Source organism: Phalangium opilio, unplaced genomic scaffold (assembly GCF_054372755.1).
Source record: "Phalangium opilio isolate 3A_F unplaced genomic scaffold, DU_Popi_V2 ptg000100l_1, whole genome shotgun sequence".
NCBI classification, from domain to species: Eukaryota; Metazoa; Arthropoda; class Arachnida; order Opiliones; family Phalangiidae; genus Phalangium; species Phalangium opilio.
The window spans coordinates 40,833-112,921 of record NW_028324203.1 but is presented as its reverse complement, the minus strand read 5'-3'; the positions used below and the strand labels follow the sequence as shown (position 1 = coordinate 112,921).

Here is a 72,089-nt window from a genome sequence, read left to right as displayed (position 1 = left end):
AAAATTTTATTTTAATTATATAATGAAAACTATCGCTACTAATTTAATTTCGTTTAAAACCTCACTACAAAATAACTTGCTAAGTTAGCGTTTAAATTATATTAATATCCGCAGGGGTAAATGACGAAAGGATTTTGAGACGCTAGCTTCCGTAGTGTAGAATACAGTGGGACTTTCAAACGTAGACACAGAAAAGAGAAAACGTCTCGGTCGCGCCGTCTATAATTCAAAATAAGTATGATATTTTCTAACCGATAGCGTGGCAGCAAAGTTTCGAAAGTCATGCTGGGATATCCATTTTCTCCTGTCTGCTAGTGTTCGTCTGCTTACTACTGAGTGACAATTAGGCTTAAAGTAAAGTTTATTCATTAAGGTGAACTATAAAGTTGGTAAATTCCTTATTCGTTAGTGAAATGGAATTAAATGGACTCATAAAGTTTACAAATGATCAAATAGAAAAAGAAAACCCAAGTGAAAGGCGTTTGTTTATAATCAACAAGTTAAAAAATGGCCCTGCCCCAAATATCTCGGAATTTCTGTTGGAATTGGTTGATGTTTACAAAAGGTTGGAAGTAAAAGTATATGATGAATTTCTCAAGCCTAAATCTGTCCCTAAAAAGAAAAGCAGTAGTAAAAACCCAAATGAAAATGAACCTGAGTGTCGTAAACAAACTAAATATGCAATGGCAAAGTTCATGTTTGATTACCATAACGAAGCGGCTTTGGTGAGAGAGACATATTTAGACCACTTCAAAAATTTAGTCTCAAATGATGAAACGTCTGAGTTAGAATCAGTTACTTCATTTTATATGAGTAAAGTGTTCGAATATGGTCAATTAGTTAATCTGAGACAAAATTGGGCTGACAGTGCTGATGGCAACAATGCTAAGATGAAAGAAGAAAGCTTAAGTGGAAAACTTACACTTGGAGGTGGTGGTTTGGCTGGAATTAGAAAAGTTGCAGTGAAAGGAAAGAAGAAAACTCTTTTAGTATAACAAGCAATAGAGCAACATCAGTTTTACAAGATGACTGTTCAGTTTAAAATGACGAGTGTGGAAAAAGAGAAAAATCTTCCGTTGGATCTAAAAGTTCTCGACCAAGGAGGCCTACTTTTTCCATAAAAAGGGTTCCTTCCTTTCATTAGAAAAGTTAATGACGTAACCAGAAGCTACGCAAACTCTAGAAATTACAATAAGTATGGAGTCAATTTGATTAAAAAAACAACTGAGCAAATTTTCAGCCTGAAAAAAGAACTAAGGGATTTATATAATGATGGAATATTGAAGGAGAACATTAAAGTTATAAGTGAGGAAGTTTCTAATAAATTTTTTGAAATTGAGGAAGATGGTGCATTGTCGTATTCAAGAGTTTGTGGGTAGCTATTGCAAAATGCAAAAATCAAAGAAAACTGACGTTAGTTTAAGGGATAATTTATTGGCACTATCTAGTCGGGGATCGAAGGATACCAATAAAACAGTGAAGTCAAGAGCTACAAAAAAGAAACGAATCACACCTGAAACTAGTCAAATAAATACTGTCTACAAAGCTACCTTAACAGGAAAACCTAAAGGTGTCACTAGACTGAAAACTGTCAATGTAAGACAAGCTGCTGGTCCATCAAACTATTATCAGCACGATAGTCCAAACTCAATTAATAACCTATCCCCTGGCCTGTCTGGTTCCGAAAATTCCGAGAAAACAAGTGAGCAATTAAAAACTAAATCTGTGAAAATTAGCAAGCTTCGAAGAAGCAGACGAATTGCTGGTAGAGTTCTCCTAAAGGATTACTAACCCCTGCTAAACTGTGATACAACTAGTCAACAATTAAATGATTCCTGATTCTGAGATCATACAAACGCAAATCAATAAATAATTCCATAGAATAAAAATAATGTGATAATAAATTGTCTAGATCCCTGGTTCCTATTTAAGATTAAATTCAGATTTAAATGGCTTTAATCAGACTTAAGTGACATTTGGCGCTGATAAAATCAATGTTCCTTGTTTATTTAAAATAAAATGTGGGTCAAATATTTTTAAAATATGTTTTTATTAATAAAAATCCAATTTTAAATTTAAGAGAAACAGTGAAAAAGGTAACATATTATCGGGATCCCTGGTTCCAGGATTAAAATCATATTTAAATGACATTTACTCCTGATAAAATCAACGTTCTTAGTTTCTTTTAAATTAAATTTGGGTTAATTATGTTTAAAATATATTTTTATAATATATTTAAAAAACATTTACTTTAAGGGAAATGTGGTTCATTTATTGAAAAAAAAAATATAGAAGAAACACGTGATTCAACTTGTTAAACTCTCGCTTAATTATGATTTTCATAAACTGATTTTTACAAGTCCCCAGATCTAATATATAGAGGTGCATCTTTAGTCTTTGTTTGAAGAGTGTCTACCCGTAATATTTGCTCGTACTGTCACAGCTTTACGGGCGTGGCTGTAGTTTACGCTTGAAAGTTTACTTCCTGTTGAATATTTGAACTGCGCGAATAAGCTTTCAACAGCGCTACCATTTATTCGCGAAGGTGAAATAAAATATCCTGGATTCCTTGAAAGAAGTCCAAAGCTAACCCTTCCATTCCAAATACGCAAATTCTAAGGAGGTCCCATGTTTGCCAGGAGATATATTCAGTTTCTGTCGCTTTGTTTGGTTGGAATGCAGAATTTTGATTTAATAATTCACTGGCCCACTCCTCAAAAAACGTATATCCCTCCCTAACTGATTTCAAAATTAATGAATTTTTACAGTCAATTTTTCCCTTATTTAGTAAACCATTTTCAAAAAGCTTATTACAGGCTTGCAAGTACAAATAACATTGCATAGCTCCAGAACGGCTATCTTTAGTTGCGCTTTTGTCTTGTGAATGCGTGTACAATTCTGATAAAACTTGAGGTTGCTGCATGATTTTAGACGGCTTTACATTTAGTTTTGTCCAGGCATCTCTTATAATGTAACTATTTAAAAGCCTTGGTACAAAACGCATTTGGCCGTTCTTTGCCCTTTCCTCCTCCCTTTTATAAAGATCTTCTATTTGCTTCCATCCAAATTTAACTCCTTTTCTGGTAAAATCTTTCGGCCCATCTTCTCGAGATGCGTATAGTTGGCCAATGAAATTCTTTAAATCATGAGTAGGGCAAGTTATCCAATAAATATATCTATCTATAGCAAACGGGTGCTTAAATTTAGGGGATACATCGAAGTTGTATTTGCAATTTTCTTTTTTATATCCAAACGCCCCTTTAGTGTTCATTGTCAACTTCATAAGAGAAAGATTGGAGCTAGCTCCATCGCAAACCAAGCCGATAACTTTGAAATTAAACTGTTCAAATATTCTTATAACTTCGTAAAGGTTTGTCATCATAAAAAATATGTTACCTGAGTAGCTTGAAGAGTAATAAGGGCCTATTACGTCAAAATTTGAGGACACGTCTCTCCATAAAAATTGCAAAATGTACTGAGCCCCGGTTGGTGTTTTTTGTGAGCATTAGAAAAGACGTCATGCAAGCTTGGAAATTCCTCTTCTGTCATGGCCAATCCCATAAACGCGTGAGATTTTGAATTCCATATGACTTGGTCTATAACTTTCACTTCGTCGAATATGAGAACACCTTCACCAAGGGGCTCTTTTTCTCCTTTACTTATTTTTTCATTTCTGAAGGGAGAATATTTTTCAGATTGATCCTTCATGTATTTAAAATCAATTCCAGGTTCACTGTCGTACTTTTTAGCTTTGGCTCTCACAGTGTCAAGACTAGGAAGTTGAAGAATCCCAAAGTCACGTATTGCTTCAAATGCTGCTTTTCTCCTGGTGTAAATGGCCAAGGCAATTCTGTAGGTCATTATATTCCAGCGGTTTTGTTTAGAACCAGACTTGTTTTTAATTTGGTCCTGAAAAAATTCTTTACATCTTCGTGATGTCGTTTTTCTGAATCCCTTTTCCAAATTGTTTTCAATACTTCAGCGCTAGATGGCAGTTCATTACATGTTTCATTAATGATATCATCAACCTTTTCTGGGTGGTCTGAATTTATAAGCTTTACAAGATGGCTTAGCTCGTTTGACTGATTATCATTCAAGTTTATGTCTTTTTCTTTAATTAGAGCTTGAAGTTTATTTAGTTTTTCTTCAATAAATCTTCTTGCACTTTGGGTACGATTTAATCTTACTTTTCTACTTTTTGGTGACAAAAATGATAATGGATAATTGCTACTTATTCTCGTTCGTTTCAAATTTCTTGTTGGTGTTTCAACAATTTTTCGTTTCAATACACTTGACAAGTTTCTTTGCAATAATCTACAGTTTTGACATTTTTCGAAATAATTTTCACCCCGTACTGGTTGCGTCTTTGAAAAAATTACCGGACAATCACTAGATTGGTACCGCAGTGTTGGAGTTATTATTTTTAAAATGTTTGGATTGTTAATGACACGAGTTAATGGAAGTTCATTAATTTTGTTTTTGTCAACACCAGTACAAAACACTTTATTATTGACTTCTGGCTTAAAGAGCAAGAGTTGAATATATTCTTGAAGTTTTCCTTCATCCAAAGAATCCAAATTGAGAATGTTGTCAATACGATCTTCTTTGAATAGTATTGATAAACAAATTTTCCCACTCTCAGTGACAGTAACAGATATGGGATCACGTTCATCGTTGAAGATTCCAGTAACTTTAATTGAAGTTATTTCTATTACAAACTCGCCTCGTATAAGCTTTTTCACCTAAAATAAAAGTAGAGAGCCTCATGTTGATATTCAAAAACCATTGGCTTAACCAGGGGTAAATAATGTTATTTACCCATGGCTTAACGAGAAATATTGATGAATTAGGGGGTAAAGTCTCTTTCTAATAAGTCGGGCTAATTTCACCCAAGTATGTCTTGAATCTTAGGGTTATACTAGTATGGAAATATAAATCAAACCTTGTATCTTAAAGATGAGTATTCTTGACAATGCAGAATTTTCATTTTTTTATGGATGAGGCTTTTATCCGTTGGTAGGTCCATTGAATCATCACAGTCACAGTTTGCACAGAACAGTTAGACACCATAATATTAGTTTGAATCACCTTGTCTTCAAATTTTGGAAGCTGTGATTGGTTTTGTTCCGGTGTTTCTAGTTTTTCTTTTAGTGAAAAGTTACATTGTGTTCCTATGGATTTAGATTCGTTTGCCGATTTTTGTGCCGCGCTATCCAACGATGGTAAAATGTAGCATTGCGTTTTTGCATCCTTCAATACAGTTTTAGTTGTTACCACTGGCACTGACTCCGAAAAATCACTAAGCCTTGGCTCACTGGGCCGACTCTGTAGCCGCGCACTTACGGCAAAACAAGTTAGAACAAATTTTGAGGATTTCCCCGGCTTCAAATTGCAAATTGTTGATTTATCTTTCTTCTTTAAATCGCTGTTTACTCTCTATTGAATATAATAATTATATTGAGTTGATTTATGAGACGACTTCATAACATCGACACGCGCCATTTTACTTTACCCAGAATACCTTGCGGCGCGAGATTTTATGGCAAAACTTTTAAGGTCCTGGTCTTATTTACAATACAGTTCCAAAGATGGCACTACGTTTGAAGGTCCCACTGTATTCTACACTACGGAAGCTAGCGTCTCTAACTCCTTTCGTTATTTATCCCTGTAAAGACTAACCAGCCATAAACTCATAGGATAATAACGATCTGTCTTGTCACGTGTAAGCAATACTAAGTAACTCGGGTTTGTCTTTGTCGCACCTATTTCATTCACAGGTCGGAGTGCATTACAGCCAGTGTTTCTACAAAAGAAGGCATTGGTATTGGATTTGTTTCACAAAAGAGAAGGAATATTTTCAATGTCTGTAACTGCTTTCATTGTGTTTGGGGATAATAACATCAATGTAGAGATTAGGCTACAATCAAACTTACAAGTTCCTGGCGCTTCGCTGTTGGAAAAGCTTGCTTCTGGTGCAGCAGCTACACGAGCACTACAGGAGGTTGAAGGAGCACTACTAGAGCAGCTAGCCTCGGGATTACTACCGCCAGTATCTTGGAACATACATGCCTACTATTAATGTCTATTCATTTTCATTAAAAGAATACACAGATAATATTTCATCGTACCAAAGATGGAAGAAAAGGATGATAAATTTGTCGAGTCGTCGATAAATGGTTCCAAAACGGCATTTATCTCATCATCCAAATTCACATTACTAAGAGAATAGGAATCCCCCCATTTTAATATGGTTAACAACATTACTAGGAAAAAGTAAGACTAGTTCCACGAACCTATCAGCCAACGTGTCCGGAGTTGATGGTGCAATGCAAGAAGACCTGTAAAAACGATGTTTTAACTGTTTCGCTCTTGATAATATAAACAATGTTCTCAGAAAAAGCACGTACGGGTCATATTGAGGAGCTGAAGATGGACCTGCATCAGACTGTGCAATCCAGTTACGACCAAAATCATAGGCTCGAAAGATCCCTTGCAATGACACTTTCGGAATCAATGCGGAAATCCTCGCCTCAATTGGTGTAAGCGGTTCTGATGCATTGGTACCACCACCAGTTTTACGTCTCTCCTGAGCAATGGTTGCCGCCTTCTTACGTACAACTACTTTCAGGTTGGCCCACTTCTTTTTCACCTCCGCGTCCGTGTGCTGCTGTTGTTGGACAGCGTTGACGCGCTCAGTGATGCGCCTCCACATCTTTTTGCGTTGCTCAGGGGTACAGCCATACTCGTTTAAAACCAGTGATGGAACGGCCTCCAGCTGGGTCACCAACGTTTCAATTTCGTCTTGCGAAAATGGTACCTTCTTTGAAGAACTTGACATTTCTTGAAATCTCAGTGTAAATCATGAATAAAGGATTAGAATACAACATACTGAAGTACAAATTTCCTAGCAGAAAAGCTCAGTGGTAAAAGTAGTAAGGGTATATATTACTACAGCTTTGTTTTAGAGGACTTTTCCACACATTTTGTGTGTGTGGCAATAGCACGGTGACTATTGCCTCACCTTGTGTGGCAATAGCCTCACAGGCCTGCCTACAGCCACAAATAATTGCTGAAGATATATGGTAAACGACTTACTTTCTTGTAGAGCTCAGTAAAATGGGGTAAGAACATACATGGGGTCAGTTGAAAACTTTAAGGTCATTAGAGGTGTGTATTTAATTAAACATCACAAATCGCTGATCATTTCTGTTTTAGGTCTAGTACGTTTTTGATACCTTTTCATTTGTATTATGTACCAAGCTCAATGATTTGAGACATTCTTGTCAATAAATTTGGTTTTATTTTTTTATTTTTATTTTATACATTATTGTCATTTAAATGTATTATTATTCATTTAATTCAGTTAAAGGTTCGGGAAATTAGAAATATACATAGTAATTAATCGTTCCATAGAATCTTACCCACCTTAAGGCAAACAAGTTTGACGAACACAAATAACCCTTTTCTTACTTTCAAAAGACACGTGTACTAAGTTACTAATTACTAATTTCAAATAAATGTAGCAGACGAAATAGAATAGGCCTGTGAAGTTGTACGGTTAGAAAGTTAGATGGCGTTAAGTACCTCAATTGCACTGACCTTTAACGATAATTTACACTGTTAACTGACCTTACACCCATGGTTCAGTGTCAAGTGTAGAAAAAACTGAACTGAACCCCAATATTTCCTAGATTGTAAGAACATCCAATCACGGCTCAGAATCCAAAATAGTGGCGAAAGCGTCTCCGCCACTCAGAAGACAGAATCCATTTCGCTCCGGACCACTGAGCGAGGAGAATCCAAGTGGGCGCGGAAGGCTAAGCCTGCAGAATACGGCGCCTGCTTTAGCGTGTTTTTTTGGTTTCGTGAAAAGTACTAGGCCGTGCTTTTTGGCAGGACTTTAGGACTTTTTTTTGGAACATTTGTGCTTTTAAACTATTCACGGGATTTCTGTGCGATTTATAATGATTTTTGTGCGACTTCTGAGGATTTTTGTTTCTTCAAGGGAAAGTTCTAAGTAACCAAGGTAAGCCACTTTATTTATTAAGCATGATTAACATTTTGTGTGGGTTAAGCGATAGAGTTAACCACCCCGTGGAGCTTACCGCTTTTAGGAAAATTTTTGAGCTTTTTCTAAAATATGAGTAACCCAAATTTATGGGATTTCACCGAAGCTGAGCTCCACGTGGTCGTTAGTTTGTTTATCTTAAGAATGTAAAAAGAGAGTGGGTGGCTCTCTCAAAAGAATTTATTACCACCTAGATCTAAGTCTTGTTGGGATTTCTGTGCATTTTTTCTTAATCTATTTGCCTCAAAATTATGGTATTTTAAAGAGGTCGTTTATTGTTTGTCTTAAGAATTTGGAGAGAAAGCTAGTGGATTTCTCCAAATAGTTTATTACCACGTGGAGCTAAGCCTTTTAGGGATTTTTGTGCATTTTCTTTTAATATTAATACCATGAATTTATTTATTTATTATTGGATCGAGGTCTTGTGTCGATTTTTGTTTTATTTTTCTTTATATAACTACCCCAAAAATAGTGAATTTCAGAGTGGCTTAACTCCACGAGGTCGATATATTGTTAGGAGAGAGCCCGTAGTTTTCTCCAAAGAATTTATTAACACGTGGAGCTAAGCCTTTTAGGGTTTTTTGTGCTTTTTCTCTTGATATAACTTCTGCAAAATTATGGAATTTCAACAAGGCCCATCTCAAGGTCGTCATAAGTCTGTTTTTTTAAGATTATATTGAGAGAGATGGTGACTTTCTCCAAAGAATTTACTACCACGTGGAGCTAAGCCTTTTAGGTTTTTTCTGCTTTTATCTTGATAAAACTTCCCCATAATTATGGAATTTCAGCGAGGTTTAACTCCAGGTCTGTTATTTTAAAGATTGTCTTGTGAGAGGTGAACGCTTTCTCAAAAGAATTTATTGCCACATTGAGCTAAGCCTTTTAGGGATTTTTGTGCTTTTTCCCTTGACATAACTTCCCCTAAATTATGGGATTCCGACGAAGCTTATCTCCACGTAGTCATAAGTCTGTTTATTTTAAGATTATAAGGAGAGAGATAGTGGCCATTAAATCTTATATTTATGTGTTCTTTCCTATTACCGATTACTGTTAATAGTCTCAGCTATTGATTGAATACATTTTTAAAGATAAATATGAGTTTTTCTAAGAAATAGTTTGATTTTCGACAACAACTGCAGCTAGAAAGTCTGAAGTGGTTTTGTCTAAACTGAAGTGTGAAGAAATTCTCGGAAAACGGAATATCAAGAATAACACTATTAAGTTCAGAGGTAAGATATATATTTATGTTAAAATGTATTCCTCTGCATTTCTTGCCTTTATTAAATACCTACATTTGTGACTTTTTATATTCGCACTGTTGTTGCTTTTTATATAACTTAAAGTTTTTTTTTTAAATTTTTTAGATGTCGAGAAACTGCTTTTAGAAGTCGGTTGTCAAGTCGAAAGCGATAACACCGAAGTTGTAAATGGTAAGAGAAACTACTTGTAATCTGATTCGTATACGTTAATTTTAATGCAAAGGTTAATTTTTATTTAATTAAGCACCTGCACGTAAACGACTTCAAGTCATGTACTTTTCCGATGATTCAGATGATTCAGACGAAGAAGTTATTGAAAAAATAAGCCAGTATCAATGATGAACCCCAAAAGAAGCCTTCTCAACAAGCTATCGGAGGGTTCATCCCATGACGATTTGTATGAAGAAATAGGAGCTGCGAGTAAGGATGGTAAGTTTTCAAAATTCTTGTGCTCTTAGATAAATTTTTAACACACATTTATTTATTTACGCAGCTGTAGACAATGTAATCATTGAGCGAATTAAGATTTCAATGTCGTCCATACCAACTGCACAATTTATGCAAACCGGACATTCAGAAGCATACATGCAATCCGTACCAAATGAATCGTCTTAGCAAAGCGTTGCTACTGAGCCATCCTTGCAATCACTACCATCAGAAGCAATCTTGCCTTCTAACCAATCTGTTCCATCCATCCGTCAAAGTGGTGCCGTGGGAAAAGGGGGTCAAGGCGTCTTTGCACAATGCTGGTTTATACCAAGCCATTCCCGAAACAAACCGTTAGACGAAATTTCGATATCTATATGCGAAACGACGAACAGAATGAAAGTGCAAGTAAGTAGGTTATATTATTTCCCAAATAGTATAAAGAATCTAATATAATTTTTAAGGGGCCCGCCGAAATATGGTCCGCCATATGGCCAAGCTTTTCTATTTTTTGGTTACGAAAGCCAATTCGGATATTTTGGAGATAAAATATTTGCATGACAAGGACGGAATACGAGATTTTGTTCAACAACACCGAGAACGAGGAGTAAGTTATTTTAAGTGATTTGATTTTTACATATTAATTAATATATTTTGTTGTGTAGGTGTAGATGCTCGCGGACGGGATCAAAAACATATGGAACGCTTTGCAACGTTTTTTAATGTTTGTAAGAACGGGTACTACACTTCGAACTGATGGTAAGTTGCACAACTGTAGATATTTTCTGCACAAAGCATCTTGTTGTAACACTTATTTGGCTTTAGATACGGATTTTTATATTTATCTTAAACACTTACAAGATTGTGTGAGCAAATGCAAACGTGGCAACAGTAGAGCCAGACAGAGACGGCGCCCAAAAAATTAAGTACACATTGAAGCTTTTTATGAGCGAACCCTTGAAGAGCAATATGGAAGAGCATTTGCGCATTATAGAGGAAAAATACGTCAAATCCTCTTTTGTTCAGTTGACGAGGTGAGTTAAATAAACATTTTACAAGAGAAAAATAATTTGAAAACCACTCTATATCTTATATTATTCATTTATAATCCGTAAATTCTAGATATCTCGTAGCGTATTCCGCTCTGACTAACGGCCAAAGAGTCGGCAAGGAAATCTTTATAGTGATGGTTCAAACACATAAGACCTGCACGACCAATTTGGGAACGTTGGCAATCGACCGCGTTATAAAGCCATTTTTTGATGAGTAAGATATTGATTCTTAAAGGGAGGGTGAAGAGAAAAATCAGAGTAAACCTTTGTTTTTAAGGTTGTAGTTCAATTATAATTATAAGTACACCTGAAGTGCAGAAAAGAAGTGCCGTTTAGCGGATTGTGCATTAATTTCTTCGTCAACACGAAAGGCAATCCAATTAATGCCGCCAACGAGATTACAAGGCAATAATAAAAACTTCAATTAACTTACAAATTAGGAAAAACGTTTTATCGCAACTGTTTCTCTAATAATTTTTAAGCATATTATACTAACCGCTAATTACTCTTAAATAAATTTGAAGAACAATGTTCTCTGCCGAAAACTACTGCTACCCAGTCGAGAAAAGCGATTCAAATTGCTATGACTCATAAAGACGTTTCTGAACGAGAGATGGTGTCTGGTGTATTGGCCCATTCAGAAAACCCTGCAGCCTAGCACTATCGAGTACTGAATGTGGAGCGTATTTCGGAATGAATAAATAAATTGCGTAGTGTACTTTTTCTGTCCGGGTACGTCAAACTGAAAAGTGTAGAAAAGGGGTTTTCGCAAGCCGAGATATTGAAAAGGGTAAGCTCTTAATTTTCATATTTAACACACCCAAATTTTAATTTTACAAAAGAGGGGTGTAGCTAAGTTTTACAGGAAGTTCGCCAAAGATCCCAACTCTTTCGGAGGAAAATCGAAAAGTTCATATGGTTAATTAAATATGCTTATGACAAAATAAATAAAACGATTGTTGTAGCAAAAGTTTTAATTTAATAAAGAAAACTAAAAACAAAGAAAAAATTTCAAAAAACTAAAACAAATTAGCTAAATGTTCATGGGCTACAATTGGGGTGGAAAATTCTCTTGTAGCAAGCCCGAGTTGCCGTACCGACATCCTCTACCACGGCCGATACCACGGCCTCGGGGTGGCATGATATCCCCACGGTCTTGGGGCCTTCCAGGTGGAGGGATCGGCCCAGGGCCTTGGGGCCTTCCAGATCGTCGACCGATCGCCACCACACGGCCTCGGGCGGGTCGCCCTATGGCCCTATTAGGACCTCGGCGGCCTCTTGCGCGATTAGCTTCATCCCCATAAAAGAATTTAACTCTTATCGTGCAATTTTCGGAAATTTAAAATAGGCGATCCATATTGTTAACTAGTCGATGGATTCGACTTATGGATCTTCGGCGTCGCAGTTTGATTTTTTTTTTTCGGCGCATGAGCAGCCGGTGTGTTCGTCCAACAGCCCTTTCTTGTCTTTCAATTTAAAGGACGATTTTCGAGAAACTGTCGCCAGCAATTTCCGATTGGTTTTTTCCACAAGCGAGTGAGATTTTAGTTCCTAATCGGGATCATTTACATTTAATAAATTATTATAAGATAGACAAGTCAGATGGCACATTATAATTCAATTATCCGTTTTGAACAACTGCTCTGTGTATAGATTAAGGCCAAATTTCGACCGCGATTTACCATTATCCCGAAATTTCGACCGCGATTTACCATTATAGTAAAATATTTCGACAGCGATCTACCATTATCGCGAAATTTCGATCACGATTTACCATTATCGCGCAATTTCAACCGTGATTTAAGCCCCGTTTTCATGAGAGCGAGATTAGAAGCCATTTGCGAGAGCGAGAGTGTGTTTCCAAACAGCGATATTGCTGCAAGATATTAGCGAGACTTAGTTCAAGTTCTCGCTTGTAATTTTTAGTTTTCATGAAAGCGACTTTTTAATAAGCACGTGGTTGCGAGCGCGATTTTCAAACATATTAAGCCGAAATAAAATGGCGGTTCGACGTAAATTGAAGAAAAAGAATCTTTTGCTTTTGCAAATTTTGTTGAGTTTAAACAAAAATAAAAAGCGTACCTATTCAAAAAAGAGATGGTGGGTTCACCCAGTGTGGCGAAGCAGAAAATCTGAGTGACATATCGAAACGTTGGTAAGTAGTATCTCAAGTTTCAACATAGAAGAAAATTATATGGTGTTCAAAGTTTCGATAAAAGGCTTAAAATATTAAATATTCGGAAGCTTTGCCTATAATTCCATTTTTATGGAGAAATTAAGTTCACACGAAAAGGGTGCGAGTAATATTTTTTAAATCGTTTGAAAAGATGCAAACGATGAGGCAAAACCAAGGGGCTTTGTTCACCAACTTTACTAGGATGTCCCCAGAAAAATTCGATTTTCTATTGACCCTTGTGAAATCACATTTGAAAAAGAGATACATCGTTAGAGAACATATTTCCCCAGGTTTAAAATTGGCATTAACATTACGGTAAGTTACCAGTCCCCTTAGTCTTTTAATGTCAGATTCAAGGAATTTCCTATGGAATTTCAGATTTCTGGCTACTGGTGACAGCTTTCCATCAATGGCTTATGCCTTTAGAGTGGGAAAAACCACGGCGGCCAACATTATAAAGGAAACTTGTAAAGTTTTGTGGGACTGTTTGCAGCCAAAATATCTACCAGTAGGTTTTATATAAGAAAGTATCAGACAATATTTTCAGAAAGGATGACTTTCAATAGATGCCTGATAGAAATATGTGGTCGCGAGTTGCGGCCGATTTCGCCAAGGTATGGGATTTTCCACTGTGCTGTGGCGCGGTGGTTGGAAAACACGTAAGAATTCAACAACCTAACAACTCTGGAACGCAATTCTTCAATTACAAAGTAAAGAATACTGATTGGAGCATTGAAGTTCACTAAAGGTTTTTGTAATGGACTATTTTAAAGGGCTTTAACTCAATCGTTCTTATGGCAACCGTTGACGCTCAACACAAATTATTAGTAGTCGATATTGGTGCTTTCGATTCACACTCTGATGGTGGAATTTTTAAGTAATCGTCTTTTGGTCAAAAAGTGGAAGACGAATCTGTGCAATTTCCTCCGAAATCCAAGCTACCAAATTCTGACATTTTGGCACCTCATGTACTGGTTGGGGATGAAGCCTTTCAGTTAATGCCCAATTTTATGCGTCCTTTCCCAGGCAAACACCTAACGACTCAAAGAAGATTTTTTAACAATAGACTCAGCAGAGCTAGGTATGAACTATAGTTAGAATTTTGAAGACCATATACACCAACAAGTAATTATCGGGGGAAAAACAGGCGTTGTATTGAAAACGCATTTGGGATCCTAACAGAGAGATGGAGAGTTTTTGAAAAATCCTTAAATATGAAACCTGAAAACGTTGAGGGCGTAATTAGGGCTTGTGGGATTTTACACAACTTCTTAATGACCGAAGAAACAACAAGCAAAAACAAAGTCTATTGCCCGGATGGTTTTTGTGAATACGTTGACAGAAACGGAAACCTTGTTGTCGGAGGATTTGAAAATGAAAACCAGACGCATCCCTCCAACGCGTTTGAAAATCAACCGCCCTCTGCCGCAAGGAACTTCTCAAACGAGGCTGCAGAAAACCGGTTTTTATTTACAAGATATTTCAATAGCGATGAAGGTGCCGTCCCTTGGTAGTGGAACCTGCCCGGAGTTCAAAGCTCGAATGTCCCCAGTGATGTTGATTAAAATAGCGAGGCTTTTTCGAACATACTTTATTGCGACTAATTTTTAAACTAAATGAACATATAATACTTAAAAATCCATTTTCAATTAATTTTTGCCATCTGCGTAGTCCTTAATTAGCTGAATGACTGCCAGTTCACTCTTCGTTTTCTTATTAGGAGTGAAATAAGCCATTAGGCTGATAATATACGATGCAAAATACGATTGTTCCTCCTTCAAAGAAGTGCTTATTTCACTAAAATTAGAAGATTCAATTTTTTTTTCAAGATTTTTCATGTTCAAAAATTTTCATACTTGTTGATTTTCGTAATTTTATTAAGAACAGTTTCTTAAAAGGCATTTGGAAGCTTCTGTTTTTTTGATTGTGGTTTAGAAGAGACTTTGGAGACGGAAATCTCTTTTCGCTTATGGTTATCCGGCGTGTCTTCACTGATATTATTATCATCTATATTTTCGGTTCTAGTACTGGAACTTGGTTCGCCTAGAACATATTCTTCACCATCGAGTTCGAATACCTGAATTAACATTAATTAAAAAAGTGCTGAGATTTCTATGGAATTTCTTCTACCGGATGGACATTGTTTACTTCTTCGGTGATATTTCCTTTGTTTGTTGCACCCTGGGATTCCTTTTCTATCTGAATATCCGCTTTTCTTTGATAAATACTTGTACTACTGAAATATTACCGTGTTTAGCCACCACATTTTACAACTAACTTCATATTTTTGCTTACTCTCGTCGGGCAACAATGTCTTTTAAAAATAAAAGATTTTGGAAGTAATTCCATTTGATACAATCGAAAGATTCTACTTCAAATCCTTGCCCACTGCGTGTAGCAGTATGAACGTTGTAAATATTTCTAAATTGATCCACCAAATTTTTCCCCAATTTCTTCAATTCTATTTCAACATAACATCGATGATTATATAAAAGTTTTTTTTAAATTAAGACTTACATGCTTAAGTTGCTGTTCGGACAGTGGGACAAAGGACGATCTTCCTCGTAGAGCTTAACATGGCGGGTGGGTAAAAAAGGAGAGGGCGTCGGCCGTCGGACAGCCCCTTTAAGAAACTAATGTTCCATCACCCTATTCCATTGAATAAACTTAATTTACTGGTAGTCAATTTATTCCCTCTAAATAATTTGAAAAATTTACTTATCTCGGGTTTTCGAGCACAATTCCATTCCCCGTTTACATTTTATAACTACATTTATCATTTTTACGGGAGTACGTGTATGACTTTGTGTCGTTAATAGGTTGCTAACATATCCCCGTTCATGGTCTGAACGATTTATAGTGAAACCTTTTGTTTTTGTGCAAATTTCAATAATGGCGGCAAATTCCATAGGGACGTTATGATTTTAAGTCTTGGTTAAACTTAATATATGTAAGAGTGAAAGACACGGGGAAAATACTTTTCCTTCCATATCGCTCGATGGAAAGATCATAAAAAGAGTAGAGACGTCGAGGGGTCAACCCCCTGTATATCCCGATACTGAGGATTGACATCTCTCCTTTTAAAATAGAAAGGGTCTATAGCAGCGGTACGACAGACAACGGTCACACGGTTCTATGCCAGGCCCATGGCGTCTCTATCGTTTCTATGGTTCGCAAGCAGTAGGGGGTGCATACTATTCGAATTTTTTTGGATTTTCTTTGTTGTAAACTTGTAATTGTCAACTTAAGGGCGCTAAGGGTGTGAGAGTGTCAGCTGGACTCACTCAGCGCGGTCGTAGCCTGAAAACATAGATAATATACACAAGGATCGGAAGGTATGTGCATCTCTCTTTGCCGCGCTTGTGCGGGGGGGGCCGCACGCCAAACTTCTGCAGTTGACTTCCGCTTATGCGCAGACGTGGTCTGCCTGCTCGTTTTTCGCGCCGCTCCGTGGCACCCGTGTGACCCCTTAATCTAATGTTTTTCAATAATTATTGAAAATACTAAAGTATCAATTAACCTGACCTTTAAGGGTTATCCTTCTTTTGTTTCTAGTAAGTAGTTTATAGTCAGTTAAAGCCATAGTGCCAAGATATGCTCATATGATACTATAAGATGATAACCGATAGGCCTAATGTTTATAAAAAAAACTTTAAAGAATGCACGTGGGAAAATTTGTTTTTCCACACGTGCATTATTTAACTATGATTCTACGCTGTACGCATACGCTGGTTTCCGGAAGTAGAACCTACCCAGTTTGTACCTTGGATCTCCAAGTTTGTACAAAGCGCGGCAAGCTCTGCCCCGACCTTCTGATCCTTGTGTTTATTATCTATGCTGAAAATTCTGACTTGGCTATTTTGCAATATAGCCTGCTTTCACCGAGTCGCGTGATCTATGAGGCTGTGACTCGACTCTGTTACTTAGTCTGTATATGTTCAGGAACAAGGTTAATGAATGTATTAACGGTATTTAAAGGAATATGGGATTTATCAGGGATAGCCCTGGATTTATATACTTGTCGCTGCGAATCTTGTAGTATTTCTAGTAGCCGCAGAGACTTCTGGTAGCACTCTGTACGCAATAGGTAGAATTCTTTTATAGAAATTGAAATTATTATTATTTACAAAATAAAATTTGGTCGAATTATTCCGTAGTTGTCCTATTTCAAGTCTAGGAATGCTCTCAAAAACAATTACTATTTAGTGACGAATACCTTAAAAAGTATTATTCACACGGAATTTTGGAGCAGCTTAACGCGTAATTGAGTGGGCTATTGCCTTGGTGACGAGGCCAGCGAAAGAAGGCATGAGAGTGGCACAAGGCGTACTTCAAGCCAGGACGATGTATACAACTATGTATCCTCCTTGCTTGTATTGGGCATAGCAGAGGCTAAAGCAGACTATCACTAAATCGTTTTGTCATTGTTACGTGTAGTTTTATGGTATTTTTCATCACGAAATCCCCTAAAAATGATAAATGTAGTTATAAAATGTAAACGGGGAATGGAATTGTGCTCGAAAACCCGAGATAAGTAAACTTTTCAAATTATTGAGAGGGAATTAATTGACTACCAGTAAATTAAGTTTATTCAATGGAATAGGGTGATGGAACATTAGTTTCTTAAAGGGGCTGTCCGACGGCCGACGCCCTCTCCTTTTTTACCCACCCGCCATGTTAAGCTCTACGAGGAAGATCGTCCTTTGTCCCACTGTCCGAACAGCAATTTAAGCATGTAAGTCTTAATTTAAAAAAAAACTTAATATCTGGGCCTTCAGTCACTTGCTTAACTCTCTTCTTATCGATACTTTTTAGGTCTTGGTTAAATCCAAGACGTTTTGATTAATATCTGTGACTTCGGTCTTAATTTTTATTAATTTTGTGTAGACACGTTGATGATTTTATATTGATTATTTCAACGCTTATTTCTGCATGCCGTAGAATAGGGAGCTATTAGTTCTGACCCTGAAACGTCACACCCTTCTATCTCTTACTGGAGTTTCATCCCCCCTAATGGTTGGAAACAGTATTCTACGCGCAAAAAATGCCAACCAGATAGGGGCTGCACGACATCAGACTATCTCTTCCCCCTAGCCAGTTATTAGCTCCCTATAGGAACTAGTTCATCATTCAATAAAAAATTGTTGAGATATCGGAGCTATGGGAACGTCACATCAATATTTTTAGTCTAAATTGTATGACCTGAGCTGACAAAGATTGTAGTATCACACTATAGAGAGCTTTCAGATGACTAGTAGTACGTCTCACCCTCCCAAGTCTTACCGCGGTTCTGGTAGCCATATTGGGTGGTCTCAGCTTCATCCCTGCTTTAAACCCACCAATATGGCAGCGTAAATTACGTGACGAGACTCGGCTCCTCCTCCAACTGAAAGCTCTCTATTTCAGGTGGACCAAGACCAGATGCTCTATTACAAATTTTTGAGCCCCATTTCCAATGTCATTGTTTTAACAAGATCTTATTCAAAATGGATAATTTCTTTTAACCTTGATAGGAAATGAAACATATAGAATATGCCATCTTTAGTGGCGTTCTAACTTTAACCTAGTTTAAAGAACTAAGATAGTATTTTTTGTCGAAAATGGCATTAAATTAGTAAACGAGCAATACTTTAGCAATATTTCGGGGTGAAAACAAATCCAATTTTGCAATATTTTGGGAAAGATGTCAATTCGATAATAATAAGAAATACAATAACAGGCACACATTTAGTTTTAATGTTATTAGCTCCGCCCTTAAGTACAATTCTAATTGGATTCAGCCTTTGGGAAATTGAAGTTGGTGTTTAAATGACTTGCCAGAATGCTAGGAGGTCAGGCAATGGAAGTATGCTTTGATTTATCATTAAATATAGAAAATAACAGGATTAAATTATTATTTACTTGTAATCATAAAATTAATGGTAATTTTATGCGCTGTAAACTATTTTATTTTTAATAAATAAAGTTAAATGACAGTTACGGTAATTTATTGATGACAAAATTTAGGGTTAATAATATTATTTCATATAATAGTTAAAATACAAATAGGAATGTTTTTAAGTAATGGCTGTTCAATAATTACTTTCAAATCATTAAAGTACTAAATTGCATTAAGAATGTTTTTGTTTGACTATTTTCAAGTTTTTAAACACGCATGATTATGATATTGGAAGGCGCAAAAGATTTATTTAAATAAACATTTGGTTTGATACTTGCCACGTTTATTTACAGCATGTAATTTTGGCTTAATTTCCCTAGTTGTTATTTAATTATTGTATTCATTATAAATTTATTCCAGTCAATAAATATTTGTTTTTTACGTTTAAAGGTAAAAGTTGCATATTTTGAAGGGTTTTTACAAAGAAAATTGTTTTTTGACACCAGAAAGGCTTTTGAGGATAATTAGCGATTGCGTCCTGCTGCCAAAAAATAGAACTTAACAGGGAAAAGCTAAGAGTAACTATAATTAATTTTAAATGAATCTAAAATGTAAGTTTCACAATGAATGCGTGAGAGGGATTAAAAAATGTTCAAAGACAGTCATACGTGAAGGTTGGATTTAAAAAGTGAGAGACTTCAACATTATCGTATGAATGCCTATAATAATTTTGTTAATCTCTCAAGTGAACAATTCAATGATGAAAAAATATTTACACACATTTAATCCTAGGATTGTCAAATTGAGACTATATAATTGCCAGAAAAATAGTAAGCATGTGTTTTAATATTATAGTTTTTTAAAGTATAAAAAAAGGGAAGGGGAGTTTGTTAAATTAGTCCTAATATACTTAAAGATGCTTTTTAAAATTGGTAGTGATTTGCTATTGTAGAATCTGCAGTTTAGTTCAGAGAGTTAATGAGGTGCCTTGTATTTGGTAGCGAGATCTCCAATACAGTTGATTTTAGTTTTTTTTTCTATATTTATTACTATTGAACTCAGATGGCACTACTGCTTAACGTCATTAATTGGCAGCATTTTTTTACTGGTTCCCTCGACCTTGTTTTGTTTGGCAAACGTCCGTTAAACATTGTAATATACCATCATGGTATATTACCTTTAAGGTTTTTTGATGAAAATTGAAGTCCAAGGTTAATCAGTTGGTATTTTAGAGTAAAGAGTGAAGTACTTGAGGTTTAATCGAGTGGTGAAGGAGGGGGGAATTGGGGTATTTCACCAACCGCGGACGCGGGGTAGTCAGTTCCTGTAGGGTAGGCATGCTGACAAGTCCCTTATTCCCTCAAAACTTTGTCGCCCAGAAGCTTGGCTTACAGGAGTGCGCCCAACTCCCGACATAGTCAAGTACATAATTTTAGTAACAAACCATTGCTGTTCTAAATTTTAACAACGTGGAGGCAACTTTTGCCCGAAAAAGGTTTTTTGCGAATCCATAGCTGTTATGAACTTCTATTGTGTTGATGAACTTGTAGGCACGGCTTGCCAAGCCGTAACGTAATTATATAGGGAAACCAAAGAGGTGGGATGTATTATTTGGCCTTGATACAGCTTGATGTTCTATAGACACTGACTCAAGCCAATAGAAAGGTTATTTCCTTGAATATCTCTGCTGTTCTTAATCCAAAGACGCTCTCACTCTTTGAACACGCCAGTCTAAAGTGTCTGTTATTTCGGTGGAGGAGTTGAATATATTTTTTGATTTGTCTATCGAAGACTTTTTTAGGTTTTTTATAATGATGATGATCATCATATTTTTGAGCTGTGTAGTTTTAATCTTTTATTATACTGGTAATTATGTAACCCTCCGTAGAATAATTAAACTAAGGGAGATAGACTCCCGAGGGCCATAAAAAATAATAAAGACAACTTACTTTATATATCCAACAATAGAAGGATGCCTTTTTACTTTATTAAAGTTTATCAAACTTATGGGATAAAGATCCCGCAAACTACAACGTTTGTACACAAACTCCGTCTTTGGAGGTTAAACAAAAACCGAGAGATCTGCTCCTGACCGAAGCCAACAGTAAACTAAAAACTCTCTATACAAAATATCATAGTAATAAACTGGAGGAGGAGTGTGTAGCATGGAGGCATAACACCCTGCCAGATCCAAGGAGTAGAAAACTCCATGAATCTGGCAGCCATGCTACATCCCCCCCTCGTTAGGAACTTTTAACTATATTGGAAAATTGTCAAAATCAAAAGAAAAAGGTTACCCCGAAAAACCTTGTAATTATTAGCAGGGGTAGTATCACAAAAATATCTGTTATCTTTTTTTTTTTCACATTGGAGCTGGGTCCTTGCTTGAATCATCTTTGTTCTTTTTTACCAAACGGGCCAGTCGTCGTATTTCCCTCCTTTCCAAAGCTGCTTTACTCCTCTTTCCGGGGCCGTCTGCCACAAAGTGATGCCCTACTTTTCGGCAACGCCGGCAGATCGTGGTGGTCCATACTAGCGGGTGTTTCGCTTCGGCAACTTTTGACGGGATTAGTACTTTTGGAGGGATTTTTGGGGTCCACCCCATGGAACCGAATCGCTCCCGATTCATTCCATCTTCCTTATCCTCATCATACGGATCTTCTAAAGGAACCCATTGGCGTGGTACCTTATTTGATGTCGGGGAGATATCTCCCTTGGTTAAGGCTGCCCCCACTATTTGAGGTTCTTTAACTTCCTTGTGTTGAGGAGGAAGCGGGAGAAACGGTGTTATTGACCAAGGATCATCGATGTTTTGGCTTACTGAGAGAGGCGTAATCGGGTAAAACCCTCTTGACTGGTCCGGGACCGACTGAGGAACTAGGATTCCTTCCATTTCCTCTATGGGATCGTCCAATACCAGAACATCCCCATCATCTTCTAGGAAAGGGCACGACGTAGAATTATGTCCTGGCGTATAGCACTTAGAGCATGCGTCAGTCGCGTCAAGATATTTATTAGGCATATAACAGTCGTTAGCGACATGCCCTCGATCGTTACAGTTACGACATATAAGGACTTGATCTTGATCTAACGGGCAATAGCCCTCCAGGATTCTCACGGATTGGTCCGTCTTGCTTAGAGTTTTTTTGATTCGTTTTACGAATTTTCAAATCCTTAGGAAGGTCGAAAAGCCAATTACAAGCCATCTGCAATTATACAATATTAATATCGTCTCTTAGAGGCTTGGGAAACAAATTCCCATGGGAAAAAGGAGATTGGCTCTCGGGAGAAACAGAAATATTCCCTTTCTAGGTTAGTGACGTTATTATTACTAAGGTAAACCTGAACCTCGTAAGGAGATCTTAGCCTTTTATTATCAGGAGGTCGGTAGTAGATATCTACTTCATTACCTCCGGGCTGAACCGTCGCCCTCTTACACACCTCTCGGCGCCACCCCAATTTAAAAGGTTCTAAGTAAATATCGGGTAATGTAGCCTTATTTAAACGAGGAGTTCTCATTGATTCCGATAACGTGGTTGAAGAACTATCAGACGCACGTAACGATTGGGATTTCGATTGAGAAGGCGGTGTAGGTGTTGACGTTTCTTCCGACAGAGTAGAATTCTGTTCAGGAGGTACTATTTCCTCCGAAAAAACCTGAAGAAGGTGAATGGTGTAACGCAAGTTCCGATACGGACTTGTCAGAAGACGTTGATTTGGCCTCCGGCGTTACAATTTCTTCTGAAAAACTGGATGTTGGTGTATGTAGCTTATTTTCCACGACTGATTCATGATCAGAAGGGGAAACCTCCCCTGCCGCAGAAGGCGGACTATCGTTAGAGGGATGATCGAGCTGAAAAGCCCTCATATCATGATAGGTAAATAGGAGGAGAGGAGGGTCTTCAAAAAGGGCCATGCCCGGTTCACTATCAGAATCTGTAGGTTGATGTGAATCATCTTGAACTGCAGGAGGGATCGGTTGATCCCCTGCTTGATCTTCTATTGTACTTGATGTCGAGGCTTGAGGGACATCGAGCATACCAGGAAAAATCGGTTGATTGACTTCCTGACCGTTCGGAGGTGACGGTGACGTAGAAGATGATGATGATGATTCAGATGAAGTGGTTGAGGAAGTCTCCGCAGGTTGGTGGTGTGCACTCCCACCATCCGTAGAAGGAGTAAGCTCAGGATCATCTGCGACTTCTGATTGAGAAACGGGGGCATTTCCGGCGTGATCGAAGACAGCTACGTTAGTCCAGTAGAGTTTAAGATGCTCTAGATTTACTTTCCCTACATTCTGTCCTGAGTTAGCGTCCTCTAACTCATATACTACGGGAGAACGTTTTGCTACGATTTTAAAGGGACCTGCCCATTTAGGACTAAGCTTTTTCATGAGCTGACCTGTCGTACTAGATAAAGGATGAGTTTCCATCCATACTAAGGTTCCTACCGCAAACTCAAGAGGGTCATGGCGGAGGTCATAGTACTTTTTCTGGTGGGCTTTAGCTAACTTAGACAATTCATTACCGAATGCTAATTGTTCCTTAAGAACCTTTAAAGCCTTACTACGACTAGGGTCATCAGGGTCCTGAATGGGTTCTTCAATATCTATCCCAAGGGAGACGTGGCTCCCGCCCTTAATTCAAAAAGAAAGGGGATCATCCCGTGGTATCATGGGGTGCGGAATTTATTGCGAATTGAAGAAGGTCAAGGGATTCATCCCATCTATCATGGTGATTCCCTACATAGAATGATATTAACTCGCCTATTACTCTATTTACTCTTTCAGTGGGATTTCACTTAGGAGTATACGGGGTGGTAAACTTTGGGTTTATTTTAAAAGCTCTGCACGTCTGCAGCCAAAGTTTTGAAGTAAATTGTACCCCTCTATCACTAAGAATAGCTTTTGGAGCTCCCCACCTAGTGATAATAGACTTGAAAGCCTGTACACAGGTCTTAGCAGTAATAGTTTTAAGCGGAATCATTTCCACAAACTTGGTCATGTAATCGACAAAAACTATCAAATATTTGTAGTGATGTCTACTTTGAGGGAATGGTCCCATTATGTCGACACTAACTTGATCCCAAGGACTTGTTATTTCTGAGGGTTGCATTAGCCCTGGCTTTTTCCTATTTCTAGCCTTGAATTGTTGGCATAGTGAACACCCTCTAACATAATCCTGAACATCACTAATTACAGTGGGCCACCAATATCTATAAGTTACTTTACTAAGGGTCTTATCTTTGCCCCTGTGAGCTGATAAAGGGTGGTCATGTAACAACCTCATGGCCTCTAGCCTTAAACGAGGAGGTAGATAAATTTTTTCAGGATGGTTCCTGTAAGGTCTTCTATAAAGAAGATAATTTTTTAACTCAAACATTTTATTCCTAACTGGGTTAGGTCCTTGCAAGGAATTTATTATAGGGGAAGCAAAAGGGTCTTCCCTTTGAGACTTTCTTACGTCTTCTATGGTAAAGACCGAATATAAAGCTCTAGGACCTGGAGGACGTATTCGACCTTCAACAGAATCACTAGAGGAAGTTGAATTACTACTACCGGTAGAATTTTGACTAGCACTACTACTAGTTGGATCCAAATTACTAGTAGAATTAGAAGTAGAGGAACTAAGATTGATACTTAAAACGTTTATCGGGGCCCTCGACAAAGCGTCTGCTACTACGTTCTCTACTCCTTTCATATGCTTGATTGTAAAGTCAAATGTTTGAAGGTACATTGCCCATTTAACTAGACGAGAATTAGGTTCCCTAATATTAAACAACCACTGTAAAGCCTGATGGTCAGTGAGGACAGTGAATTTACGACCTTCTAGAAAGGGCCTAAACTTTTTGACTGCCCAACAAATGGCTAAACACTCTTTCTCGCTAGTGGAGTACCTTGTTTCCGCGTCTTTAAGTCCTGTACTAGCATACGCTATAGGAACTTCTATATTATCTTGTATTTGGGAAAGAAGGGCACCCAACCCTGCATCACTAGCATCTGTAGTTAAAATGCACGGGGAATCCCTTCTAAAGAAAGCAAAAGGATGAGCCTTACAAATTTCTTCCTTGATCTTTTCAAACGCCTGTTGCTGTTCGATATCCCAAATAAATTTCTGATCCTTCCTTTTAAGTTTATTAATAGGGGCTACTATTTGGGAGTAGTGATTAATAAACCTATTATGCCAACCTGCCATCCCTAAAAATCTTTGGACATCCTTAACATTTTTAGGCGGAAGGAATTTCTCAATGGGTTTGATTTTTGAAGGATCTATATGCACTTCTTTTTCATTTACTATGTGACCAAATATAGTAGCTTCTTTTTGAGCGAACCGACATTTTTTCAACTGGAGGGTGAGACCCGCTTTCTTTAACCTATTTAGGACGTATTCTAAACAAGTCAAATGCTGATCCCAATCCTCGCTAAGAGAGATTAAATCATCTAAATAGTCGATTAGCTGGAAGTAATCTGCGTGTCTAAAAATCTCGTCAATTAATCGCTGGAAAGAGCAAGGGGCGTTACACAGCCCAAAAGGGAGTACATTAAATTCGTACTTTCCCATGTTAGTCACGAAAACAGTTTTTTCTCTACTCTTAGGGTGCATTTCCACTTGCCAATACCCTGATTTAAGGTCAAATTTTGTTATAAATTTCGGTCTTCCAACCCTAGCTAACATGTCCTCTATATTAGGCAAAGGATAAGGGTCCTTAATGGTAACCTGATTTAGTTTTCTGTAATCAATTCAAAACCGATAGGGTTTACCCCGTTTTGTTTGATCAACTAAAACTGCGGGCGAAGCCCAAGGAGATACAGACGGTCTGATTATCCCGTCATCTAACATTTCCCTGACATGTTGTTCTATTATTTTCTTCTTCTGATCATTTACTCGATAAGGTTGAGATTTTATGGGCGGACTAGAACCCGTATGAACCTCATGGAAGACTAGTCCTGTTCTTCCTATTTTATCCGAAAATAATTCAGGGAATTTTATCAATAGGGATTCTAGTTGCTGACGTTGTTCATCAGAAATAGGGGCTGCGGAAACCACTTCCATAATACTATCCACAATCTTTTTATCTATAGGATCCATTTCAGATGGAATTGAAAAAGGGATCTTTAGGTTACCCACTAAACATTGAGACGATTCAAAATCTAATTTGACCCTATTTTCCTGAAGGAAATCTTGTCCCAATATAAAATCACTAGTGAGGGAAGGAACGATATAAAATTGAAATTTAAATTGTTTTTTTTAATTTCATTGGACTTAAGAGAGAACTCTAGTTCGTGAAAGTATAACGGTCATCGCCCCAAACGATACAATCTAACTGGTCATCTTCAGGTAATTCTGAAGAGTTTCTAAATTTACAAATCTTTTGCCATTGATCTAAACTAATAAAAGAAGCATCAGCCCCACTACCTAACTTAGCGTGAACGGTCGCGTGTTCAAAAGTAACGTGAATGGTAACCCTTTTATAACTTGAACCTTTTCTAACGGATTCAATCCTCAAAGGGTACGCGACACGCTTCTTAATAGGGGTAATTACTGGGCACCGGGAGAGGGACCACGAGGGACCTCTCCCGTCTTGGCTTCCCCAGACTTGCCAGTCTTTTTATCTTGACAGTCGGGTATCTGAAACGCGTCTGCAATGATCCTGCAAAGGATCTGAAACGTGACTGTAATTATCCCACATAGTATCTGAAACGCGCCTGCAACTACCCAACAAAGTATCTGAAACGCGCCTGCAACTACCTTACAAAGTATCTGAAACGCGCCTGCAATTATCCTACAAAGTATCTGAAACGCGCCTGCAATTATCCTGCAAAGTAACTGAAACGTGACTGCAATTTTCCCACATAATATCTGAAACGCGCCTGCAACTACCCTACAAAGTATCTGAAACGCGCCTGAAAGTACCCTACAAAGTACCTGAAACGCTCCTGCAATGATCCTGCAAAGTATCTAAAATGCACCTGCAATGATCCTGCGAAGTATCTGAAACGCATCTGCAATTATCCTACAAAGTATCTGAAACGCGCCTGCAATGATCCTGCAAAGTATCAGAAACGCGCCTGCAATGATCCGGCAAAGTATCTGAAACGCGCCTGCAATTATCCCACATAGTATCTGAAACGCGCCTGCAACTACCCAACAAAGTATCTGAAATGCGTCTGCAATGATCCTACAAAGTATCTCAAACGCACCTGCAATGATCCTGCGAAGTATCTGAAACATATCTGCAATTATCCTACAAAGTATCTGAAACGCGCCTGCAATTATCCTACAAAGTATCTGAAACGCGCCTGCAATGATCCTGCAAAGTATCTGAAACGCGCCTGCAATGATCCGGCAAAGTATCTGAAACGCGCCTGCAATTATCCCACATAGTATCTGAAACGCGCCTGCAACTACCCTACAAAGTATCTGAAACGCGCCTGCAATGATCCTGCAAAGTATCTGAAACGCGCCTGCAATGATCCTGCAAAGGATCTGAAACGTGACTGTAATTATCCCGCATAGTATCTGAAACGCGCCTGCAACTACCCAACAAAGTATCTGAAATGCGTCTGCAATGATCCTACAAAGTATCTCAAACGCACCTGCAATGATCCTGCGAAGTATCTGAAACATATCTGCAATTATCCTACAAAGTATCTGAAACGCGCCTGCAATGATCCTGCAAAGTATCTGAAACGCGCCTGCAATGACCCTACAAAAAATCTGCAACGCACCTGCAATTATCCTACAAACTTACCTCTTTCTGACTGTAACATGCATATAAAAAATCTGAAAGGTACCTGTAATGAGCCTTCAAACAACCTGATTTCATACGGGAATTGCTGTTTCCCCCCCCCCCTGTTTTCAAGCTGTTAGATAGCTATTTTGCGACTTTAGAGTAGCTTAATAAGGTAAGTATATCTGTTCTACTGAGTTTTCCAGCGACAGGTATTTTTATTCTGCAAAACTTCTAAAATGTTCTGCAGTGCTCTCTGGAATGCATCTAAATTTTGTCTGAAGTTGAAACTTTTTCAGGTTTATTTCAGTATTATTCCAGAATATTCCAGTCCATTTGATATATATTGCAGATCAAACAAAATCTACTTAAAAGCAAAATGCAGCCGTAAATTTTTGTACGGGAAAGGCCCTTCAATGCCTGTAACTGATTTGATAGAATGAGACAAAAAAAACCATTTCAAGCACTCGTATTGCTTCGAACTTTCCTGGACATACCTAAACGCTACTTCTTTTCTTGCGAGGTTTAACACTGAATGTTCTTACGCCTCAGTTTCCAATGTTGTATGAAGTAGTTTGCGATATGTTTCTTAAAAATGCAATAAGTCACTTGAGATTTACGTTCAATCTAACAGCGAACCGTCGAAAACTCGAAAAACAATTCAGCTTGAAATATGGTTCTCAAACGGAACAAGGAAAAGAGTTTATGGCGTTACACGATTATCGATTTTTGCTGACGAATATTCGCTTTATTTGCCGTTAGTTTCAACGGGAAATATTGATTTCAAGGGGCAGTTAACGTTTAGAATACCATAAATTAAATGCTTGCATCGTAGAATACCATGATTAATTCTTCTGCTTATTCTAGTGTTCACGTTTCTACTTCATAGGAACGATGTTTCAAAAAGGCATTATTGGCGTCAAACAACAACTAAACGTGAAAAACCATATTTAGAAAATGGCGTCGAATTCTTGTGGAAGTAACTAATTTTAAGCATTAATATGTTGGAAAAGGCGTCAAACTATTGGGAATGAAACTAAATAAAAAGTAAATGAAAACATTGGCTCTGAAGACAATCTTATAGTTTTCAACATCGATCCGAGGTAGTGATTGTTAAAGGGACTACAAAGAAGATATCCCCGGGTAGGCAAAAATTATTTTTAATACGTCACAGACATCACGTGATGCCAAGATACAAAGGCTCCTCATGGAGTGGAACTGGACATTTAGTCCTTGTTTTTCGCGAGATTGCAGCGCCATTTCCATGAAGTGGTATTTTTGAAATAAAACGAACTAAGCTTCTTTGAACCACGACTCTCTTTGGTCACGTGCCTCTGACGTTTTTCAAATAATTTTTACCCACCCGCCGATGCCTTCTTTACAGTCCCTTTAAATTTAAAATATGCTAAAACAGAGGGTTCATGAATAGTTCTATGTAATAACCAGACTAGCATAGTGTGTAGTCTGCCGTTTTTCGCCTGTGGAGGGTACACGAAAAGCAAGTGTTGGTAGAAGCGGACTAAAGCAAGATCCGCTTTCAACTATTAGCTAGTATTATGATTGAAAAAATTACACAGGCGTAGTCACAAGTTTAAAGTAGCTTTCGATCGTTTGAATTGGCAAAATACCAAATTATCAGAAAAGATCCGCTTCCAGACCTCGATAGTACTGGGAAAAAACAACACTGTCATCGTCAAAGAATTCACCCGGTTATATTATAACAACCTTCTCTATTAGTTAAATTTTACGGACAGCTTTATCGAGGCAAATATATAGGTAAGTTTAGTCGAAAATTTTATTTTAATATCGTTTTCTAGGGTTGGCGTGGTGGGATTGGTAATACGGGCACAGTGGCTAGAGAGAGGGATTCATTTTCAGGCTAATAGGGCTCTGTATCTTACTTAATTACAGTTGTTTAAAACATTTCTCACGGTATAGAAATAGCTCTTTGACGACGAGTGTGAAAAACTAACAATTTTTTTACGATTATGATCTTTGAGTTTGTATTTTTGTTAAAATAATGATTGTAAGTAGTTTCTTAAGTAAGCGCGTAGACGTAAGAACTTAATGTACGAACCAGTTGCACCATTGTACCGTTAGCGAGTTGGAAATCGTATTATTGTTCAACTTTAGCACATACGAATCTATTAAAACTCGTTCCCACCCTACCACCAATCACATTTAGCTGATACGGAAATCTTGATTTGTGACAACTTGTATTTCTTGAACTGCCGTTAAAGCCTTTAGATAATACCAGGAGTTCATAATAACGGGGAAGTACGAAACTGGTTAAAAAGCCCGTAAAATCAAAGTTTCGCAGTAAAGCTCAGCGGATTTATACACCGCTTAACTACCAAAGAAATACGTACCCTAATTTTTAGCGCCCACGCGCATTAACTTCCACACTTCTGCTTTAGCACTACTTTTATCTTGTGATTTTGGGAGCGAAAATAGCTCGCGTCTGTGTCTGTGTGCGCGGTGGAAATTAAGCCTTGGCTAAGAAGTTTATCGATTGTTTCTAGCTTTCTACAAAACATTTAAACAATCGTCATTAATGTTTTGTTGTGATATGTGTGATTGAGAATTCCGTGGTTAAATTAAAATGGTTTGGACAAATTCATTCCTAGTATCTTTATTATAAGAATTCCATCGTGTTTCTACGTCCACCATAGTCGCCATTTCTCGTTTCGACGGAGATCCCAGCCAACGGAAGTTTTGGAACGAAAACCAAGGAGCATAGATACAACTACAATCTAATTTAAAGTTGTATGTCCATCAACAGGCTTGTCCTTTCTATGCGCAACGACAAAATCTTGTTGTTCGCGATTTTTACCATAAGCTCTATGGCCAGTTTTGAACTTCCCCCGAAGGGGGTTATTATGAACTCCTGATAATACTTGGTAACGAAAAATAAAAGTGGTAATTTAAAATGTTTTGGGAATCCCATGTTTTGATATTGCAGTAAACACAAACTTCCTCATTATCTAGAATAATGTTACTCAGAATGAAGAATCGAATCATTTTTACCATGAATAGTTATTTTAGTAGCTGGCCTCTGTAACGTTTGAGGAAGTATAAAAAGTAGACTAAATAGAACGAATCTAGAAAATATTCACGCGATGCGAGCACCCTCAAAAACGAATCTTGTAAATAGCGTGATGTACGACAATACAAATTCTGATTGCTATTTCTCCCACCGCTTTACGTGTAATTAAACCTCAACAATCTGAGTTTTAGTTTGGCATTGCAATTTCAGACAGTTGAGCGTGGCAATATCTACAGCTCCGTGATTTTCAAACCTTGAAAGTTATGACTGCATGTCGAACTGTTCCATAAAATCATTTGTTTCATTTGGTGTCTTATGATGAATTACACCTAAATAGATCCAAGTTTTACCTTCTTTTAAGAGCGGACTCAATTAAGTGTTTTACGTAAATTTGTCTCTCGCGAGGGCAATTCGTCATTTTCACGTGATTTCAGTTTTTCGCGTATGAAATAAATTTAAAGTGAATATCCCAGCGCTGATATATTAATTTGCAGTGTTAAGTCAATTCACTTCGTGAAACATGAATGAAACTGTGTATAATATTACTGTAAACTGGGTACATAAAAAGGTAAGTTACACATAGTTACCAAATTACTTAAGAAAAATTCTGCTGTTAAAATAGCAGAAAATTTATCTTGTTTTGGATTTTAGAAAGATATTATTTAATGTGTCAGTACGACAATATGGTAATGATAATTACAATGAATGTATATAATGAGTCACAATGTTACGAATCGAAAATAAAGAAATTAAATTAAGAATTTTAAAGTTACGGGGCTGTCTGTTTTTGGTTTTTACCTCTCCGAGTGACGTATGTCACGGAGAGGTTCTAATTTCGACGTGTCTGTGTGTCTGTCTGTCTGTGTGTCTGTCTGTCCGTTGTTACACCCACGTGACCGCGTTCGCAGTTTGCAAATCGGAGCAAACGTGTATTCAATTTCCAGACCGCATTTACAGTCCCGGAAATTGTATTCGACTTAAAGGCTATTACTACATTGCCTGTTTAACAACTCTGTTCATTTGTCCACCCCACATGGACACCAGTCTGAACTTATTGTCTTCTAAACACCACCGTCTTCTAGTCTTTCGCCCATTCCACATGGACACCAGTCTGTACTTACTGGCTTCTAAACACCACCACCTTCTCGTCTTTGTCCATTCCACATGGACACCAGTCTGTACTTACTGGCTTCTAAACACCACCATCTTCTATTCTTTGTCCATCCCACATGGACACCAGTCTGCACACCAGGCTTCTAACACCACCATCATCCTCAAGGTTAAGACATACGCGGCGATGGGCTAGGGTTAAGAGAAACGTCTAGCCTTCCATTGACGGGGTCTTCCGCCAAGGTTCACGCAATTGCGATGTTCTTATCCATAGCTGCGATTCGAAACCCTTATATACTACCTATTTTAGTAAGGCGAAGCAGCAGTCATATCCTTCAATTCAAACGTCAATATTAGTCAAGTCTCTCAAGGTTGTTTAATTTTTCTTTTTTAAAACGATGTAACGCACAATAAGGCGAACAACTAACGAAGAAAATATTTAATATTAATTATATTTATTTTAATATATAAGATAATCTCTTTTCTCAATTCAAAATTAATACGGAAAGAGTTAAAAAGCAGTCTATTTTTTTGTCTGTGTGTGTCTGTCCGTTGTCACACTAGTGCGCCGAGTTAGCAGTTCGCTTTGTTTTGATGTGTTAAAAAATCCTACAGAACCTTAATATTCACTTTTTCCATAATATAAAGTGAATATGTGGAAATCGTTTTCGTAGTTACGATGCATTTAGTACTTTTGTAGCTTTAAAGCTCTGTTTCATTTTGATATTCCAAGGATGTTTTTTAATATTATTATTTGAAATGGCTGTTTATATATTACTTAAGCTATACTACATCTGTATATAGAATAATCATTGGTTTAGTGATTTCATGAAGAAAATTAAGACTGAGACTCCGGCGGGTATATCAAGTATTATCCGCAATACGCTTAGTGAAGCAAAGAGTATTCTACAGGGCCGGTAGGCCCTTGTAGATATGACTTGATACCGTTTTGTAACGTTAAAGTAATATTCACCCGCTTTTGCTAATTTCCTATGGAGATTAACATGGGTTTTTCGTGATTTTTCCCCACCGATAACTTAAAAACTACAGCGAAGATACTTTTCGGAGTTATCTTAAATTAACAATTAAGTATTCAGGGTGTGCTATCAGCCAGTTTGATCAAAACAATTAAGTCTAAGTATGTTAATTTTAGTTAATTACAGAAGTACGGCTTTGACCATCGTGATTGGACATTATAATTAGCTAGATCTCTTGGAAAACTCATCGTTATTACGTATCTGTAGTGTGGTGGTTATCACGTCCGCTTCACACGCGGAAGGTCCCCGGTTCGAGCCCTGGTAGATACATGTATTGACCATCGTGATTGGACATAAGAATTAGCTAGATCTCTTGGAAAACTCAGTGTTGTTACGTATCTGTAGTGCAGTGGTTATCACGTCCGCTTCACACGCGGAAGGTCCCCGGTTCGAGCCCTGGTAGATACATGTTTTGACCATCGTGATTGGGCGCTTGAATTAGCTAAATCTCTTGGAAAACTCAGTATTACCACGTATCTATGGTGTAGTGGTTATCATGTCCGCTGCACACACGGAAAGTCCCAGGTTCGAGCCTAGGTAGATACATGTTTTAACCATCGTGATTGGCCATAATAATTAGTCAGATCTCTTGGAAAACTTAGACTTACCACGTGTCTGTGGTGTAGTGGTTATAATAAATATTTAACAATTATTTCACTTCACTTGGTTTAATAATGTGACATAGGTAGCATACTTTTTCCCTACTTTTAAAACCATTAAACTAAGTAATATTAGAAGTTCAACAGATTGTCAAAAAAAAATATGTTAAAAGCCACTGTAAATGGTGCTTTTTCCTTAATACTTCCAAATAATATTAGTAAATGGCGTGAATTGATCATAGAAATGGGGTTAAAGTACACCCTAAATGATGTCTTTTTTGGCACTGGAAAAAACAGCATATATGGTGTTTGAATGCACCATTATATTTTAGAGTGCAAATGTATGACGGTAAAGCAAACATAATTATTCAAAATTTAATTACATTAAGACTGAAGTGACAGATATTATATAAAAACGTCTTGGTTTGGACCAAGGCCGAAAAAACAAACGATATGTGTGAGGTTTATCAATTGACTGAAGTTACAGATATTGAAATTCTTTTCTAGTTATTTTTATCCACTCAATCCTTAATCAATATTTAATTCAATCAACTGATTTTACTGTTAATCGATCTAGTCCCTCTAAATTAATTGAAAAAATTACATATCTACGCTTTTTCAAGAACAATTAATTTCATGATAAAATGTTTTCGGAAAATGTAATTGTTCTTGAAAAAGCGTAGATATGTAATTTTTTCATTTAATTTAGAGGGACTAGATCGATTAACAGTAAAATCAGTTGATTGAATTAATATAATTGAGGCCTGAGGTGAAGTAAACTTTGGGCTTTGATTTTCGTGTCTGAAATGAAGAGACATCAACGGTTCAGAGTGAGCCGAAAGTTAAATACACTCTTAAATAATCGGGTTAAGATTTTATAATAGAAGAAAAGATCATGGTGGCAATTAGAATAGTAAAAGGGCTAATGGTAAACGGGTAGTACCTACAGACATTATATTCTCTTTATGGTGCGCATTGACTATTAGTGCGTCTAGCTACAATATAGCTTTGGTGTTATTTAACGTTAACATTCATGTTGGCAAACTAAGAATATTGTTGAGGTGAGACGAGACGATAGTGTTTACACTGCAAACCAGTTGTGAATGTAGCTATCAGAATATACGGTAAACAGCTGAAGCGTAGACTTCATTTCCTGTTCTTTCCCCATTGACTGATTTCCATATGCCCAAGATTTATCCTTATTGGATGTAAAATGTCGTCTGCTTTACTGTATATTCGCTATGCTTGGAATACTGCTTCAATATTTCGTAAATTTTTACTTCAAAAAAGAGAAATAATTCCATATCTAGGTAAATAAGTTTGTAGTAGTAGACCTCTAGACTCGGAGAGGTAATATTTTGGTTTTCCCAACTTGTTTTTAATACAATCAAAAGAACTGGGCATATTTAGTTATTAGGTGAACGGAAAATTTTCCATGTAAAATTCCATGAATTGTTAGAAAAGCAGGAGTGTCACTCCAGCGACGGTGCCTGTAAACAAGGCCGTTAACAACATTGTGAAATTCCAAGGGGTTCAGGGTATTGTGCGGGATGGCGCTATAAAACTCATAAGAGACGCGTTTTAGTAAGATTAAATTATTTCAATGTTTAAAAATTGACTCTTAAAGCTTAGCTCTCCGTGGATGGGAAGCTACCGTTTCCTAAATATTTTCCGTTTCCGAAGACAAATATAACACAAAAATAAATTTTTCACAATTACAAGAATTATAAAATACTTAACCTGAGTCGAAATGCTATAAAGATTCCTGAAGAGCCGAATTTATTGCAAGAGCTTCAATTCTGAGCTAAGTTCACGAGTAGATATTATTGAAATGAAATTTTGGCAAATGCATTTTTCATGAAAAAAAAATATATTTCTCGTCTTTGTCTATAAAGACCATTTTAATTAAACAGGGAACAGGTTTCAAAGCAAAAGTCAGGTCTATTTAAGGTAGATAAGACAATTACCTCATTCGTGGTGTGTAGAAATGTGAGTCGGTAATTTACCGTTCGTAAATTACAGGTAATCTACCAAATACCGAGTAAATTACCGTTGTATATCTTACCGTAATTTTACAATGGAAATTTACCGGTAAAATACGCCTTAAAACTTCACTTTACACTTAAACGATCAATTATTTCTGTGTTCACTTCCAATATGACTCACCAGGCGCTACTCGCTAGCCAGAACTTGCAAAGTTGCACTAGAAATTAGCCTTTTAATAAAGTTTTAGTTATAGATCAGATTAGAAGGCTTTCGTCTTGGTAGCAAAAGCCGCAAATACGTGTAAAGCAGTGAAGATAGTGCTCACAATTATACGTTCTTTAAAGTAATTGAATGTAAGTACGGGGAAGAATTAATTTGCTATAAGAATGCCTAAGTCACTAGATTTTACGCTTCAACTCTTACGCCGGTGTTAGTGGACAAGAAAGCCCCACCCCTTTCATGTCCGTCATTGCTCTGCGCTTTCCTATTGGATCCCGTGGGGATAGGTCATACCGACGCGATTGACGTATTCGGGATAGAGAAAAAAACCTCGAGCAAAGTAAACTGAAAATGGAGGCTGCCAGCGGTGCTGAAACGGTTAGGGAATGGTTTTTAATTGCCATTAGCAAGTTAGTTAAAAGTTTTGAACCTAACTTAATGGATTTTGAATACGTGTCTCAACGTGGAAATAGTTCGTTCTATAATTGTTTCTAAATCGAATCAAGTGTACTGTACTTATGATTCCGTGAGTTCCAAAAACCAAACCAAGGCTTAACGAGAAGGTAAAAGAGATAGATCATAGATGGTGGAAAGCATAGAGTAAGCTAAAATATTAAGTCTAGCCTTGGTTTCCAGCCTCCCCCACCCATGAGGGGGATTTTCGACTATCACGCGCGCACCGGACGCCTTTTTAGGCCTTTTAATAGTTAATTCCTTCTCGGTACGGGGAAATATAAATTACCGAAAATTACCGACTGAACGGTAATTTTTGTTTTTTCTATGTTTCAATCGGTAAATTACCGTTTTTAAAAATTACGGTAATTTCGCATCTCTAGTGGTGTGTGCTTCGGATGATGTATTTTTGTTGTTTTTCAACTTGTTTATAAAATAAATTATAAGAAATTTTATCTACAAATTAAGGATCCGGTTTTAGGTTCTGTGAACGTTTTTTCAAAACAATTAACGAAAAACACAAAAAGATACATCTAATGAAAGAAACATCAATACTTATTAAAGCCCTTATGAAGTTAAAATGGAGATTAATAGCACCTGAAAGTTTCGGTGTCGTTATTGAGTCTTTATCAGGAGCATGACTCGTTAAAAAAATGTTGTTTATAGAATATCTGTTAGAAAGGTAATTTAAAAGATCTGCTTATGTAAACGGGCCATTCTGCTGATGATGGTCCAATGACAAGGCCGAATTTAATATTCATTTTAAAAAAAATTTAAAAACTATTTTGTGCAGTTGAAAATATTGTTTATTCTAATTTCATAAAGGCCTTATGAAATTTACCTCAAAATAATAAACCAGAATTTTACGGCTGCAATTGGAATCAAATTTCAAAGCATTTTGTAATAATGGAGCCTGGTTTAAAAAAAAACTTTAGTTGTAGAGTTGATGCACTTGAGTTAAAGTTGTATTTTGAGATTAACCCCCTTTTCTAGAATCCTTGGGATTATCCTTATGATTCGGCAATTCGAGTTTGGACTTTCATTTTTGAACACACGAAACGCCTCAGGTAAAGTAGACCGTCAGAGCGAATAAAGGAGGAGTACGAGTCTTAGCTATTGATCCAACTGAAACAGCATTCTCTGTAGTTTCTCTAGAGCACCAGTGGAAAACGACTTGCATCGATTACTTTCGTTTCGTGTTTTGATATCAAAGTTGTTTCACTTAAGGCGGTTGAGCATTATTTATAGAGCCTATTTGCACTGAAGTGGGACAGGTTTGAATAGTTAACCGATGGGACCTTTCAGTCAAAAGACCTTGAATAGTTTTTTGGCGCCACGAACCCTCGGTCATTCCAAAAATGCCCTGTCGTATCAAGGATTTTGCAAATACCGCACTTATATATTGTAGCAATATTTTTAAAACTGTCATATCTTAAAATTGTGTAAATAATTGTAATGCGCGTGTTAGAGACGCCAGATATTAGCATGCCTTTAGCATTTGCAACGCGTGACGATGCTGTCAAAAGTACTTTTCCCCCGCTACTCCTTCTTCATACGCTCCTGGTATCGTAAGGCAAAGGCAATTTCCAATTATGTTTATAATTAAAGATTCAACCCGGTAAAGGATTACGAACAATGGTTAAGAAATGTAAGTATGATATTCACAATAAACACAAAAATATTGAACTTTTAAAAAAAGATATCTCTGTTTTGACGACTTTGTCCATGTTTTAAGGGAATTCTACTAAAGAGCGCCGAAAATTTGTAAAAAGGGCGTAATTTATGAAACAGTTTTTTGACTCTCTAAAACACCCAAAAGAAAGTTTTATGGCCTTGTCTTTTTGCGGCCAATATAAGGTGTACATTCGGTGTAAAGTAAAACGTAGAAAAAACACCGTTTGAAATTTAACATGGAAAATTATTATACTATATGGGTTTTTTAAATAAGCTCTCTCATTCTTTCTAATGTTTTAATATTAAAGTAACGGTAAAAAACTATTAAAAAACTTAATTGTTAATATTTTTTTAAAGATGATATTCATGAAAGAAAATATTTTTATCCTTTAAATAACATTAACATCTGGCGGTAAGGTACCTATATTAAGCACTACTGATCGTGTTATTCGACACTCTAAAAGGTGATATCTGCCACTCTTAAAAGTGTTATTTTGAACTCGCAAAGCTGCTGTGCCGCACCCTTTCATACTCAAAAAGAGTAACAATTAACGTTTAGTGCGATATAAGAGTTGATAAGGTGATAAAATGCACCTCTCTTGCAAAATCTCAACTCTTAAATTTGATACCCATTGTTCAAAAGGTTTAGTTAAATCCCTTCAGAGGTGTATTTGACACCCTAAAACTACTTTTAATGGTGTTAAACAATCTCCATTTTCTTAGGGTATGTATTTGGGAAATTACAAGAAATCTTTTACTATATTAGAACTACCCGCGTGCTCACTGACAATCTTCACTATGGACGAGTTCACTATGGGTTTAGAGTACAGACTATGCGTAAATAATAATAATAATAATAATAATAATAATAATAATAATAATAATAATAATAATAATAATAATAATAAATAAGAGTCGATTTTATTTCTTATATTAAAATTGAAAATTAAATGCGCAATATCTAACACGTAATAAACTAACTCCTATGCCTTTTCAATACGTAGCTCGGACTTTAAAACACTATCTTAGTTTTGAACAACGGGAAGAAATAGGCTTTAAAACACGCCATGTCGACTTCATCCCTGACGTAGGTGTGAGATACTGGCACTACTTTGCCATCGTGGTCTATTAGTGAAATAAAAACGTTCTGTGGAAGATAAAAGATGAGAATTAATAATACGTACTTTTGTCTTCTTGTTCAATTGCTCATTTTCAGAACGAGTCAATCGGTTTGACGCCAACATTACTTAGATTGGAAACGATGGATCCCTTAGAATCGATGATCAGCACAGTTCCATTCCAGTATACACGCAGAATAATGCTCTCTGCAAAGAATCTGACATTCGTCTCTGCTCCAATGGGATCCTTTGACGATCTAGCATCTATTTCGAATGGAGTGAGAAAAAGTTCATTCAATGCTTTATGTTTTTCGACATCATTAATGGAAATCGGGGTCAGCTTATTTCAAGCAAATTTACAGTCTATAAGAGGCCTATTAAAGACTTGTTCTAATTGGGAAAGGGGAGTGATTAAGCAAAATACAAGATGGCCAAAGATTGGCCCATAATAATAATTTTACGTGGCTTACTTGAGTCCACTGTAAAAAGTGAGGTTCATCTTTGAATGCTTAGGCCCGACACTGTGGTGGTACGCTCTAACGTTCAAATTTGAATAATATCTTAGCGGTCAAATTCGAATAATTTATTTGCGTTCACATTTGAACAGAACACTTTTCTTCAAAATTTAACATATTTGAACGGTGCGTAAGAGGTTAGTATATCATGTAAATTTAAGCACGAAACCGCTCAAAACTAATTGGAAAATTAAACGTTTAATATTGCATCTTTAAGCATTCATTTTTGAGCAACATCGGAGAGTTTAATCAAGTGTTCATATTCAATTGCTTACGTTCAAAATTGAGCTTTTCACCGTTTAATAATACATGTTGGACTAGCGTTTGATGAAGCATTGAAATTTGACAGTTATAGCGTTGAATTTTGAAAAGAGAAATTTGATATGAAATTTCATCGCTGAATGCCTTATGGTAGTGCAAACTATTTAAATTATACGCAATGAGAAGGAAGACATCTAATGTGTTTAAAGCTTGTAAATCTTCTGAGGGCGGGTGAATTTGAAACACAAACTATAATCGTTGTGTTAAATAATAATTCAGTTATATGAAGAAAGTCCGCGCTTAAAGAAAGTGTTCTTTATCAAGATCTTTCCAATTATAACGTTGTAGCAGTAAATTACATTATCACACTATTTGAAGGACTATATAAATATAAGGGAAAGGTGAAATACGCAATAATCTGTAACATTTCCTCTGATATTATTGTATAATGATGTTTATATAGAGAAATATATATTTAATTCACGGTAAATAAGCATGTTTTAGTAAATTGTTGAGAAGTTATTGTATTTTTAATGAAAGCTTTGTTTGTGGTACAAAATTACAGCAGCGGAATCAAGTAATTTTAGGACAGAATAAATTTTGTTTTACACAGCTTTTGCGATTGAACAATTTCGTTCATATTTGAATACCCATTAAACCCTTTTTTCTTAGAGTGTTCTTTTAAAGCCAAAAACACTGCCATTTGAACGCCCATTACTCTCTCGTGTGAACGTCCATATCGCCCTCGTTTGAACGCCCATATCACACTCGTTGGAACGCCAATATCACACTCGTTAGAACGTCCATATCACACTCGTTTGAATGCCCATATCGCACTCGTTTGAATGCCCATATCGCATTCTTTTCAACGCCCATAATGCACTCGTTTGAACGTAGAAAGCAATCTCGTTTGAAAGCCAAAACGTTCTTATTTAAACGCCTAAAACGCTCTTGTTTTATTACTAATACTTATACAATCATATTAGAACGCCAAAACGACCATATCTGAACGCTTCATTGGAGCTAGACGGTTATTCAAAATTGAATGGGATAAGGATTCATTTTTGAATGGTAATATATAAGCTGTTCAAAAATGAATGCTAGAGTTAAGTTTTGATCGATATGACGGTAGTTTGTTCAAAAATGAATACCCATAGTTGGTTTTAAACGCCAAAAACACTCCTTGTTCAAAATTGAATGTCTCTGGTTAAATGTGAACGTGTCAATAGAGGCTTGTTCAAAATTGAACGGTCACTATCACTTTTGAATTGTAAAAGCACGCTTATTTTTTACAGAAGGGGCTCGCGCTCCTACATAAGGGACGCTTTCCACTCCCGCGTTGAACGAGAAGGGACTAAGGTTGAATAAACCGAGCCTTTCGAGTTGGAATAGCAAGGTCGCCGGCTGAGAAAGCTAGCCCTCGTTATCAAAGCCGTAGAGACGGGACTAAGGTTGTGAAAACCGAGCCCGTCGCGAAAGCCGCTTCCTTCGGGGAAAGTACTTAGTCGCGTCCCCGTTTACGTCCGACCCTTCGCGTTATATTACTGTACGTAGAATCTAGTATAATATAGAATTTCATTAAAGTAATTACCGTCTCTTTACTGGTGAAACAATATACGGCAGTCCAGCGGATGTGCCGTGACTCTAAATTGAGTAGCTAGGTCACGTGGGGAAGAAACTAAAGATATCCGATGAATCCTAAGTGGTGGATTTGAAATTTCGCCCATAGTCTCAGTTGGGTGGAGGAGGAGGAGCGTAGTGTTGCAATTCATGTTTTTTCTCAGCTTATCTGGCGCCTAAGCGAAATGCCCTGTGTATGATATGAGATGAGATTTAATAATACGTACTTTTGCCTTCAGTTCAATTGCTCATTTTCAGAATGACGCAATCATTTTGGAGCCAACATTACTTAGATTGGAAACGATGGAACCCTTAGAATCGTTTATCAGCACAGTTCCATTCCAGTATACACAAAGAATAATGCTCTCTGCAAAGAATCTGACATTCGTCTCTGCTCCAATGGGATCCTTTGACGATCTAGCATCTATTTCGAGTGGAGTAAGAAAAAGTCTATTCAATGCTATATGTTTTCCGACATAATTAAGGGAATTCGGGGTCAGCTTATTTCAAGCAAATTTACATTCTATTAGAGGCCATTTAAAGACTAGTCGTAATTGGGAAAGGGGAATGATTAAGCAAAATACAAGATGGTCAAAGATTGGCCTATAATAATAATAATTTTACATGGCTCACATGAGTCCAGTCCACAGAGCGTTGACCCCCGTAAAATATGATTAAAACACCCAATATTAGAAGCACTCGCTTACCAAATGTTTTAATACAACTTACTATTTCTGAAACCAAATACCCTCTGAAAGTATTATATTTAAAAAGCAACCGCAATTGCAAGTTCTGAGTTAGCTAAAGGCCGCTAATTTCTCTTTCACCTCTACAAACCGCGTACTTCTTCGTGAGTGAGGCAATGACAGGGGCAGGCCTTTCTTAAATTTTACCAAAACAAATTTTAGAAAATTATAATGCACGGAGCTTACCTTTGGCAAAGAGAGGGTCACCTGATCGCTATTAGAGAAGGTAGCGTTAGCAATGCTAGCCCACACTGGAAACGACCAAATAACAATACGTATATATGTTAACACCTTGACCCCCTTTGACGTGAATTTGTGTTCCTTACCTTTTCAGATATGGATTGGATTTGGTTGCGTCATTACCGTACTGGTGGCGATTGACGTACTGCACAGGCTGTTGGTGGGAACTCGAAAATCCATCATATCCGTTGCGTCACAAAAATTTATACAATACTTTGGAGCTATTTTAGGAAAAGGTAATGGAATCACCGCATTTATTAAAAACCAAGTTTCAACAGATTCGCTTATCAGGAAATCGATAGGTTTTTACTCCGTGTTCTTACACGTGGTTCTTGTTGATATCTTGATAATAGAACAAGGTTTTGAAATTTTTACTTCTCCGAGTGAGGATGACGTCACGGATAGGTAGTACGCTGGACGTGTCTGTCACCGCGTTCACTGTTAACAGAAATTCGGAAAGTCTATCTCTCTTGAGAGCCACTCATTCATCAGCCTTTATACCTTTATCGAATAGCTATCCGTCAATGCTTTCTCTTATAGTTCGAAAAATGAAACCCTTGAAAATAACCCCTATCCATATTCGTATATTTATTCTAATACTTTCTATGCGAACACTGTTATACCAAAAATTAATGAAGATGAATAATCTGTCTTTGTACGTGCTCTTTCAAAAACAGTGCAAGAGTAATTTTGATGACAAAAACGAAGATAAGTACTTATATTTAATAGTATTGATGTTTTATAATCACATCTTCAAACTGAAAAAATTTAATATCTGTTACTTCGGTCATTCCATTTTAATTGGTGTTGATGGATGAAAATAAGTACAAATTGGTGTTGATAAATAGAAATTTGTACAAATTGGTGTCTAAGGTGGATAGACCTTAATTAGTGGAAGAAAGAAATTGTGTTAAGAAAGCCTGGGAAGGAAATGGTGTTAAGCCAGCCCATGCTGGAAATGGTGTTAAGCCAGCCCGTGCTGGAAATGGTGTTAAGTCAGCCCATGCTGGAAATGGTGCTAAGCTACCTATGAAGGAGTCATGGTTAGATAATGACTATAGCTTAAGAAAACGCAATTAAATATAATTTAAAAAATTTCTGGAAACTGCGAGCACTGTCCGAAAATTGCTAGCAACTTTCCTTTGATTTTCCAAATGTGAACACCATGCCAGAAAGACAGAAAGGCAGACAGACACAGTATTTCCAGTGCAATACCGCTCCGTGATTTACGTCAGTCGTTGAGGCAGAAAGCCAAACTTATCAATTGAAAAACGCTCGTAAACATTCATTGATATTTTTTAATTAGATCTTGAATAATTGTTTCAGTAATGAAATAATGATCATCAATTAAGTCTGTACTTTTAAAGACATAATTTAATACTATTGGCCTTTTAATGTGCCTCCTTAAAGGGGCTCTATCGGTCCGGTGTGAGACCAAAGCAAATTTCACAAAGAAATGAAAAGTTTTATTTTACTACTCGAACCCATGGACATAATCATAACTAAATCGCAATCGTTTTGTCTTGTCGAGCTATGGCTTCCATTTCTAGATGCATACTGCGTGCTTTTGTTTCTATAGGTCATTAAGCTCTAGTGCGAACCAACATAGACATTCACACCTGAAAATCCCTTCCGTCACCACCCAGGATATGTAATGCGTTCAGGGTTGGCGGTAGTTTAGGCGCGTAAACTATGTTATATTTATACAGAAATATATTATCAATGTCTCTAAGGTCTACCATTATTAGGCCCTATTTTTTACAATGAAACAAAAACACGTTGATTTCGGACTTATTATTCTCTTAGGGAAACATACTGAGCGAGGGCTTAATTTTTGCTCTTGTAGGGTTCAATATTCCTTCGTCACAAGCCATTCGCTTCAGCGTTGCACCTTTCCTCTTGATAATTGTCTTTATCGTTAATTTGTTCAACGGAGTCTTGAAAGCCAACTACTCATCTCAGAAAAGAGAAAATATCAACAGTGTAACCGATGCCTCGAAATTATCTGAAGTCATCCCGATTCTATTTTTTCCCTAAATTAGAGAGGATGATGTTTGTCGATCGGTAAGGATTACATACTTCTTATAGGGAGACTTCTAGAAATCTGTCCTGATAATATTCCAATCATTTCAGACTGATAAAGAAATTAGAATTCTCTGCAATTGGAGTCGGATACATAAATCTCATTACGTTCGTACAAAAAAATAGTTGCAGGAAAAGAAGTTTGGTTTGCGGGTGCATATTGTTTTCAGAATATGGCCGTTGAGCAGCTGCTTTTTAACAAAACCTTTCATTGGGATCTTCACATTGGTTCGAATAATTACCTCGAGGAACCTATGATTCTTTATGTAAAGAGAGGACTGAATCCTGAAGCGTTGAAGTATATAAACCGAAGGTTAGTTTCCTTTCTATCCTAGTTCAGTTTCCCGTTGAGACATTTTATTGTTTTTTGGGACGCCATTTAAATGATTCCGGCAAATAGAAACCCCAAAGCCGTAAGGCTCGTCGATAGGATGGATGTACCAAGACAGCAATTATCAAATAAGAAACGCGATTCCCAAAAACAGCGTTGTAATACGAAACTACTGTTTTAGAAATTGCGGCAACTTTTTGGGGCATTAGCAGTTTCTGACTACAGTTTTTTAACAAATCTTAATCCAACAGTTAAGTATTGAACAAAACTTCCTTGGACTTCCAAGACTTAAAAACCATCGATAAGAATGAGGTTAAAAAAAATGTTTCATTGCATAAACATATATTACAGGTATTCAAATTATTCTCCCTTAATTATTTTTAAAATTTACATTTCTTGATTTTTCAACCATAATTCCATTCCCCGAAAGCATTTTAAAATTAAATAGAACAGTATGACGGTATCTGACGTACCTCCGCTACGGACCCTTTCGTCGTAAAAAAGAGGGTTAGAAACCCTAAGTATCGGGACAGAAGGGGTTGATTCCTCACCTACATATCTCACTCACATGACCCTTCTATCTCGGCAAAAAGCAAGAGGGAAGGCAAAAGCTTTACCCCGTGTCTTTCGTTATTGAGCTGTTAAAGCCAAGAGTAGAAACGTAACGATACTATTGAATCTTGGTGGCACTGTTGAAATTTGCGAGAGAAAAAAAGGAACAACAAAACGTTTGGCTGTGGAACGAGCAGGGCATGAACGCGAATGTGTTAAAGTCTTAAGGAACTTGTTATCAACGCAATGTCATACACTTACTGTCTCTAATCTAATGAATGTAATTATAAATTATTTTCGGGTAACAGGTCTGTGGTCCAAAAGCCGAGGTAAGAAAATTTTTTAAATAATTCAGTAGTAATGAATTGTTTACCAGTAAAATAAGTTTATTCATTGGAATAAGGTAATGGAACATTGCATTTCTAAACCATGTTAGTTTTAATTCAAAAAAATTGAATATTTGCTCCTTCAGTCAAATGGTAAACCTCATCCTTAACGATGCTTTATGTCTTGGTTTAATGCAAGACAGTTTTGATTAATAGCCAAGTTTTTCGCGACTCTCATTTGCACATTGGTATGATTTTTAAAATCAAACCTAGCCACAATATCCTTCTTTAATAATTCTATTCCTCTTTTAGCGTTCACGTGCGTGGACTAATAAATCTAGAAAATTGCTAATTTTTATAAAATTACGATCGAAAAAAAGCTTTGTCCTTAGACTGCCAGTGCAAGTTGGAGTCCATACGCCCTAATACTTTTAGTTGCCATTATTTGATTAATATCTATCCAAAGAGTTTTTTAAATCTCCCGAAAGGTTATTCTCATTTCCAAATCACAACGAGGGCCGAATCACTCGTGCATTTTACTGTAACCAATTTAGGCTTTACGTATCAAGTGTAACGCTTACATTTAATATTAAATGCGCAAAAGTTCAGGTCCTTGGGAACCCTTACCTTTTCTCTCCATTATGGAGTTTATCAAAATTCGCCATGTAGGTGCCAGGTGCTAAGGTTTCAAATTCACTTTTGCACGAGCACATAATCGGAAGTTGAAGAGAATATCTGTCTCTGCTTGACACGTATATAATGCTATGTTATTGCTCGAGGGAAACCAATGCAAAATAAAATGCCATTTTCTTGAAATTCCGCTTCCTTCGGCCGATAGATCCTATAGCCCATTTTTAAAGCATTGCGAAGTTTTGACAATCAACAGCTCTTTTGATAGTCCGCTGTTTCAGTCACAGTGCAAATGAGAAGCGGCCTAATCCGGAAAATACGGATGAAACGTCACCACGAAATTGACAACGGTTTTTGCTCCGTGTGGTTAAATAATAACCAAACGGAGTAATGCGCTGATACCCAGTTAATTAATTAGTGTGAACGTACATAGGCAGTGCTCGCCGATTTCATGTATAATTTAATCGTTAAGGGAACTGGTAAAAGTTAGGGCTTTGATAGTTCAAAAATCGTGGCACTAGGATGTTTTTAAGTTGAGCATAAAGCTCGGGTTCTTAAAGGAATTGTGAAGCGTATCTTATAAGAGTTTAAAGAAGTGTGGAATCATTTTTAAACTCGTCCTTAAATGATAAATTTCGCATTGTTTGCTAGTCCCGTATGAGTTTATATTGTCCCTGGCCCACCAGGTTTTCGACTTTAGAACCAGTTTTTAAAGCATTGTCTCACTGGGAGTCTGGGAGGGGATTAGACACGATGGTGCTGGCTTCGAACTTTCTTAGATATCGGAAACAAATTCAATTTACCAGTATGTTGATGGAATAACTTGAAATTTGTTACTGCAAGGGTTTATTTATGATAGTGATTATTTTCTAGGATTTATGGAAAAAGAAAAAATGTATGCTAAACTAGAAATGGCACCTTATAGTGTCGTGGTCACTGCTCCCCGCGGGTATTGAATTTAGCAAGCATTTCTCAAGAATATTTGCCACTCTTCGTAATTTCATAGTGTATGCGAGACACTTTATAGCCTTAGATCGTTCTTGGGTGCTGTACAAACTTAGCACATTGGAAACGACACTGAGTAATACAAAATGATTTTTGTTCTTGTTGTTAAATGTTCATATTGCTAGTGCTACACGCACGTATCATGCACGCGAGTTCACTTAAATTGTGATCAGAATCGTATCATAATGGTACTTGAAATATTTGAAGAAAATCATTTACAACTCCAGAACAAAAGTTTCCTGTAAACCTTGAAACTATCAAATAAAGTCAGAATTAATCACGAGGACAAATTTTTCCATCTGATTGATGTTACGAATTAGAAAAACTGAAGTATCTCACTTATTAATAATTACAGATTGCGGGCTTTCTTGGAAACCGGCCAAATAACACCGTTTCAACGCTCCCTCAAGAGAGACCAACACATTGAATTGGAACCTCATCATTCGACGGCTGAGAATGAAGTACATGCACTCCGGTTCAAGGACCTTGAAGCCAAGTTTAGATTGTGGGCGGCAATGCTTGGAGTTGCTTCTTTGGTCTTCACCATCGAGCTACTGACAAGGTTCCAGTTTCGAGAACCACTGAACATCACTAGGATGAAACGAAAATTGTTAGGAATGTAACCCCTTGCAACAGAAATTTAAACCGGAAACTGATTTAAAACGATTTTGATTCGAACAAACACATCACTCCTGAGTCAGTTCAGACTTGTTTTGCACAAAGCATACGAGTTAGATAGCACGTTAAATCACACATGGAATAAACAAAAAAAAACGATAAAATTGGTGTTGAACTTAATAAAAAATGTTATACACCAACCACAAGCAAAGACGAAGTCATATTTAATCCTGCACAGATATTACCTGATTACAAATTTTAAGTAAAGTTATCCAAAGGGTATATTAGCCTTGCCAATTGTTTAAAAAAAAATTGCAGCTAACAATTAACTTTTGTTTGCATTTAATAATTTCTCTTGACCAACTGTGACTCACTTCCGGTGAACAAATATTTTTGAACTAATAGTTGTGAATTTCTCGTTTTTCTTGTTAGTAAGACAAAACTTGTTACTTGATATGAATAGATATATTGTAACCCTACCTAAACTATTAACAAAATTATCATTTAAATGAAGTTTTATCAGAAGTCGATAGGCTTTACACATGAAGTACGTAACATGTGCCTGGGGGAGCTACACGATATTCTCTAAGCTCCAATGAAAGAACCTCCCCTTACGCGGAGGGAAATAGTTCAGTAACGCGGCTCTTTCGGATCCATCCGATCCTTCGGCCTAAAGAACCGATTTCCCACGTACCTTATTTCGAGAACTACTATACAGACTGAGTAGGGTGTCTAAAATATTCTTTAGATACAACTATTCACAAAACCAAAGATTATTTGGGAGTAATACGTTAAAATCTTATCAATCTGGGTAGCTTTTGCTTGGACTATTTAAGACGCCGTGCATCTGTTTTTTAAGGAGGTATTTTTTTGTTCTCGCCGTTACGGCAAGCCCGGCCGCCGGCGGCTCGAGATGCGCCGCTCGGCCTCAGCCGCTGATATCTAGCCAAGGCTTAGTGCAGTTTTCTTGTCTAATTTCATTCGCAGAGCTATTTTTCTATTGACATTTAAAGAAAATCTTCTAATATTTAGTTGAAGACTAAATGTCTCAAAGAATTTCGAAACTTGAGCGTTAAAACGTTGAATATTCTACAACGACTACGGAACGATACTGCAAATTCGCCTTCCGGGCCTCCCAGTTATGTCGAGTTTTGTCGACGGCGAGGTCGAGTCGAGGTCCCATGCAAAAAAATAGTAATAGCCGTCGCCGATTGGTCTGGCATTAAAGATGTTATCTATGGTTAGGGGGCTCATGATTGGCTAAAAGCTTTTTTGTTCGTCTGCTTAGTTTTTACTTCGGGAATATCATGAAATCCATGCCCAAAGCTATGGAAAAGTGGGACTTGCGTACTTTATGTGTGAACCATAATCCGCTTTTGGTATTATGTTTATATTGGGTGAAAGTGGCCATCCATAGTAACGGAGTCGAGTAGAAAGGGAGAGTGGTTTGGATAATCCGCACATCAGGGCTAATTCCGGTGGAATGGGATCCGGTCCAATGGTAGTCCAACTAAAGCATCGAAAGAGGGTCCAGCTTCGATACCGGAGTGTGATACCGGGTGAAAATCCTGGGAATAAACCCTTCGGCGTGGAGCTCTGGCTACTTGTGTTTAAAGCAGCGTTCAGACCCGGTTTTGTCCTTTTATCTATCTTACCAAATCTCCCTATGTTTAATTGTTATCCCCTTATACTTAGTGCAGGGCGCTGTTTGTTAGCTGCGGCCTTTTTATGCATTGCAATGAGAAATAACTGTAAACACACGAGTTTTTTGTGTACATCATATAGTATTTGAAGCTTCAATTAATATAAAGCAAATAGAACACTATTAAAAATATAAGAATAACTAAATGTAACTAAATATATTCATATCTGAAAAAAAAGAATAAATGTTGTACCAGAAAGCAATTCCCGATTATCGACGATTGAGAAATTTATTTCAAATTGGAACAACTCGTGAAATGATTGAGTTAATTAACGAAATGAACATCTAGCGAGGGAAGCTCTGTCAGTACACGGGTCTCTCTTTGCGAAAAGTAGTAGGTCATGTGATTAAGTTTCAGAGTTATAGCGATTTCCACTGGATTCTCCAAGATTCTCCAAGTGTGCTCTCAGGTTGGGAACATTTTGTCGAACTACGCGAGTTTTGGCGGGGAACGCTTCGTCAGTGGAACACAATTTAACATTCCACTACGTCACACTCGAGCACCGTTTGCTCCGTCGAATTTTTCAGAGCAAGAAAGAGCACTTCTCTGGCAGTTTTTTCGGGTCAGTGGAAAATGCGACTCTGGGCGAGTGTTGCACTCAAGTTTGTAGCGTCAAAATTGAAAATAAACCATATAGCTAGCTGAAAATAGTATAATATATATAAAATAGTAAAGCAAATATTAAAAGTCTATACAATCAGAGTGGTTCTGCGTCGGCTTAAGACGGCGACGGACTTCTTGGGGCCTCCGGCTGGGTGTTCTTTGGCCAGGGAATTCTCAGTGCTGGACCTCCTTTTATCTATAAACCCTTTTACCAAACCTAACAATAGCACGACGCACATCTTAGCCCTACCTTAAGTTGTACCTTTAAAATATAACACTCCTTTGCTAAAACCGTTTACATGGTTGCCAATACTGTAGTAATGTATAAAAGTATATGGGGGTCAAAGGGTAAAAATAATTTGAACTATGGCGACAGTGAGTCGGACCAAAATATAAAAGAGTAAGAAGAAAGGTGCGCGACTTTATGGCGCGAGGAAACAAGGCATTGGCCGTGGTCGAAGGGTTCAAGATGATCGGTGGACTGATAAGAAAATCAGTAGAGGAGAAGGCTGACCACGACCGTGTGATACACTAGTGGTACACTGGTTATAGTAAGACTGGTGGGGAACGTAAAATTTTGAAAGAAGAAAAAGGTAAAGAGAAAAGAAGAGTTGGTCCTGAGACTTTGAATGAAACAGTCACCTTCGAGTTGACCCCGAAAAAGAAAAAGATACAAAGAACGAAGTCGAATAGGTCCAAGAGAAAATGTCCAAAAGTTCCCCCAGTGGACTACCACTGATCATTGCCGAGCCGCGGATTGCCTTAACGCAAGAAAGAGCGGGAGGAACTATTCCGACCAGGAAAACGTAAAGTACTTTTAACATTAGTAATAATGCATGGAAGTTGCGCACTGTAAATAAATTGACCCTTGAATGTAAATAATTACCCTATAATTATGAAATCTAAAATGGAATGGCAACCAAAACGCGTTAAATCAGAAGCAATCTAAAGCCGCGTTTACACGAGACACTTTGGAACCGTTTTCAACCGTTTTGGAAAGGCCTAACACTTTTTAAAAAATAATATTTGCATTTTCTCGTGAAAGATCTCAGGTTTTATCAGCTTAATATTATTTTTCGTACATTCCAAAACGGTTTAAAACGGTTTCAAAGTGTCTCGTGTAAACGCGGCTTTAATAAATAACAAGTTGGGAAAACCAAATTATTACCTCTCCGAGTCAAGAGATCTACTACTACAAACTTATTTGCCTAGATATGGAATTATTTCTCTTTTATGAAGTAAAAATTTACGAAATATTGAAGCAGTATTCCAAGCATAGCGAATATACAGTAAATCAGACGACATTTTACATTCAATAAGGATAAATCTTGGACACATGGAAATCAGTCAATGGGGAAAAGAACAGCAAATAAAGTCTACGCTTCAGCTGTTTACCGTATATTCTGATATCTACATTCACAACTAGTTGGCAGTGTAAACACTATCGTCTCGTCTCACCTCAACAATATTCTTAGTTTGCCAACATGAATGTTAACGTTAAATAACACCAAAGCTAAATTGTAGCTAGACGCACTAATAGTCAATGCGCACCATAATGAGAGCAAAAAGTCTGTAGCTAATACCCGTTTACCATTAGCCCTTTTACAATTCTAATTGCCACCATGATCTTCTCTTCTATTTTAAAATCTTAACCTGATTATTTAAGAGTGTATTTAACTTTCGGCTCACTCTGAACCGTTGATGTCTTATCAGTTCTGACACGAAAATCAATGCCCAAAGTTTACTTCACCTCAAGCCTCAATTATTTACTCTTTGTTTCACTAAGCCCATTGCGGATAATACTTGATATACCCGCCAGATTTTAGGTGTTAGTTTTCTTCATGAAATCACTAAACCAAGGATTATTCTATATACAGATGTAGTACAACTTAAGTAATATATATAAACAGCCATTTCAAATAACAATATTAAATACAATCTTTGGAATATCAAAATGAAACAGAGCTTTAAAGCTACAAAAGTACTAAATTCATCATAATTACGAAAAATACTTCCACATATTCACTTTATATTATGGAAATAATAAAAATTAAAAAAAAAAAAAAAAAAAAATTAAAAAAATAGATCAGAGAAAAAACTAGGGTACATTATGGTGCAAAAATGTAATTTATAAAAGAGATTGGAAATTAAATTAGAAATTGTATCGGCTGAAGAAGGACCACGGTCCGAAAGCTCCCATTATTTTAAAGTAATAAATAAATTTAAAAAAAAAAATCCATGAAGTAGCAGTCCTTTTTATAAAAGAAAACAACGAAGTTTAATATATATTTGTCTGTATAATCATAATTCTACTATAATATCAAAGGAAATGTTACGGATTATTGCGTATTTCACCTTTCCCTTATATTTACAAAGGCCTTCAAATAGTTTGATAATGTAATTTATTGCTACAAGGTTATAATCGGAAAGAACTTGATAATGAACTCTTTCCTTAAGTGCAGACTTTCTTCATATAACTAAATTATTATTTCACACAACGATTATAGTTTATGTGTTTCAAATTCACCAACCCTCAGAAGATGTACAAGCTTTAAACACATTAGATTTCTTTCATATATTTGCGTATATTTAATATACCATTAGGCATTAAGCGATGAAATTAGAAATCAAATTTTTTCCACCATGTATTATTATACTGCTCAATTTTGAACGTAAGCAAGTGAATATGAACGCCTGATCAAACTCTCCGATGTTGCTCAATAGTGAATGCTTAAAAAAACGTTTAATTTTTTTAATTAAATTTGAGCGATATCGTGCTTAAATTTGCACGATATACTAACCTCTTAGCACCGTTCAAATATGAATGTGTGAGCGTTTAATTTTGAACAATAGTGTTCTGTTCAAATTTGAACGCGAAGAAACTATTCAAATTTGAACGTTGAAGCGTACCACCACAGTGTTGGGGCTATGCACGTCTAAGCATTCAAAGATAAACCTCACATTTTTACAGTGTATATTTGGCATTTTAAGCTACAGTTTCATTATATCCGTCATTTTTACAAGAGATAGTCTACGCTTGCTTAGAATGTTTTAGGATTATTGAGGAGCGCGTCCCTCGCAAGAATCCACCATGAAGCTAATCAACCTGTCTTATCAGGATATTAACTTTTGATACTGATAAAGTAAATGGCTTCCTATTAGTTCAGATACAACTATCTTGTACAGATCTCGATTAGATTCCCTAAATAGTAATAATACTGCATAACGATTGAAACACACAACAGAATAAAACTTGATTATCGTAGTTCGGAACAGGAAAATATGGTCTCGCTGGTTTGGTCTTGGGACTAATTGGTCTCACCGATTTGGTCTCGTGATTTTTTGGTCTCGGTACTATTTGGTCTCGTGATTTTAGGGCCTCGATACTATTAGGTCTCGGGATTTTACGGCCTCGGTACTATTAGGTCTCGTGATTTTACGGCCTCGGTACTATTTGGTATCGTGATTTTACGGCCTCGGTACTATTAGGTCTCGTGATTTTACGGCCTCGGTACTATTAGGTCTCGTGATTTTACGGCCTCGGTACTATTTGGTATCGTGATTTTTTGGTCTCGGGACTATTTGGTGTCGTTAATATTTGGTCTCGGGACGGTTTGGTCTCGTGATTATTTGGTTACCTAATTAGTTACCTCCTTTTCCAAAGCAATGGTCCCAATAATTCGTTGCCACCTTTTCCTAGATATTCTTATATTAAATAGTTGCCACCTTTTCCTAGATATTCTCCTATTAATTAGCTGCCACCTTTTCCAAAATATTCTCCTACAAAGCAGCTGCCACCCTTTCCAAAACATTCTCCTACAAATTAGCTGCCACCTTTTCCAAAATATTCTCCTAATAATTAGCTGCCACCTTTTCTAAAATATTCTCCTAATAATTAGCTGCCACCTTTTCCAAAACATTCTCCTATTAATTAGCTGCCACCTTTTCCAAAATATTTCTATAATTGCTAATAAATTGTTCGTGGTAAGAGGCGAGCATTTGATACTCATATAAATAATCTTCTTACCTCCAAACCAGGTTGGGTTAGGGTTAGTTAGTTTAGGTTCGGATCGACTAGATTAGGTTAGGTAAGGTTAGGTTAGGCTAGGTAAGGTTTGGTTTGGTTCGGTTAAATTTGGGTGTTTTAAAAAATGCTGAATGGGTGATATTTTTTTAAATCGAGACTTTCGTGTCAAGAGACCAATTTGTCCCAAGACCCAATTGTACCGGGACCAATTTGTCCCAAGACCCAGTTGTACCGGAACCAATTTGTCCCGAGACCCAATTGTACCGGGACCAATTTGTCCCGAGACCCAATTGTACCGGAACCAATTTGTCCCGAGACCCAATTGTACCGGGACCAATTTGTCCCGAGACCCAATTGTACCGGGACCAATTTGTCCCGAGACCCAATTGTACCGGGACCAATTTGTCCCAAGACCCAATTGTACCGGGAACTTTTTTCCCGAGACCCAATTGTTCCGGGATCAATTTGTCTCGAGACCAAAGTGTCCCGAGACCCATTTTCACGAAGACCCAATTGTCCCGAGACCCATTTTCACGAAGACCCAATTGTCCCGAGACCAATTTGTCCCTAGGACGAATTGTCTCGGGACCCATTTGTCCCAAGACGAAATCAACGAGACCAAAACGGCGAGACCAAATTGTCGCGTACCGGTCGTAGTTATTTAACACCTAAATTCAATTTGTTAAAATAGTTTATCGTGAAATTTTTATATTATCAATTAAAGAGTGGGCGTCAGTTTTTCAGTTGGCACATAAAGCTTAGCGCTCCGAGGATGGGAAGCTACCGTTTCCTCAATATTTTCGGTTTTCTAAGACAAAAATATACCAAAAATAATTTTTCCACAGTTACACGAACTATAAAATACTTAACAAGGGTCGAAATGCTATAAAGATCCCTGAAGAGCCGAATATTTTGCAATTCAGAGCTAGGTTCATGCGTATATATTATTGAAATATATTTTCGGCAATTGCATTTTTCATGGAAAAAACTCTTTCTCGTCTTTTTCCATAAAGACCATTTATATTAAACAGAGAACAGGGTTTTAAAGCCAGAGTCAAGTCTACTTAAGGTAGATAATGCAATTACCTCATTTTCGGTGTGTGCTTCGGATGTTGTATTTTTGTTGTTTTTCAACTTGTTTATAAAATAAAATATTGGAAACTTTACTCACAAATTAAGGATCCGGTTTTAAGTTCTGTGAACGTTTTTCAAAACAGTTAACGAAAAACACAAAAACATACATCTAAAAAAACCCATCCATTTATATTAAAGCCCTCAAGATGAAATTGAGATTAATAGCACCTATCGCAAAATAGCTTGATGAATTTCAAAGAAACTACTTTTTCAAGTGCACAAGAAAGTTTCGGTGTCATTATTGGAATTTTTTTGACTATCTGTTAACAAGGTAAAATAGGGGAGCTTAATTTGTAAACGGGTCATTCTGCTGATGATGGTCCAATAACGAGGCCGAAACTAATAGAGTCATTTTAATAAAAATTTAATAACTTTCTTGTGCACTTGAAAAAATTGTTTCTTTTAAATTCATTACGCCCCTTTGAAATTTACCAGAAAGTAATGAACCGGAATTTTATGGCTGAAATTGGTGTTTTCTGTAGTTTTGCAATAAAATTCAAATCATTTTTCAAAGACTAGTTGTAGAGTTGATTAACTTGAGTTAAAGTTGAATTTTGAGATTGAACGCGTCTTCTAGAATCCTTGGGAATATCCTTACGATTGCGCAATTCGAGTTTGGGCTTTCATTTTTGAACACACGAAACGCCTCAGGTAAAGTAGGCCGTCACAGCGAATGAGGGAGGAGTACGAGACTTAAATATTGATCCAACTGAAACACCATTCTCTGTAGTTTATCTGGAGCACCAGAGGAAAACGACTTGCATCGATTACTTTCGTTTCGTGTTTTGATATCATAGTTGTTTCATTTAAGTCGGTTAATCATTATTTCTAGAGCCTATTTTCACTGTAATGGGACAGGTTTGAATTGTTAACCGATGGTACCTTTCACTCAAAAGACCTTGAATTGTTTTTTGGTGAAAATGTTATGGCGCCACGAACCCTCGGTCATTCCAAAAAAATGCCCTGTCGTACCATGGATTTTGCAAATACCGCACTTATATATTGTAGCAATATTTTTATAACTGTCATATCTTTAAATTGTGTAAATCAGAGTCCTGCACGGGCCGGGCTCAAGCCTGGTCCGGCCCGAGGCCCGGCCCGAGGCCCGGCCCGATCGGGTCGGGCCGAGCCGGGCTTTCCACTTTTGAAAATTGTATCGGGCCGGGCCGGGTCGGGCTTTTAAAATTTTGGAAATTAACGGGTCGGGCCGGGCCGGGCTTTTGTTGATTATCATTTAGTCCAAAGTTCAAGTGAAAGATAATTTAAATGAGTATAAGCTTCTAAGAACAAATGTAACGAACAATTATCAAAATAAAAAAAATACACGATGCTAAAGCAAATATGAGTTCTAATCATTGATTTTATGTAAAAAAATATAAAAATTACAACTGAACTACGTGTAACGGGCCGGGCCGGGCCTGTTCAATTCATGCAATGTGTCGGGCCGGGCTTGGTTAATGCATGTAACGGGCCGGGCCGGACCGGGCCGAAAAACCAACTATGTACTCGGACTCGGGCCGGGTTTCGGGCTTATTCAAAATGCGGAAACCGGGCCGGGCTTGGGCCGGGCCTGAAAAACACGGCCCGTGCAGGTCTCTGGTGTAAATAATTGTAATGCGCGTGTTAGAGATGCCAGATATTAGCATGCCTTTAGTATTTGCAACGCGATTGCGATGTTGTCAAAAGTACTTTTCCGGCGCTACTCCTTCTTCATACGCTCCTGGTATCGGAAGGCAAAGGCAATTTCTAATTATGTTTAAAATTAAAGATTCATCCCGGTTAAGGATCACGAACAATGGTCAAGAAATGTAAGTATGACCATAAGTTTATAAGATATGTTCCATAAGTATGTCACTACCCATACTTCGTAATGTTAGAGGCTTAATGAGAGCTAGTTCGAGAACGACGTGAGAATTGACTACACTCGGTTTTGCAGTCCATCCTTCTCTTAAGTCTGTACTAAGCCTTTGACAAGGCCTCACTACGCGTCGCTTTACAAGATAGATGGCGAGCGCGAGTTTTGAAATTATAAGCCACTCCCATCAAAACAAACAAAGTAGTCAAGGATGGGTAGGGAATTTGCTACGTTCAACGTTCTTCTTACATAAATCCGATTTTGCTTAAATAAAATTGACAAAGAAATTGGTCATTAGGCTAAATGTGCTCTAAAAGGTGATATGTGCCAATCTTAAATGTGTTGTTTTGAACTCACCGCCCGCTTTAAGGAATTGCACGACTCATTAAAGAGTAACAATTAACTTTTAGTGCGATATAAGAGTTGAAAAGGTGTTAAACTGCACCTCCGTTGCACATTTTATATTCTTATCTTTGACACCCATTGTTCAAATAAGTGTGATTAAATCCCTTCAGGGGTGTATATGAACATTTAAAACGGTGTCAAATTTGAACCCATAAAAACACTTTTAAAGATGTTAAAACACACTCAGTTTTCTTCGAGTATGTATTTGTGAAGTTACTAGAAATCTTGCACTTCTTTTTGAAATACCTGCGTGCTCACTGACAATCTTCACTATGGACGAGTTCACTATGGGTTTAGAATACAGACTATGCGTAAATAATAATAATAAATTCGAGTCGATATTAAATCTCATATTAGAATTGAAAACTAAACGTGCAATGTTCAAAACGAAATAAATTAACTCCAATGCCTTTTCAATACGTAGCTCGGACTATAATATTAATGTTGAAAGGGGTGACGCGTCGCCGCGTCAAGCAGAGATACCAAAGGTATATTGTGCACCCCGAACTAGTTTGACTGCGTAGAGTCCTGTCGCCTCCATGAAACGGAGAATTCGATAGGCCGAGAACTGGTGAGGTTCCAAAGAATGCATGTCGAAATGTGCAAACCTCAGGGTCGCGATGTAGTCGCAGCTGCAGAGGATGTGGGAGAAAGTTTCCTCTGCCTCCGTGCAGAACCTGCAGAGTGGGTCATCAACGATTCCCAATAGCTTTGACCTTAAAACACTATCTTAGTTTTAAACAACGTGAAGAAATAGGCTTTGAACACGCCATGTCGACTTCATCCCTAACGTAGGTATGAGATACTGGCACTACATTGTCATCGTGGTCTATTGGTGAAATAAATACGTTCTCAAGACCTATCATATCTTAGAATGAGGCCAAGTAATATGATCGTATGATTTCCTTGAGGGTGTGCTAGAGATGGTCGAATGACCACACCCATTACTTTAGAAGCTACTTCCGATTAATCTGAAAACCCAAAAGTTCTAATGAAAATATACCCACAACGTCCATTGTGTACATATCGCAACTCACAAAATGAACGCAATGCCAAACCAATATTTTTTTGGTGAACCAGAATGTTTGTATGCTCGTAATGATTAAAAATGTAACTTTCGCACCTTTCATAAAATTTTTACGAGATCCATCACCTCATATTATCCAATAAGGTATTTACTTATTTCACACAATTTCAGAGTATAGTTGCTTACATTTAAATATTTACCCAGTAATATGACATATTCTCGCTTACCATAATTTGGCGTCCGGGTTTGGTTTGGTAGCTTCTGGGATAGTTTTACCCGGGTTTTCTTCGGAATCTAAATTGAAGCCAAAAATTGATTCTAAAGACTTAAAACTGTAAGCCAGGTGCTAGTTTAGGAAAAACGTTCTAAAGAGGTCTCTACTGTTACTTCACTGGCTTTTCCAAGGATTTACGTACCCTGCAAATTTATATGTATAAATACTATGCATAAATACTATGCATACTCAACTTGGCCTAAAAGCTCCCCTTCAAATATTGTCGCGCTATAGAGATCGGGTGGGCAACGACCCGAGGTCGAAAAACAGACGAAAACGCAAACACCTATAAGTCCCCCTTTATCTGTCATCCCGCCGCTATAAAAGGGGCTCGCGCTCCTACATAAGGGACGCTTTCCACTCCCGCGTTGAACGAGAAGTGACTAAGGTTGAATAAACCGAGCCTTTCGAGTTGGAATAGCAAGGTCGCCGGCTGAGAAAGCTAGCCCTCGTTATCAAAGCCGTAGAGACGGGACTAAGGTTGTGAAAACCGAGCCCGTCGCGAAAGCCGCTTCCTTCGGGGAAAGTACTTAGTCGCGTCCCCGTTTACGTCCGACCCTTCGCGTTATATTACTGTACGTAGAATCTAGTATAATATAGAATTTCATTAAAGTAGTTACCGTCTCTTTACTGGTGAAAAAATATACGGCAGTCCAGCGGATGTGCCGTGACTCTAAATTGAGTAGCTAGGTCACGTGGGGAAGAAACTAAAGATATCCGATGAATCCTAAGTGGTGGATTTGAAATTTCGCCCATAGTCTCAGTTGGGTGGAGGAGGAGGAGCGTAGTGTTGCAATTCATGTTTTTTCTCAGCTTATCTGGCGCCTAAGCGAAATGCCCTGTGTATGATATGAGATGAGATTTAATAATACGTACTTTTGCCTTCAGTTCAATTGCTCATTTTCAGAATGACGCAATCATTTTGGAGCCAACATTACTTAGATTGGAAACGATGGAACCCTTAGAATCGTTTATCAGCACAGTTCCATTCCAGTATACACAAAGAATAATGCTCTCTGCAAAGAATCTGACATTCGTCTCTGCTCCAATGGGATCCTTTGACGATCTAGCATCTATTTCGAGTGGAGTAAGAAAAAGTCTATTCAATGCTATATGTTTTCCGACATAATTAAGGGAATTCGGGGTCAGCTTATTTCAAGCAAATTTACATTCTATTAGAGGCCATTTAAAGACTAGTCGTAATTGGGAAAGGGGAAGATTAAGCAAAATACAAGATGGACAAAGATTGGCCTATAATAATAATTTTACATGGCTCACATGAGTCCAGTCCACAGAGCGTTGACCCCCGTAAAATATGATTAAAAACTCGATATTAGAAGCACTCGATTACCAAATGTATATATACAACTTACTATTTCTGAAACCTAATACTCTCTGAAAGTATTATATTTAAAAAGCACCCGCAATTGCAAGTTCTGAGTTAGCAAAAGGCCGCTAATTTCTCTTTCGCCTCTACAAACCGCGTATGTCTACGTGAGTGAGGCAATGACAGAGGCAGGCGCTCGCTGCCTTTCTTAAATTTTACCAAAACAAATATAGAAAATTATAATGTACGGAGCTTACGTTCATCGCGGAAACCTTTGGCAAAAGAGAGTGTCATCTAAGGTAGCGTTAGCTATGCTAGGCCCACACTAAAAACGACAAATTAACATAACGTATATTTGCGTATCACCAGCTTGAACCCCTTGGACGTGAATTTTTCTTCCTTACCTTTTCAGATATGGATTGGATTAGGTTGCGTCATTGCCGTGCTGGTGGCGATTGACATACTGCACATGCTGTTGGTGGGAACTCGAAAATCCATCATATCCGTTGTGTCACAAAAATTTATACAATACTTTGGAGCTATTTTGGGAAAAGGTAATGGGAAACGCGCATTTATTTATGACTTCAACTTTCAACAGATTCGCTTACAATTTAATCTTTAATATTTAAAAAAATATTCTGAGAGAGCGGTAGCTCTCTTAGATAAGACTTCATACTGACCTTAATGTATAAGAGTGGTTTTTTGATTGGATGTAACTTTTTATTTTGCGCCATCTAGCGATGAGCGCAAAATATTGGGGAGCATAAACGGAAAGTTTAACTCCTCCTTCGTTTCGTCTTCGTCACACCGCTTATTGGACGGCGTCGAAAACCCCACCTTAATTTTCACCCCCAGCTGTCAGTCAACTCTAGCTTTAGAATATGTATACAGTACGCAAACAGAAGGGAAATTTCAGAGCTAGTCTAAGCCCAGTGGTAAAACGCTCGAGTGTTTTTTCCTCGTGGATTGTTTTAAAACCGTGGCTCGCGCGTTCGAGCCTACCTTGAAATTTTAATTAAAAATTTATATTTATTTTAAGCTATTTAATTCATTTACAAAATTTTATTTTAAACAATATGAAAAAATAATATTTTAAATTGTAATTTGAAATATAATTTTATATGCCTGGTGTTGATTTCGCTAAAATATACGAGATGTCGCCAGTGTTTCCCCTTTGCGGCGAAAAGGTCCGTTTTTGGCGAAAATCGAGTCTCAGTCTCTCAGACCAAGCTCAGACAGCCTTGGAAATAAGGATTTTTTTATTGGACAATGTCCAGTGTCCTGTGCTTATTTCCGGTCCTGAACTGGCTATATAAAGCGGTTTCTCCATGAGACTCCAATCTCACTTCCTCTGCGCCCTGCGTTTTCTCGCTCTTGCAAGTCTGTTTTCGATGTGAATTATTGACTGTGGAGCTACTCTTCTTAATGCTATTTCTACATTAATTAATCCAGCGAGATAACCTAATTTTTAATTTTATTTCATATTTATTGCTTTATTATAATAGGAGATAGGACTCATAATCTGTGCTTAATTTATACGAGATGTGGCGCAAAATTGTAATGTTCATCTTGGGACCCTTGTTTTGTATTACGTTTACTTTTTTGAAAATATACCCCAGAACTACAATTCGGGCCCTTAATGTGTGGTTAAAATTTCAAAAAGATCCATTCATTAGATTTTATTATAAAGAATAAAGTTGCTAAGGGTGGTTTTCATTTCCGCAAAATTCAGCACACCTTTTTATGAAAAACTAAAATTTTTCCCATAGAAATAACATGGGAAGTTTTTAGAAAAAAACATTCCGGTTAATAAGATGTTAGAAAAACTATACGTTTGCTAGTTTTGGGAACGGTCTTAAATGAAAGGTACAACATTTCTCATTCCGCTAAGCGATTTTCATGGAAAATAATTAAGTTTAAGTATTAATTTTGATAACATTTAGAACATAACTCGATTTGCGATATTATACCATGAATACACTAATTTACTAGAAAATATCAGCGCGACCAAAATTGGCGTTTTTTAACGTTTAGTTGCCTCGTAATAATTTGAGAGTTTATTCATAATGCTCTTGGATGAAATGGCCTATAGAGAGCACGATTAGATGGCTTTAATAATGCCGTCGTGACGTTGACACGGCCAGCGACGCCATCAAAATAGTCGAGTCTAAATCATCGCCTTAAATAGCGTATAGGAACTTTACGAAGCTTTAGGAAAGTAATTGGGTCTAATCCTAGTATTTGTAGTTGCTAAAACTTAATATTATTTAAATATGAAACGCTTAAGGTAAGAATTATCATTAAATTTGTAAATTAATCTATTTTCACTAAGCCTTGGTCAAAACAAGCCGTCAATCGTTGGGGTTTCCCATCCTGGTTTCCTCATATCCTCTGTTCTTAACTTCCAAGTCTTATTATGCTATTATTTTATCAAAGAGGAGAGAAGTAAACCAAAAATAGTAAATAATTTCCAAGAATGCTGCAAGTATTTTCTATTATTTCAAAATAAATTACTTGCATCAGTTTGGGGGAGAAAATTCTCCGATAGCGTACAGGATAGTTTTCTGAACATCGAATCATGGGATGTTTGAATCAGTATTTAACGCCACTTAACGCGAGCCAACCAACACAAAATGGTTTCTAACTAAATAGACTATTGTGAGTAAATCAAAAATACTAAATAAATTCCTAGCATGCTGCAATTATTTTCTATTATTTTAAAATAAATTACTTGCATCAGTTTGGGGGAGAAATTTCGCAGTTATCGTAAACAATATTTTTCTGAACATCCAATCATAGGATGTTTGAATCAGTATTTAATGCCCCACATTGTTATTAGGTAAAAATTAAATAGTAAATTAATTATTTCCATGTCCATAACTCAATTTAAAAAAACGATGTTTCTTATGTTGTAAATTTATTGTTTTGCAGAAATAAAGTTTTTTTAATTTGCTGAGGTTAGCGGTGTAGTAAACTCCACCCCCAGGGCCGTCGAGAGACTTTGCGGGCCCCGGGAAAGGTTGTGGGCCGGGCCCCTAGAAAAATTCAGCAATCCATTGAGACGGAAAATACAAGTATTTTAAAATTTCATGTAAATTAAAATTATGAATACTTTTTATTCTTCTTTAACTTGAACTCGCGAATTATCTAAATTACAACCATAGGAATATAAAATGGTATTTTTTGGTTTTAAGTAGTTACTTTTAACTGAAAATTCTAAAGTAAATTGTTTAACTATCAATTGGTTTTATTCACATTTACGAGCTCTTCGTCATGCAAATTCATCCATAATTTCTTCAAAGCTAATTTGGCGCGCAAGTTCCGACTCAATACTAAGCATCCCTAGTCCGGCTAGTCTTTCTTGACCCATTGTTGACCAACGCTCGTTCTTAATTAAGCTCAATTTACTGAAACTTCTTTCAGCGTCGGCAACGGATATAGGAATCGAGCAAAATATTCGAATTGCATTGCAAATATTTGGAAATAGCGAGTCCAAATTTATTTTCCTCAATTTGTTCAGAAGTTCAAAAGGTTTTAACTTGGTCTCATTAATGTTCGAAGGATGAATTTTCTTTAAAAATTTCAATTCATCGATGATTTCTTTAGAAATGTCACCTTTGTATTCATTTATTAGACAGGAACCCATCTCTTCCAATTTTTCTTCGGGGAAATCTATGTACATCCATAACACTTTAAAGCTATTACATAGTTTTTGTGCCTTGGTGAAACGGTCGTTTAATCCTTTTATTATCGAATCCATGGTTTTGTAAAACACGTCCACTTTAAATTTGGTTTCTGAAGTGTTTTCCCTGTTCTCAGTCACCGTAGCACCCGGTGTTTCATGGTTCTCGTGACCCTCATCAAAAAAGCGTTTTGTTGTCATAGTTCGTCTTAGTGGCAGTTCAGATTCTACGTCAAGATTTGAAGAAACAATTTTAGATTCTTGTAAAATTGAATTCCACTTCTCACGAAGTTCAACCATTTCCTTCAAAAGACCATCGATATTTTCCACTTCAATATCCAGTGTTGCACTTCGTAATTTTAAAATTTTATTGCGCTCATCTATGGCTACAAGTATTTTCAGCCAAATATTAGCCCTTAGAATCGATCTAAATTGATCAAAGTACTTCAAAATTCCTGATAATTCCGTCTTGCACTTAGCCGAGAGATTAAGCTCAACAGAGCAACGAATAAGAGCTTGCCTAACGCGAGGGTAGTGTTTCGGTATTGGTCTTACACCATCGACTCTCGCAGACCACATAGTCTTAGAAAAACTATGAATTGAGCATTTCGTTTCTTCTAAAAGAATTTCCCAGCGCTGAGGAGACTATGTGAGAAAAAGTTATATACTCCTTGCTGCGTCCCGAAAAAGGTTATGACTTCTGGGCAATATTCTGCAGAATTTACTCCATATAAATTTAAGCTATGCGAAGCGCAGTTTAAAAACACAGCAGATGGATTTAGTTCCGAGATTCTAGCTTGAACGCCCTTATACATGCCTGCCATGTTTGAACCATTGTCGTAACATTGGGCCCTACAATCTTCTAAAGGAATATTCCACTGCTATAACGGTGAAAGCATCATTTCACAGATGTCTTTTCCTTTCTTCTGGTTGCAGTTGATGAAACCCAAGAATCGCACGTGCACGTTGAAACTGTTGCCATCGTCGTGCACATATCTTATAAGAAATGTAGTTTGTTCGTTATGAGCTGTGTTAGTTGTGAAGAGTCCTTTTTATAACCGTTAATAATTCATAATTATAAATTTAACAGCAGTACTTAATGATGAAAGAGCAATAAATGATGCACATTCAGGGAAAATATAAGCACTCGTGTCGGAGGGGTAATATTTGGTGTTCTCAACTTGTATTTCACATTTACGCTTGTTGTCAAAAATAGTTCATGTTCAGTTGGTAGTGTGCTGCGCAACAGTAAGCCAAGGTTGAAGGTACTGATAAACAAACTTTGAGGAAATAGGACAAATGTCGGCGCTCCTACCCTTCGCGCCGGAGGTGATTTGCTCCTAAATCTCTCCCGTCACCTATTTGAGAAAGTCAACGGCGTCTCGCGTAATTTGTCTTGGCACCTTCCTATACAAAAAATGGGTTTCTTTCTTAGCGTTGGCGGGATGATATGTAATGCGTTCAGGGTTGGCGGTAGTTTAGGCGCGTAAACTAGTTATGTTTATTATCAATGTCTCTAAGGTTTACCGCTATTAGGTGGTATTTTATACATTGAAACAAAAGCACGTTGATTTTGCACTTATTATTCTCTTAAGGCAAAAATGCTGAGCGTGGGCTTAATTTTTGCTCTTGTAGGGTTCGATATTTCTTCGTCACAAGCCATTCGCTTCAGCGTTGCACCTTTCCTCTTGATCATTGTGATTCTCGTCACTTTGTTCAACGGAGTCTTGAAAGCCAACTATTCATCTCAGAAAAGAGAAAATATAAACAGTGTAACCGATGTCTCGAGATTTTCTGAAGTCATCCCAATTCGATTTTATCCCCAAATTAGACAGAATGATGTTTGTCGATCGGTAAGGATTACATACTTCTTATAGGGAGATTTCTAGAGTTCTGTCCTGATAATATTCTAATCATTTCAGACTGGTAAAGAAATGAGAATTCTCTGCGATTGGAGCCGAATGAATGAATCTGTAGCCTATGTTCCTGAAAAACTAATTAGCGGAAAAGAAATTTGGTTTGCGGATACACATATTTTTCAGATTAAAGACGTTTCGCAGATGGGTTTAAACACAACCGTTGATTGGGATCCTCACATTGGTTCGAATAATTACTTCGAGGAACCTATGGTTTTTTTTGCAAATGAAAGACTGAATCCTGAAGCTTTGAAGTATATAAACCGAAGGTTGGTTTCCTTTCTATCCTAGTTCAGTTGCCCGTTGAGACATTTTATTAATTCTTGGGATGCCATTTTAAAATATTTCTGCAAATAGAACCCCAAAACCCTCAAAGGGACTGTAAAGAGGTCGGCGGACCGTTGAATTTCTTTTTTTAAAAAACTCACCCGACCCATCCTCCCCCCTCTTGTGATTGGATGTGATCCGCCCTGCTTCGGCGTTTCCCCAGTTCTGACCCGCGAGAGTCCGAGACCCCGCTGCGTTTGCTAGAAGGAAAGACTTTCGTTTTGCTCACCCCCCGGGATTTTGACGTCAATAAAGACATTTTCAAAAAATATTTCCAACGGTCCGCCGACTTCTTTAGAGTCCCTTTAAGGCTCGTCGATAGAACGGATGTACCAAGACAAGAATTAACAAATAAAAACCGCGATTCCCAAAAACAGCGTTGTAATACAAAACTACTGTTTTAGAAATTGCGGCTACTTTTTTGGACATTAGCAAATTCTGACTACAGTTTTGAACTAATCTTAATCCAACTGTTAAGCATTGAAGCATTGAACAAAACTTTCTTTGATTAAACCAAGACTATTTTAATTAAAACAGACATGCTTAAGAAAAACAATGTTTCATTGCCCTATTCCATTGAATAAACAGGTATTCAAATTATTCTCGCTCAATTATTTTAACAACTTACATATTTTGACTTTAACACCATAATTCCATTCCCCGAAAGCATTTTATAATTACGTTAATTACTTTTGAGAGATTTCGTATCGAAATACGCTTTAAAACTTAAAAAAGTGCAAAATGCCCTAATGCCGGCTGCTTAGCCGCTATCTGCAACGACCTTAAAAAAGCACACCCAATCACGCGCTCCGCTGCTCGATAGAAGCTGAGCTGGTGAACGACTGGGCTATATCCAGGAAGAGGAGAGTATAACTTTTCTAAAAGTCGGTCCAAGCATTTCGTTGGTTTTTCGCATTAACCTGCTATTTCCACAGCACACTGGTTCACGTGAAATCCGTCTTTCAAAATAGTGGCGCTGCTAAGCTGACTTTTTATTCGTAATGAGTTTATTCATTTCAAAGCTGACTATGAAAAACTTTGCTTTCCCTTTCGCGATACTTAGCTTCCACAAATGTATAAAAGGTTGCGTCATTTCATATGAAACCGTCTTAATCTTTTGTTTGAAACTTTAAGCGAGGAACACACTTGCGTAAAAATTTCACGGAATCGTACTAAAAACTCGTAAACGTAAACTATTTTCTATTCCGTTTACGTTTCTGGATCTGAATCGCACTTGAACTTGTAAACGCAAACGAAAAACTTAATTTTCGGTGTTGAAATTCGAAAACAGTGACATCTTTCTTTCGGTTGAAAAGGATTATATGCTCATAGAGGAGACCAAGGCTTAGGTTTGAAATCAATGCTACGAACCTAATAAACTGTACCGTGCTCTAATGGTTTGGCAACTAGTTTGTTCGAAAATTGTATCATTAAAATAATTTTTCAAAAAGATATGGAAAGCTTCTAACCTTCCCTAAAATTGCCCCAAATCAGCGCTCTTCTACGATCTGCTTTTTTTTCTCGGCCATTTTTGCCCAAAACCTCGTACGAATTCGAGCATCTGATTGGCTGGAGCTAAGCGTAAAATGTTTTACGACGGAAAAAGTTGAGACAATTTCAACTCTCTTTTCTAGTACGTTTACGTTTCAGTTTACGTTTCTGTCGAACTTTTACGTTTGTGTGTTCCTCGCTTAAAAGTTGTAAATTTAACGAAACAATAGAGAAGGAAATAGAGTTATGACCCAGATCATGACTGAAGCAGAACAGCATGACGGTATCTGACGTACCTATTATTCTACGGACCCTTTCGTCGTAAAAAAGAGGGTTAAGTATCGAGACACACAAAGGGGTTGATTCCTCGCCATCTTATCTCACTCTCATGACCCTTCTATCTCGGCAAAAAGCTAGAGTTAAGGCAAAGGTTTTACCCCGTGTCTTTCCATATTAGTTGTATGTGGTTAGTTACGCTGTTGAACTTAACCAAGAGTAAAAATCATAACGCTACCATTGAATCTTGTGACATTGTCAAAAGTTGGAAGAAACAAGTTGGAAAAACCAAAATATTACCTCTCCGAGTCAAGAGGAGGACTACAACTACAAACTTATTAACCTAGATATAGAATTATTTCTCTTTTTTGAAGTAAAAATTTACGAATTATTAAAGCAGTATTCCAAGCATAGCGAATATACAGTAAAGCAGACGACATTTACATCCAATAAAGATAGGTCTTGGACACATTTAAATCAGTAAATGGGAAAAAAACAGGAAATGAAGTTTATAAATTTTGCAGAGATATAACCTTTATGTGTTTGAAAAGGCCCAATTTTCTATACCTCAACTGTTAACCCTGTATACTTATAGCTACATTCACAACTAGTTAGCAGTATAAACACTACTCTCTTGTTTCACCTCAACGATATTCTTAGTTTGCCAACATGAGTGTTAACGTTAAATATCACCAGATCTGACTTGTGGTTAGACGCATTGAAATTCAATGCGTAACATAATAGGAATGAAAACTTCTGAGCTATAACCCGATAACGATTAGCCCTTTCACTGATCTAAGTGCCACCATGATGCTTTTTTTCTATTATAAAATCTAAACCTAATTATTTAAACGTGTAATTAACTTTCGGCTCACTCTGAACCGTTAATGTCCCTTCATTACAGACACGAAAATTAAAACCCAAAGTTTAGTTTACTTCACCTCAGGTCTCAATTATTTACTTTTTGGTTCACTAAGCTTATTGAGGATAACAATTGATTCACCCGACAGGGTCCAGGCCTTAGCTTTCTTCTCGAAATCATTAAAGCAAGGTATACAGATGTAGTATAGCTTAAGTAATATATAAACAGCCATTTCTAATAACAATTTTAAAAATGTCTTTGGAATATCAAAATGAAACAGAGCTTTAAAGCTGCAAAAGTACTAAATGCATCGTAACTACGAAAAATATTTCAACATATTCATTTCATATTATGGAAAAAGTGAATATTAAGGTTCTGTAGGATTTCTTTACACTTCAAAACAAAGCGAACTGCTAGCGCAGCGCACTAGAGTAACAACGGACGGACACACACAGACAAAAACATAGACTGCTTTTTAACTCTTTCCGTATTAATTTTGAATTGAGAAACAAGATTATCTTAAATATTAAAATAAATATAATTAATATTTAATATTTTCTTCGTTATTTGTTCGCCTTATAGCCCCTTCCAAAAAGTTTGACTGCCTTGTGCAGGAAGAACTGAACAGACTCAGACTAAGAACATCTTTTCAAAACTTGTTGGAAGGGGCTATTGAGCGTTACATCGTTATAAAAAAGAACAATTAAACATTCTTGAGAGACTTGACTAATATTGACGTTTGAAATGAAGCATACGCCTGTTGCTTCGCCTTACTCAAATAGGTAGTATATAAAGGATTCGAATCGCAGCTGTAGATAAGAACATCGCAATTGCGTGAACCTTTGGAGGAAGACCCTGCCATTGGAAGGCTAGACGTTTCTTGTAACCCTAGCCGATCGCCGCGTATACGTCTTATCCTTAGTGAAGATGGAGTAGTAGCCAGTATGTACAGACTGGTGTCCATGTGGGATGGCCAAAAGACCAGAAGATGGTGGTGTTTAGAAGCCAGTATGTACAGACTAGTGTCTATGTGGGATGGAAAAAAGACCAGAGGCTTGTGGTGTTAGACAGGCAATGAAGTGGAATACAATTTCCGGGAACTGTAAATGCGGTCCGGAAATTGAAAACACCTTTGCTCCGATTTGCAAACTGCGAACGCGGTCACGTGGGTGTAACGACAGACAGACACAGAAGACACACGGACACGTCGAAATTAGAACCTCTCCGTGACATACGTCACTCGGAGAGGTAAAAACTTCTTTGACTGTGAAGCGTGCAAGGCATGAACGCGTGTGTGTTTGCCTCTTGGTCTATTCCCATTACACATAATTCCATTCGACCGATTCCCGCCAATGTTTTTAATGTATTTAGCCCAACCGCGGGTTTGGTTTTTACAATTCAAACGTCGCTATTTGTTGAATTAAGCGACCCCAAAAATGCTCTGTAGTTTAATTTTAATGACTATTTGACGTCTATGCAACAAGATGACAATAAAAAACGACCTCGGGAAATTTTAAACACCGTGAGTTCTAAATATACAATACAGAAAAAGTGAAAATTGGACATGGGTTAAGCATTAAACAAAAACGATTTCATCCAATAAAACATTCTTGTTCAAAACCAGGTTAGGTTAGGTTTGGTTTGATAAGGAGGACGTCTTTTCCTCTTTGGAGCGGTTATACATTTCAAGTACAGTGAAACGGCTGGCTTAAAGTATTTTCATGATGAATATAGCATAAAAAGTAATAAACGTAATTTTATAATGTTTTCGGGGAATGGATCTGTGGTTCAAAAGCTTAGATAAGAAAATATTTGAAACAATTCAGAAGTAATGAATTGTTTACCAGTAATATAAGTTTATTCAATGGAATAGGGTAATGTAACATTGTATTTCTAAAGCATGTTTGTTTTAATTAAAAAAAATATCTGCTCCTTCAGTCAAGTGATAAACCTCATCCTTAACGAAGCTTTTAAGTCTTGGTTTAATCAAAGACAGTTTTGAATAATGGTCAAGTGTTTTCGTGACTCTCATTTGCACATTGGTATGATCTTTAACATCAAACGTAGCAAGAGTCTTCTTTAATAATTCTATACCTCTTTTGGCGTTCATGTGCGTGGACTAATAACACTAGAAAGATGTTCATTATTATAGAAAAAACTTTGTCCTTTAAGTGTCATTCCAAGTTGGTGTCCATATGCCCCTATACTGAAGTTTCCATTATTTGATTAATATGCCTATCTATCCAAAGAGTTTTTTATCTCCCGTAAGGTTATTCTCATTTCTAAATCCGCCTTTTACTGTAACCAATTCAGGCTTTACGTAGCGCTTTTTCATACTAAATGCACTAAATGCACAAAAGTTCAGGTCCACGGGAACCCTTACCTTTTCTTTCCATTATGGAGTTTATCAAATTTGAGAAGCCTTCGCCATATAGGTGGCAAGTGCTATGGTTTCAGATTCACTTTTGCACGAGCACATAATCGGAAGTTGAAGAGAATATCTGTCTATGCTTGACACGTATATAATGCTATGTTATTGCTCGAGAGAAACCAATGCAAAGTAAAATGCCACTTTTTTGTAATTCCGCTTCCACCTGCCGATAGATCCTTTAGCCCATTTTTAAAACATAAAGTTTTGACCATCAAGAGCTCTTTTGATAGTCCGCTGTTTCACCGCGGAAAAAGAAAGAAATGTATGGTAAACTAGAAATGGCACCTTATAGTGTCGTGGTCACTGCTCCCCGCGGGTATTGAATTTAGCAAGCGTTTCTCAAGTTTATGTGGCACTCCTCGTAACTTCATAGTGTATACGAGACACTGTATAGCCTTAGATCGTTGTTCGGTGCTGTACAAACTTACCACATTGGAAACCACACGGAGTAATACAAAAGGATTTTTGTTCTTGTTGTTAAATGTTCATATTGCAAGTAACATGCACGCGAATTCGCTTAAATTCTTGAAAATTTTCATAGAATTTGCATCAAAATGTTACTTGAAACCTTTGGAGAATATCATTTACAAGTCTCGAACAAACGTTTCGTATAAACCTTGAAATTATCAAATAAAGTCAGCATTATTCACGAGGACAAATATTACGGATTTGATAAACTGAATTATCTCACTTATTAATCATTACAGATTGCGGGTTTTCTTGGAAACCGGCCAAATAACACCGTTTCAACGCTTCCTCAAGAGAGACCAACACATTGAATTGGAATCTCAACATTCGTCGGCTGAGAATGAAGTACATGTACTGCGGTTCAAGGACCTTGAAGCCAAGTTTAGATTGTGGGCGGCAATGCTAGGAGTCGCTTCTTTCGTCTTCACCATCGAGCTACTGACAAGGTTCCCGTTTCGAGAACCACTGCACATCATTAGGCTTAAACGAAGATTGTAGGAATGTAACCCCTTGCAACAGAACTT

At 37.2% G+C, this 72,089-nt stretch overlaps 1 protein-coding gene and 2 non-coding genes across 3 annotated transcripts; 2 read left to right on the top strand and 1 right to left on the bottom strand.

Annotated features, from left to right (window-relative positions):
• The first annotated feature begins 32,979 nt into the window (after positions 1-32,979).
• On the top strand, positions 32,980-33,052 carry TRNAV-CAC (transfer RNA valine (anticodon CAC)). The gene has a single exon. It is a non-coding gene; the product is annotated as a tRNA-Val (tRNA).
• A 65-nt stretch (positions 33,053-33,117) lies between these two features.
• Positions 33,118-33,190, top strand: TRNAV-CAC (transfer RNA valine (anticodon CAC)). Its single transcript has one exon. It is a non-coding gene; the product is annotated as a tRNA-Val (tRNA).
• Positions 33,191-63,383: 30,193 nt separating this feature from the next.
• LOC149631565 (zinc finger MYM-type protein 1-like) lies at positions 63,384-64,373 on the bottom strand. Its single transcript, XM_089851084.1, has one exon. The coding sequence runs from the start codon at positions 64,371-64,373 to the stop codon at positions 63,384-63,386; it is 990 nt and encodes a 329-aa protein (XP_089707210.1).
• Positions 64,374-72,089: the final 7,716 nt, after the last annotated feature.

Excerpts from the sequence above, each read along its gene's own strand:
- LOC149631565 (XM_089851084.1), bottom strand. The coding sequence starts at position 64,373 with ATGTGGTCTGCGAGAGTCGATGGTGTAAGACCAATACCGAAACACTAC.